This window comes from Nicotiana tabacum, chromosome 8, assembly GCF_000715075.1.
Source record: "Nicotiana tabacum cultivar K326 chromosome 8, ASM71507v2, whole genome shotgun sequence".
Taxonomy (NCBI): domain Eukaryota; kingdom Viridiplantae; phylum Streptophyta; class Magnoliopsida; order Solanales; family Solanaceae; genus Nicotiana; species Nicotiana tabacum.
In genome coordinates, this window is record NC_134087.1 from 156,787,317 (window position 1) to 156,859,405 (window position 72,089).

Sequence of the window (72,089 nt, forward strand, 5' to 3'; positions counted from 1 at the left end):
GGTGCGGTCAAATCTTTCAAAAATGTTTCCCACGGAGTATTCAAACGGGCAAAAACCGCTCGTATCCGCTCACTTTATCTTTGCACGAAAACTCTCTGTGTTTCCGAGCAAAGAGGGGCGGTTGTGAGCACGTGATTTTTGCCCTATATGAATTACTCCTATAAATTCAAGAAAAATAAATCTTTCCCATTATTTGCAATTTCGTAGATTTTTGTAGCATTTTATTCGTTAATTATTTGCATTAGTCTGCGCATGTTAATTTTGTTTGATTAATGAAAAATACAAAATATGGTGTGTTTGCATTTAGGATTTAATTCTACATATTAGGAGTAATTAGCAAATTAGTTGTTTTATAAAAAAAAAAAGGGGGGGGGGAATCACAAAAAATAACTTATTTTGTACTTTTTAATTTTAGTTTTGAATTTTGGTAGTTTTTCCTTTAATTTGATTTTTAATTAATTGTGGTAATTATTAGTTAGTTAATTAATTCAATGTGCTAGGATTAATTTAATTTAGGAATTAAGTTTAGGTTTTATTTTTATTTTTATATTTTTTAAAAGAGAGTAAAAAAAGAATTTTGAAATAATTAAAAAGAAAAGAAGTGAGAGATCAAATTTTGGGCTATTTCATTTTTAATCCTCAGGCCCAATTCAGAAACCCGCCCAAACCCAACCAGAACCAGCCCAAACTGTCTCTTACCCAGTCCAGCCCCACCCCAACCCAAAACGACGTCGTTTTGGCAGCTTCTGATCTGAGTCGTTGATCGCTTCTATTCCAACAAATGGGAACTGGGTTCCTTATAATATTTATATGTTTGAATCACTCTCACCCCCTCCCCTCTTATCATCTCTCTCTTACCCTCGTCTCATCAGAGACCACCCCGAAACCCTAGCAGCCGCCCCTTTTTCCCACCACTTTAGGGTGGCGGCGCCACCACCTCTCACCTTCAAACTAATACCCCATGACCCCCTCACTCCCCTCTTTCCAAATCCTCACTCCGTTCCCCTCGAACATGACCAGAACTCTTCGAATTTTGAATCTAGGGTTCGAGCCCTAGAAGCTAAAACCAAGTTCATTCATGCAAGATCATCTCTCATGTGTTTATGAGCGTTCAAGGACGATTTTATCGTGACACAATGTTATTCGCCTGTTCTTGACAAAGAACAAGTGATTAATATTATTTTGCGGTTTAAATCGGAAGTCAGTTGAGAGTTCGAGTGTTGGGTGAGTTCTATTTCTTTCTTTGGCTATTTTCGTTCGTCTTTTCTCTTCCTCCGCTTCTTCTTCTATGATTGTTCAAATGACATGTTCTTGGTCTGAATTTGTAGAAGAATTTTGAACCAGGCTGTCCCCTTTAGATTAATTTAGGGTCCATTTCGTCACTTTCAGTTTTTCTTTTTCAGGCTTCTACTTGTTGTTCTTCATCTTCCTAATTTTATGGTGTTTTCTATTAATTAGCTTGATTGGGTTTTATTAATTTGATTAATTTAGTTTAATTCCTGTCAGGGGTTTAACTCAACAGAAAATCAATGTTTAGCTCATATTTTGGGTGTTTGTGGTTGCTTCTCACTCGGATTGGTCATTTAAGGTTCTGACGTTTTGGTTTGGGCTTTGGGTTCAAGGTTGACCCATCCATTTGGGTCTGAACCATTGGTTCTAATTGACCCATAGTTGGTTTTTAGGCTGAAGAAGTAAATTTCAAGGGTGATGGGGGGTAGTCTGGGTAATCAGAATAGGGAATATTTTTGTAACTAATTAGGAAGCTTCTAGGAAGCTAGGGAGGGGAACATTTCTGAATTTCTGGTTTTAACTAGGGATATCTAAGTTATAATGAAAATTCCAAAAGGGCTCAAATGCAAATTTGAACTCTTTCAGGCTGCCCTAATGCCTTGCCTATAAAGGCAGATTTCCTTCTAACTCAAGGCAGATTTTGAGGAGATAGAAATCCAGAGAAAACAAAAACGGCTGGAAATTTGATTAAAAAAAACAATGTTCCATTGAATTTCTACTGTGAATCTTGAGGTTTGTAGTTTCTAAAGCAATTTCTGATTTATTTGGGGTTGAAATAGATTGAATTCGGGGGTTTTTTTTTAAAGTTTGGTTTGAAGTTGTTGGGTTACTATTCGATGAAAACTGGTTTTTGGACTGCTACACATCATTGTTGGTTTGAAATTGGTTCACTGCTTGTTTCTTGTTGCTGAAGTTCACTTTCTGCTACTGCTGATTCTTCTCTCTTCTTATTTTCTCTGCCTTTTCCAGGTATACATTCTTCAATTCTACTTAATGTAAAGCTTGCTTCAAGTTTGATATGGAAATATGGGGATTTGAAGCCTAATATCAACCTGTTCTTTTGTTGTAATGTAGATTTATTTATCTTAAAAATCATGAGTTACTGGTGTATGTTCTCCTTTTGGTGATAGTATTCTTTGATTGGTTTAGAATTAGCAAGAGACTCAATTTCCTATTAAATGTCGCATAGTTAAAGGCTGGTATTGTATAACTGAACTTTTATCATGAGTCTAAACTATTACGAAAGTTTGATTAACAGTAGGTCTAGTCAAGTTTGATTGTATCTTGTATTCTTTTGGCTCTGAATCTTAATTGAAGCTGTTGTCAGCCTATTTCAAAGGCTGAAATTGAATTTTATTTGAATATAAAGATGCTAGAGTGATTTAGACTTGGTGGACATGTAATGAATAAGGGATCTGACATGTAGTTCATTTAAGCTTGGATATCATGTTAAGTTGTGTCTGGATAATGCTATGGGTCAGCTGAATGTATTTTTAGGCTAAATGGGTTATTGAAATCATGTTTGGGAAGGGAATAGTTCAGAATACTCTAGGAATAGAAGCAATTACTAATTTATTTTAGTGTTGATTGTGAGTATGTTTAAGTGGAATTGGTTGGTTATAATTCAGAATGTTTAGCTAATAGTTCAAAATTCAGAATCAAAAGGTCAGTTCTATTTAATGTTTCATATAGTTTCTTAATTGAATTGCAAGTAGTTAATCGTGTATGAGGGTTGGTTCTGGGATTTGGGCTTAACACTGGCCCAATTAATGAAATCGAGACTGGCCAGGTTTACTTTGTGACATTCACTTTTGCTAATAAAATTGTGTTCACACCGGCTCTTCCATAATCCTATGTTCTGCGTGCTTGGAGACTCGATCTCGAGTCCAACACTTGTTGATGTTCACTCTTCAAGAATTTGGGCTCATGTTGGGCCTGGAGTGGAGACCAACTGCACTTCTTTACACGTAGGGCCAGTTGTTCGAGCCCAAGGCTCCTTTGCGTTATTTCCTAATCATCATGTCATCTGCTCGTCCCCTCTCACGTTGGTCTGTTAGTTAAAGTTGGTCCAAATTTTTAGTCCAAAAGTAGTGATAATTCTTGCCCTTAGTTAGTTAGATTTCACTAATTAAATCATGAGGTGCGCCATGCCAAACAAAATCTTGAAATGCATGGGCTCTCGCTTATTTGATATTTTAATCCTTAGAATTTGAGGCGTACCATTTAGCAAATTTTTTATGGCCATCGCAAAGTTACAAATGCGTAGTTACTTTAGTTATGTTACTTTAATAATTTACCCTCCTAAACTCGGGTGCGCATTCATGTGACCCAAATCCAAATCTCAACAATGTTAGATAAAATATGTGGAGAGCTGCGGGTTCATTTATGTGACGTGGTTCAAGACGTATTTGAAATGACGTTGCGATTTTTTCTTAAAGTAAATAAAGCAGTTAAGTAAAAATGCACTTAGGTTTCAAAGATGTTTTAAAATCAGATAGTAGGCCAATAATAACAGTTGAGCGACCGTTCTAGAACCACGGAACTCGGAAATGCCTAACACCTTCTCCTGGGTTAGCAGAATTCCTTACCTGGATTTCTGTGTTCGCGGACTGTAATACAGAGTCAATCTTTTTCTCGATTCGGGATTTGAACCGGTGACTTGGGACACCATCAAATTATCCCAAGTGGCGACTCTGAATTTAATAAATAAATAATCCCATTTCGATTGTCAGTTTAAGTTGGAAAAAACTCCCTTATACTCCCTTCCGGGGTGGTAAGAAGGAGGTGTGACACGGGTTTCAACATTCATGGGGGGTTATAACTCGTTTCCTTTAGGGAATTTGGGTTTTTGAAGAGTCGCCACCTAACGGATTATGGTGTGTTAGGGCACCTAGAGTGATTAACTCTTTAGACTAGTTTGCATTACTAGAGACTTAGGGTAAGGGCTCGAAATAACCTTTAGGAGAAGGTGTTAGGCACCTCTCTTGGTCCACAACGGTGAGTCCTGGCCGAACTTATACTTATGAATTAGTCCTTTTATCAATAAACGATTTAAACACATACTTGCAAATAAAGGCATGTTTTGGACATTGTATGACTCAAGTAATGAGATAAAAAAGGAAAAGATTTGAACAAGATGCAAACATATAGAAAAGTAAAGTTTAAACATCGGGAATTGGGAAAGAGGGGTCCTAGGTTGGTTAGCCTACAGGATCGCCCCACACAATGCCCGGTAATCACTCCTCAATGAGGGGCTACACGTTACATTAGCGCGTAGTCATCATATCCTTACTATCCAATTCCCCTGGTCATAACATAAAGCGTTCTAATAACCTTGACAGATGTCATATGCGTGCACTACCCATCCCTTCCTTGTGGCCCTGGAGGTATTTTAGGACTTCTACTTTTGGACAGTTCTAGACCTTCCTAAGGTTTTAAAGGATAAAAGTCTAGGCGTCAATCAAGAACAATTAGGACTGCATTTAAAGAGAACAAATTACAGGCGGGCAGCTGTAAGCACGTGATTTTTGCCCTATGAAAGAATTACTCCCAAAAAAATTCAAAATAAAATGATTTTCCTTGGTGTGCAATTTTGAGAATTTTTGTGACATTTTTGGATAATTATTTGTATTTGTCTGTGCATGTTTATTTGTTAAATTAATAAAAATACAAAAATATGTCGCATTTTGCATGTAGGATTTAATTCTACAATTGTTAGTAATTAAGTTTGTTTTACAAAAATTAAAAAAATTACAAAAATAGGCATCTTTTGCATTTTTAGCATTTAATGTCCAAATATACAAATTTATGCTTAATTATTACTTAATTGTACGTTAATTATTATTGGGAGTTAATTTGTGCTTTTATAACTTAATAATAATTTAAGGATTTTTAGAATTTAAGTTTTAAAAAAATAAAAGAAGAAAAGAGAGCAAAAATACAAAGAAAATCGGATTTGGGCCTCTTCTTCATTTTTAAACCCAGGCCCAAAATACCTCTACCCAACCCAAAACCCTTTGACCCGGCCCATTTCCACCCCATCCCTTTTTGATTTTTCAGATTTTTGTTTCACTCAACCAAACAACCCAAACCCTAAACATACCCTAAACTCTCTAGCCGTCACATTTCACACACCCCCCCTTCTCTCTTTTTCTTCTCCAAACCACCCTCCCTAACCCTAAAACCACCCCAAGCCCCTCTCATGGCTGCCCCGCCTCTTCTCCTTCACGCCACACACACATACACAACACGCACACACACAGCGACATACGTACACACACACACACACGCAGCAGCCCGTCCATGGCTGCTGTTTCTTCGTCGCCTTCTCCACCACGTCCAGTCATGGACGACCTCAAACAGCCCTAAGCAGCCATGACGAGGCAGCTCCACCATCGTCGTCGCGTCCAAACGACCCTCGTCGCTGCTGCTTCCTCGTCGCTGCTGCTGCCCGCGTCCAGCTACGACGAGCAGCCATGGCTGCTCCAGCAGTGTTGTTGCTGGATCTAATAAACTCCCGAATAAGCATTAATAATTAAGGTTAATTTCAGCGCTAATAGTCGTGAACAATTATTCGTTTGTTTATACAATTAGGAGGAGTGTTAATTTAGCTATAGGATAGTTAATCACGTTCGAATATATTATTTTATCATTCTCAATTTTGTTTATAATTTCTAGTAATGTCCCTTTCAGTTAATGTTCATCTCAATCTAGCGTTTAATATGGTACGCCTTTTTTAAGATCGTAACGAGTTAGGATTTTCTCTAATTCATTTTAGAGACGAACATAATAGAAAAATATAGTCGCTGTAGGTTCACCCTTTTAAAAAAAATAATGAGACGAGCCTCGCCAAATAAAAATGCAAATTGCGGGGCCCTCAATAATTGGCCATAATAAATACTTAGAACTTGGGATGGACTGTTTAGCGAACTTCACTGCCTCCCCAAAAGATAACAATGCGTTAGACTCTTTAGGCGCGACTTAACTAAATTACATTCTTAAAATTCGGGTGCGCATTTATGTGACCCAAATTCAAATCTCGACGGAGTCGGAATGTATTGACGACCACGGGTGCATTGATTGTGACGTGGTTCGAGATGCATTTTCACAACGTTGCAATTCTATAAAAAAAATAATAATAAAAGCAGCTTAAACTTAATAAAAGCACATAAGTAATAACATGTATTAAATCAGATATCTAGCCATTATAACAATTTAAGCGACCGTGCTAGAACCACGGGATTCGAGGGTGTCTAACACCTTCCCTCGGGTCAACAGAATTCCTTACTTATAATTTCTGGTTCGCAGACTTCATTTGGAAAGTCGAATATTTTCCTCGATTTGGGATTCAAGATAAACCGGTGACTTGGGACACCAAAAGCCAAACCTTTCCCAAGTGGTGACTCTGTAATAAATAAATAATCCCATTTCGAATATTGTCACTTAAATTGGAAAAATGCCCTCGCGTATTTACCCTTCGGGGCGGGCGCGCAAAAAGGAGGTGTGACAGCTCTGGCGACTCCGCTGGGGACTTAACCCAGAACCTTTGGTTTAGGGTTCAAGAATTCGAGCTTAGAATAATTGTTATATTTGGCTTTATTATCTGATCTTTATTACATGTTTTGGGCATAACGCGCTAAAAAATTGTCTTTTACCGCTTTGATATTATCTTAACTGTATATAAACTGTGCCAAAACCTTTCTCTTCTTACCTCCGGGGAGAAGCTCGCTGGTCGAGACTCCCTATTCTGTTAGTGTCAATATCCTGAAATAAAAAAGAGGCCCAAACAAGTTACGAAGCCGGATGGCCTTTTGGTTCCCGGTAAGTTGCCCCCTCCTCGACTCGAGTTGTCCGCTCGGGTACACAGTCTAGAACGTATACCCAGGTTATAAACCTAGTATAACGGAACCTCATGCCGGATCCCTAGTAGAAACGCTTATTTGCATCATGTTGCATTTGACATAGGGGACTCAACACAGGGGTTGGGTCCGTTTAGGACAGGCAACCTGAAATGAAAAGACCATTCTGCTGCATCCCGTTTGTTTTGCGCATTTATTTGCTTCAGATCTGCATGCTGGCCGGTTTCTAAAAAAAACTAAAAAAAAGAAAGAGGAGAAAAAAAAATGAAAACAAAGTTTGTCTTTTAGTTTGATTTATTAAAAAAACATATAAAAAATTCCTTTTAATCACTTTCAAAAGCCAAAAAATATATATTTATTTAAAAGTAAAAGAAAAAAAAGGAAAATTCAAAATTCAAAAAAAAATGTTGTTTCTTTTGTAGTATCTCTTTTATAAATTCAGACTAATAGTCCAAATACTTCCTTAAAAAGATTTTTCTTTAGTCTTCGTCTCTTTTCAAAAATAAAAAAAATATAAAAATCCAGAAAAATATTTTTTTTTCCTTTTCTTTAAAAGATTGTATTCAGAAGGGGTTTAGTTTATTTACTCTACGCTTGATCAAGCCCGAACTACGCCGGTTTGATTCTCATAGGGTGTGAGATACGTAGGCAGCCCTCATCGGGTCTAACCTCCCCTTTTTCAGAAATAGCCAAAATGTCAGAATTTTAATTTATGAGTCAGGTGACGCTGTCTTGTCAGGAATAGCCGAATGTTCCCGAAAGGGACGTCGGAAGGCTAAATTTGCATAAACAGCCATTTTTGGTCATTTTTTAAAATTCTGACCAAATTGCCCAATGGCCTTAGGATCCTTGTCCTCGAGGCTCTGCGATGCCATATTCCCAATGTCGGGTCACCATTCTAAAAAAAAGAAAAAAAAGAAGAAAAAAAAGTCATAAATAATTCAAGTGATGTTGTTGTTGTCAAAAACGGCCAAATGTTCCCGAAAGGGACGGCGGAAGATTGACTTTGCGTAAACGGCCACTTTCGATCATCTTTTAAAGTTTTGATCGATTCACCCTCACAGCCTTAAAATCTTCATCTCCGAAGTGCTGAAAGGTCGTGTTCGAAAATCAGATCTTTCTTTCTAAAATATAGTCAAATCATTTTTAGTCAAATCATTTTTGCTTAAATCCCCTTAATAAATGTGCAGGATGGGCACAATGCAAAATGAACACTTTTTAACAGCAAATTTCCCGAACTACGCAAGATCTGATTCACGCGGCATCGTGATACGTAGGCAATCCTCATCGAATCTGGTCATATTTTTAACTGCAAATAATGAAAACAATAATAATAGGAAATAATAAAATAAAAAAAATATATAATAAAAAATGATAAATAAAGGGAAGCCTTAAGAGAAGCCGGAATGACGTATGTCTTTGTTGCAAACATGTAGAAATTCACTTAACTGTATAGGTGCATCATGCCCCAACGTGAGATTACCTATCTGTTATTTGTTTCGAACTAACCGTTTGTTTGCTGCTGAGTCCTCCAGGTTTTTAGAAAAAGGTGGTTGGTTTGGTGGAGGTCTGGCCTCACGTTCATACTTCACGAGGTCGAAAGGGAGTGTTCAGTTACCCGTTGTTAAGTCGAGAGGGAGTATTCACACTTACTTCACAAGATCAAAGGGAAGCATAGAGATGTCTTCAGAAATCCCTTTGCCGACAATTCCTGTCTCTGAGGAGAGTTCAATCGACGCCCGAGTCAGCAACTGCTGAGGAAAACAGAATCCTGCGGCTCCGCATGTTGGAAATGTTGGATGACTGGAATAACGGAAAAGAGCCACCAAGTATAATCTCTGGGCTCCCTGAGTTGTTCTCCAGGACAAGTGGGACTTCCAACGTCCCCATAAGCTATCCAACTACCCCATTCGGGTACCCGGCCATTTTAGCCCACTCTGCTGGATCACCCTCTGATTCTTATCCCCGGATGTCAACAACAGATGTAGCTACGAACATATTCACTGCACCTCCCTGTCCAATCGTGGCACAACCCGCTACACACAGGCCGAATTTTGACTCATCTTCATTCACATTTCAAGCACCATCCTTCTCACTAGAACCAACTCGGTTCACCACCAGCACTCATCCTCAACAACCTCAATACGAGTTTGCACCTGGGCAGGATCAAAACCCCAAAGCTGCTGAACAAGATGAGATAGCAAAAAGAATGAGGAGCCTCGAGCAGAGTTTGAAAAACATGCAGGGTTTAAGCAGGCAAAAGAGTGTTACCTATACCGATCTATGCATGTTCCCTCACGTGCACTTACCCATGGGTTTCAAAACACCAAAGTTTGAAAAGTATGACGGGCACGGCGACCCCATTGCTCATCTCAAGAAGTATTGCAACCAATTGCGGGGAGCCGGCAGCAAAGAAGAATTGTTGATGGCATACTTCGGAGAAAGTCTGATAGGAATAGCCTCAGAGTGGTATATGGACCAAGACATATCTCGATGGAAAATATGGGATGATCTCGCCAGAGATTTTGTGAGGCAATTTCAGTATAATATTGACATTGCACCAGACAGAAATTCTCTGTCAAACTTGAAGAAAAAACCCTCGGAAAGTTTCAGAGAATATGATATTAAATGGCGCGAGCAGGCATCAAGGGTAAAACCTCCTATGGACGAGATAGAAATGGTCACTACTTTCCTCCAAGCTCAAGAATCAGACTATTTCCAGAATATGATGTCAGCCATGGGAAAGCCTTTCACGAAAGCAATCAAGATCGGGGAGATGGTAGAGAATGGTTTGAAAACGGGTAGAATCTTAAGTCAAGCAGCCATAAGGGCAACCTCCCAAGCCGTCCAAAGCGGGTCCGGAGGAATGGAAAGAGGAAAGAAAAAGGAAGAAACATCCATGGCAGCATCAGAAGCGAGGGAATATCGTAATCCTAGGCCCCGATTTCTAGAAAGAACCCCACAGCATTACTACCCCCACCAAAATGTGACTTATGCTCCTCAACCCTACATGGTCATGAATACCCATCCCTATGTCCATCCACCACAGCAAGCCAATCGAGGCCAAGCTCCACCTCCTAGAAATCAGCCTCCCTACCGGAACCACTATAATCCACAGCCCCCTCAAAATAACTTCCGCCCTCAGGAACTACCTAGAAGACGGACTTTCACACCCATCGGTGAACCATATTCTACCTTGTTCCCAAAGCTAGTCCAGATGGGTTTCCTGCAGCCAGTCCCTCAAACAAGGCACAATCCGGCATCACCTGCTTACAAATCCGGTGTTAGGTGCCCTTATCATTCAGGAGCAGAAGGGCACGATACAAATGATTGTTGGACTTTGAGAAGGGCGGTTGAGAACTTAATAGAGCAGGGGAAGATAGTACTGAGGGACGAGGAGGTCCCAAATGTGACTAACAATCTGTTTCCCGCTCACAATAACGGGTCGTTGATTGGAATGATTTGTGAGGACAAAGAATTTGATCCTGCCTTAAAAACTATAATCACCATCGTCGATGCAGGGAAAAAGCCTAAAACCACTCTGAAGCTAGAGAAAGGGGAAAAGAAGGCTAGTGCTGTCAAGGTTGAGCCCGAAGAGAAGGTCGAGACAAAGACAGTAACGACGGTGCCTGTGAGGAATGAAGTTCTTTACGTTCCACGAGAACGAGCAGAGAATCCCCAGAGATTCGAAGTCAAAAGGGCAAAACCAATGTACGTACCGAAAGCGGCCTATGTGGTCCGGGGGACGATTCAACCACCTCGGCTGAATGAGCTAGTGGTTATCGGATGCGTGCCACAGAAGCCAATGACAGACCCGTCCGCAGTACCATGGAACTATCAAAGAACATTGGTTACGTACAAAGGCAGAGAAGTCACGGGGGAACTTCCGGAGAATACTTTCATTGGAAGATATTCAATCACTCAAGAGTTAAACAATGCCACACGGAAACGCTTCCCACCCACGTAGTCTGTAAGCGTTGAGGAAGCGGAAGTCTTCTTCCAAAAGATGAAAATGCCCGACTACGAAGTGGTGGATCAGTTACGCAAGTGCCCCGAGCAAGTGTCTATGCTATCTCTGCTGATGAGGTCGGCCGAACACCAGAAGATCTTGCTCAAGACCCTGAACGAAGCGTACATACCAGTTGAAACTTCAGTCGAACAACTGGAATGAATGACGGAGAGGTTCTTCGCAGTTAACCAGGTTTCTTTTAGCAAGAACGACTTACCTCCAGAGGGAGCAGCTCACAAAAAAGCCTTACATTTGACAGTTAAATGCAAAGACTACTACGTCAAGCGGGTAATGTTGGATGGAGGTTCAGGTGTTGACATTTGTCCGCTCTCCACGCTGCAGAGAATGGAAATTGGGACCGGAAGAATCCGCCTTAATAATGTCTGCGTAAGGGCTTTTGATAGCGTCAAGAGGGACACCCTCGGGGAAATAGACTTGGTGTTAACTATAGGACCAATGGAGTTTGAAATAACTTTCCAGGTGCTTGACATGGATACGTCTTACAATTTTCTCCTCGGCAAACCTTGGATTCATACGGCAGGGGTTGTGCCTTCCACTCTCCACCAAATGGTGAAATTTCAATACGAAGATCGGGAATTATGGTCCATAGAGAAGACGAACAGTCTATTTATCGGGACCCGTCCATCCTATATCTTGAAGCGAGGTAAGGGAGCGAGCACACGGTTTATCAGGCTTTCGAAGTTGTGCTAGCGGAGCAGTATGAAGAAGGAAGACCTTGCCCCCAACCTTTCTTGTCCAACGCCTCAATCATGGTGGCTAAAGAAATGATCCGACATGGATTTAGGCCAGGGAAAGGGCTTGGACGAACGCTGCAAGGAATAACAGAACCCATCACCTTGCCTTCCACTAAGAAACTTTTTGGGATAAGTTTTCAACCCACTCCAAAAGATGAAGAGTGGGCAAGGAAGAGGAAAAGTGAGGGTTGGAAACTGCCTCGGCCATTGCCAGATTTATACGAGACTTTCGTCGAACCAAAATACATCGAAGAAGAAGACGATGAGGTTTTCACAGCCGAAGAGATCGAGGAGATCTGTGAGGCAATGATAGGAATGCTCTACGAAGCTCACATGGTTCAACCGAGAGAAGGCACAAGCACCGGTGAGATGCTATATGTGGGGCCAAACGCCAAGCTTCGAAACTGGGAGGCCACGCCGTTCCCAACTAGACGGGCCGGGTAGACCTGTCCTGCCACCTTTCCTGTATCACGAGTTATCCCCAAGATGTAACTCGGATGTTTTTCCTTCGGTTTTTGTTTTGAATTCCTGAAATATAAACCTTGTTATCTTCCAAATTCCAAGAAATAAAAATCAGTGTTTTCTCATTTTTCCTTTGTTCTGATTTTTTGTTATTTTTCCTTTATCTTTTCTTTCAGTTATAATAATGCGGCTTTAAATAATATGACATGCTTGCGGACTTCACGCCCAGATCACAACGAGCTGTTTAATTGTGAAATAATGAACCAAGAACCGGAATATGACGAAGAAGAGGCTTTTAGGCAAATAAATCGAGAATTGGAACACTTTGAGAATAAACCTAAGCCGAATCTGAATGACACCGAAACGGTTAATTTGGGAACTCCTGAAGAAATTCGAGAGACCAAAATAAGCATTCACACGGACGAAAAAACACGAGACGCGATAATTCAACTCCTTTTTGAATTTAAAGATGTATTTGCTTGGTCATACGATGACATGCCAGGATTAGGTGTTGATCTAGTGGTGCATAAATTGCCAATTCACCCTGATTGTCCCCCAGTTCAACAAAAACAGAGAAAGTTCAAAACTGATGTCAGTGACAAGATTAAAGAAGAAATCACCAAGCAGTTGAAAACGGGAGTAATTCGGGTAGTCCAATACACCACGTGGTTGGCGAATGTAGTTCCAGTGCCGAAAAAAGATGGGAAGACTCGGGTATGTGTGGATTATCGAGATTTGAACAGGGCGAGTCCTAAAGACAATTTCCCATTGCCCAACATCCACATCCTTGTTGATAATTGCGCCAAACATGAGATACAATCTTTCGTAGATTGTTGCGCTGGGTATCATCAGGTGTTGATGGATGAAGAAGACGCCGAGAAGACTGTCTTCACTACCCCTTGGGGCACTTACTGTTATCGGGTTATGCCATTCGGCCTGAAGAATGCTGGGGAAACTTACATGAGAGCCATGACTTCCATTTTTCATGACATGATACATCAAGAGATAGAGGTGTATGTGGACGAAGTGATAGTCAAGTCCAGGACTCGGGACAATCATATCCAAGACTTGAGGAAATTCTTCGAGAGACTGAGAAAGTACGACTTGAAGCTGAACCCGGCCAAATGCGCCTTCGGAGTCCCATCAGGCAAGCTTTTGGGTTTCATAGTAAGTAGGAGAGGTATCGAGTTAGATCTAACAAAGATAAAATCTATCCGAGATCTACCTCCCCCAAGAACGAAGAAAGACGTGATGAGTCTATTGGGCAGGTTAAACTATATCAGTCGATTCATTGCCCAGCTGACTAGCACATGTGAGCCCATATTCAAGCTATTGAGGAAGGATGCAGCGATCAAATGGACGGCTGAGTGTCAAGAAGCTTTTGACAAGATCAAAGAATATCTTTCAAATCCCCCAGTTTTGGTCCCGCCAGAGCCAGAGAGACCCCTGTTCTTGTATCTGACAGTCTTGGAAAATTCTTTCGGTTGCGTCCTCGGGCAACATGACATAACCGGAAAGAAGGAGCAGGCGATCTATTACTTGAGCAAGAAATTCACCGGCTACGAGGCCAAGTACACTTTGCTGGAAAGAACGTGTTGTGCTTTGACGTGGATTGCTCAAAAATTGAGACATTATCTCCAAGCTCACACTAATTACCTCATAAGCAGGTTGGATCCTTTGAAGTACATATTTCAGAAACCAATGCCTACTGGAAGACTGGCCAAGTGGCAAATCTTGCTTACAAAATTTGACAGAGTCTATGTCACCCGCACGACAATGAAATCCCAGGCGTTAGCAGATCATTTGGTCGAAAACCCGGTTGATGAAGAATACCAACCATTGAGTACTTATTTTCCGGATGAAGAAATAAACACCATAGAAGTAGTCTCGGAAAACGCTTATGTTTGGAAGATGTTCTTTGATGGGGCCGTAAACGCCAAAGGTGTAGGAATTGGGGCAATTTTGATCTCACCCTCTGGTCAGCACTATCCTGCTACAGCTAGACTGCGCTTCTTTTGCACGAACAATACAGCTGAATATGAAGCCTGCATCATGGGCATGCATATGGCGATTGATCAGGATGTTGAAGATTTATTGATTATGGGAGATTCTGACCTGATTATCCGGCAAGCCCAAGGTGAATGGGAAACTCGGGACGTCAAGCTTATTCCTTACCGACAGCACGTGGAGGACCTCGGCAAGCGTTTCAAATCAATAGAGTTCAGGTATATCCCGTGGTGTCACAATGAACTAGCGGATGCACTTGCTACCTTAGCTTCAATGTTACCCTACCCAGGCAACGCCCACGTCGATCCCTTGGAAATCCAAATCAGGGAAAGACACGGTTACTGTAATATAATCGAGGCAGGATCGCGTACACAGCCATGGTACCATGATATCAAAAGGTTCTTGAAGACACAAGAATACCCCGAACATGCTATTGGAGATCAAAAGAGGACTATCAGGCGGCATGCAGGAGGTTTCTTTTTGAGCGGTGAGGTATTGTATAAAAGGACCCCGGACCTCAATTTGTTAAGATGTGTTGATGCCGAGGAAGCGGGAAGGATCATGCATGAATAACACGCAGGAGTGTGCGGGTCCCACATGAACGGGTATGTTTTGGCAAAGAAAATCCTTTGAGCAGGTTATTACTGGATAACCATGGAAAAGGACTATTTTAGCTTCGTTCGAAAGTGTCATCAGTGCCAGGTGCATGGTGATTTGATTCATGCACCTCCCACAGAATTGCATCCCATGTATGCACCTTGGCCATTTGTTGCCTGGGGCATGGACGTCATAGGTCCTATCGAGCCGAAGGCCTCTAATGGATCAAAAGGTTCTTGAAGACACAAGAATACCCCGAACATGCTATTGGAGATCAAAAGAGGACTATCAGGCGGCATGCAGGAGGTTTCTTTTTGAGCGGTGAGGTATTGTATAAAAGGACCCCGGACCTCAATTTGTTAAGATGTGTTGACGTCGAGGAAGCGGGAAGGATCATGCATGAAGTACACGCAGGAGTGTGCGGGTCCCACATGAACGGGTATGTTTTGGCAAAGAAAATCCTTTGAGCAGGTTATTACTGGATAACCATGGAAAAGGACTATTTTAGCTTCGTTCGAAAGTGTCATCAGTGCCAGGTGCATGGTGATTTGATTCATGCACCTCCCACAGAATTGCATCCCATGTATGCACCTTGGCCATTTGTTGCCTGGGGCATGGACGTCATAGGTCCTATCGAGCCGAAGGCCTCAAATGGACACAGATTCATATTAGTTGCTATCGACTACTTCACGAAGTGAGTAGAAGCTGTCACTGTCAAATCAGTCACTAAGAAGGCTGTTGTGGATTTTGTGCATTCAAATCTCATTTGTCGTTTTGGTATTCCTGCAACTATCATCACAGATAATGTGGCAAACCTGAACAGTCACTTGATGGGGGAGTATGCGAACAGTTCAAAATAACGCATAGGAACTCCACTCCTTATTGGCCCAAGGCCAACGGCGCTGTTGAAGCAGCAAACAAGAACATCAAGAAGATTTTGAGGAAGACGATCCAGAGTTCCCGACAATGGCATGAACAGTTACCCTTTGCATTGTTGGGATATCCCACTACAGTACGCACATCAGTAGGGGCAACCCCTTACTTGTTGGTTTATGGGACCGAGGCTGTAATACCAACAGAGGTGGAAATTCCTTCACTCCGAACCATTGTCGAAGCAGAAATTGAAGATAGCGAGTGGGTTAAAACTCGATTAGAGCAGTTGACTTTGATTGACGAGAAACGAATGGTTGCGGTTTGTCACAGGCAGTTGTACCAGCAAAGAATGGCCCGTGCTTACAACAAGAAAGTCCGACCCAGGAATTTTGAGGTGGGTCAACTGGTACTGAGGCGCATTCTGCCACATCACCAGGAAGCGAAAGGAAAATTTTCTCCTAATTGGAAAGGCCCATACATCATCAGGAAGATATTGCCGAGGGGAGCACTGTATCTGGGCGATATTGAAGGAATTGATCCTGAAACAACAGTGAATGCGGATGCAGTCAAAAGGTACTATGTTTGAGTTTACTTCGGTGATATTTTGGCACATGTGAGATGATGAAGGATTTATTCCCACTGCCCAAACACTATCAACTCTCTCCACAAGCCCTTTGAGCCGGTTGCATTTCTTTGTCTACCTAAAAAAAAAACATTGATTGATCCTGAACTACGTTTGACTTGATTCCGAAAGGATACGTAGGCAGCCTCTCTCTGAGGTTCAGTCACACCAAAAATAAAATCCAATTTACCCTGAAATTGAAATCGGGGCACACCAAATGGCTTAGAAGTTGTAGTTCATCTACCATTCCAAGCACAAGTCCTTCAGATCAACTGCCAAAGGCAGGGGAAGCCAAGAGATATCATGATTGGAGGCCAGTACATTCAAATTGAGAGAAATAAAACGAGAGAGTCTTATCGGTGAAAACCTTCGGGCACCGTAAGGCGACGATAGCAGAGAAATCGAAAATGAGAGAGCTTGTTTAGTAAAAACTCGCAAAGAGTGCTATCAAGCGACAACAAGAAGAGAAATGAGAGATGTCGACTAGCGAAAACCCGCAAAAGGCGATGTCGGCCGAAAAGGTAATTCCACCTCAGAAAGTCTTGGCAAGGTTCCACCGGTTTGGAAACATAAATCCGTTTCTGGTTCATGAGGAAATGCAAGTTCGTGAAGGTCGGGCATCCAGTCCAAAAAGCATGTCGTGTCAATTTAAAGTCAGCATTGTTTTCCTCAGATAAGTCTTTCTTGTCCCGAAAGAGACACTTCTCTTTTAAATTTGTTTCCTCCGTTCTTTGTCTTACTTTTCTTTGAATCCCTTTCATTTTTTTACCCCAAGTTCCAAATATACTGGAAAGAATAGGTGGCGGGACCCGTTTCACGGAGCTCTGTTTAGTAAGAAGTGAATACCCCGCTTCAGTGGTACGTATGTCCCGTCCCGATTGATCATGATGTTGGTTGCCTTCGAAGTAAAGCCGCACACACCCACACAAAAAAAACGACAAATCCCCACAGGGTCTCCCTTTGTACAAATCCCAACAGGGTCTCCCTTTGTAAAAATCCCAGTCTCCCTTGTAAAAATCCCCCAAAGAGTCTGCCCCAGCTAATCCCCAATGAGTCTGCCTGGTACAAATCCCCACAGAGTCTCCCCAATAAAAATCCCCACTGAGTCTGCCTCGGTAAAAATCCCCAAGCATAATGGGATGGAAGAACCAAAGCCTTACACGGGCAAATCATCACAAAATCCGGGAATGCGAGTCTGAGCAGTTTAAAAGGGTTTCGCATGTGAATCCAATCAATGGCAGAGTTTCTCAACAGGAATAAGGACGGGACAAAACAATTGGAACGATCAAGGCCATCGAACCAACCACCATTTTCAAACTAACAATTGTTCTTTGTTTGAAAAATTGAAACAGGTGTGATCCAAAGCAACCGTGCAAAAAGCAGGGGTAGCCCAAAAAAGAAAAGAAATACGTGAATGCAAGAAACAGCTTTGCAATAAAGAATCAACCCAAAAAGGAAGTTTCCCCAAAATTCTCTCCTGCATTTTACTTACAAAAAAAATAATAAAAATAACGAAAAAAGAAGCAAGAAGAAAACTCAAAAAGAGGGTTAGTTAGAATCCCCAATTTTCCATTTAGCCAGCATTAGGGCTCCAATCCCTGAGTTGAGCAATCTTTCCTTTAGCCGACATTAGGGCTCCAATCCCTGAGTTGATCCTTCACCTGTTGCCAACATTAGGGCTCCAATCCCTGAGTTGAGCAGTTTTCTTTAGCCAACATTAGGGCTCCAATCCCTGAGTTGAGCGATTTCCTTTTAGCCGATATTAGGGCTCCAATCCCTGAGTTGAGCGATTTTCTTTTAGCCGACATTAGGGCTCCAATCCCTGAGTTGAGCAGTTTGTCCATTTAGCCAGCATTAGGGCTCCAATCCCTGAGTTGAGCAGTCTTTCCTTTAGCCGACATTAGGGCTCCAATCCCTGAGTTGAGCGTTTTTCTTTTAGCCAGCATTAGGGCTCCAATCCCTGAGTTGAGCAGTTTTTCCATTTAGCTAGCATTAGGGCTCCAATCCCTGAGTTGAGCGATTTCCCTTTAGCCGACATTAGGGCTCCAATCCCTGAGTTGAGCATTTTTCCTTTAGCCAGCATTAGGGCTCCAATCTCTGAGTTGAGCAATTTTTCTTTAAGCCAGCATTAGGGCTCCAACCCCTGAGTTGCGCATTTTACCTTTTGGCGACATTAGGGCTCCAATCCCTGAGTTGCGCTTTGTAGACTAGAGTTTTCCAATCCCCTCATCAGTGCTGTAAATTTTCATGACAATTAACTCACGAAATTTGCCTAGTTGAAACTGGGGCAGAAAATTTCGTTCGTTTATTTTGTTGTCTCAGCAGGTCTGACCTCAAGGCGCATGGATCGAGATGACCTACGGGATGAGTCTCAATCCAGAATAAAAAAAAAGAACAAAAAGAAGATTGTTCCCAAATATCGGAACAAACAAAGGGCAAGTCGCTCAAAATTTGATCAAAATTCCTGAGTTCTGCCTATCCCGTTTCACTCAAAACTGCAGAAATAAACAAGCGCCTACAACTTGCAAGCATCAAGATTCGGATTGAAGTCTACAAGCAGAATCAGCTAAGACCCAAGATCAAGTTGCAAAAGAATTATAGATAGGAATCTTGTAACTAGCGTTTGACAGGCATAAGTAGTTAGTTCAGTTTCAATTTTCCTTTGGTTGTAATAAGGCGGTCAGTAAAGCAGCAGTGGCAACAGCAATAGCAGTAACAGCAAGCATCGCAATCACAGGTTGGTCCCAGCTACCAAAGTTTCCCGAACTACATTAACCTGATTCCCCTTTAGCCAGGGATATGTAGGAAACCTTTGAAGCAAAGGTTCGGTTAAATCTTTTTCAAAAAAAATGCTTCACACGGAGTACTCGGATGGGCAAAAATCGCTCACTTTATCTTTGCACGAAAACCCTTCGTGTCTTCGGGCAAAGAGGGGCAGCTGTAAGCACGTGATTTTTGCCCTATGAAAGAATTACTCCCAAAAAAATTCAAAATAAAATGATTTTCCTTGGTGTGCAATTTGAAAATTTTTGTGACATTTTTGGATAATTATTTGTATTTGTCTGTGCATGTTTATTTGTTAAATTAATAAAAATACAAAAATATGTCGCATTTTGCATGTAGGATTTAATTCTACAATTGTTAGTAATTAAGTTTGTTTTACAAAAATTACAAAAATAGGCATCTTTTGCATTTTTAGCATTTAATGTCCAAATATACAAATTTATGCTTAATTATTACTTAATTGTGCGTTAATTGTTATTGGGAGTTAATTTGTGCTTTTATAACTTAATAATAATTTAAGGATTTTTAGAATTTAAGTTTTAGAAAAATAAAAGAAGAAAAGAGAGCAAAAATACAAAGAAAATCGGATTTGGGTCTCTTCTTCATTTTTAAACCCAGGCCCAAAATACCTCTACCCAACCCAAAACCCTTTGACCCGACCCATTTCCACCCCATCCCTTTTTGATTTTTCAGATTTTTGTTTCACTCTTCTCACTCAACCAAACAACCCAAACCATAAACACACCCTAAACTCTCTAGCCGTCACATTTTTCACCCCCCCCCCCTTCTCTCTTTTTCTTCTCCAAACCACCCTCCCTAACCCTAAAACCACCCCAAGCCCCTCCCATGGCTGCCCCGCCTCTTCTCCCTCACGCCACACACATATACACAACACGCACACACACAGCGACATACGTACACACACACACACACACGTAGCAGCCCGTCCATGGCTGTTGTTTCTTCGTCGTCTTCTCCACCACGTCCAGTCATGGACGACCTCAAACAGCCCCAAGCAGCCATGAACGAGCAGCCATGACGAGCAGCAATGTCTCCCCGCAGCACCACCATCGTCGTCGCATCCAAACGACCCTCGTCGCTGCTGCTTCCTCGTCGCTGCTGCTGCCCGCGTCCAGCTACGACGAGCAGCCATGGCTGCTCCAGCAGTGTTGTTGCTGGATCTAATAAACTCCCGAATAAGCATTAATAATTAAGGTTAATTTCAGCGCTAATAGTCGTGAACAATTATTCGTTTGTTTATACAATTAGGAGGAGTGTTAATTTAGCTATAGGATAGTTAATCACGTTCGAAAATATTATTTTATCGTTCTCAATTTTGTTTATAATTTCTAGTAATGTCCATTTCAGTTAATGTTCATCTCAATCTAGCGTTTAATATGGTACGCCTCTTTTAAGCTCGTAACGAGTTAGGATTTTCTCTCATTCATTTTAGAGACGAACATAATAGAAAATTATAGTCGCTGTAGGTTCACCCTTTTAAAAACAAATAATGAGACGAGCCTCGCCAAATAAAAATGCAAATTGCGGGGCCCTCAATAATTGGCCATAATAAGTACTTAGAACTTGGGATGGACTGTTTAGCGAACTTCATTGCCTCCCCAAAAGATAACAATGTGTTAGACTCTTTAGGCGCGACTTAACTAAATTACATTCTTAAAATTCGGATGCGCATTTATGTGACCCAAATTCAAATCTCGACGGAGTCGGAATGTATTGACGACCACGGGTGCATTGATTGTGACGTGGTTCGAGATGCATTTTCACAACGTTGCAATTCTATAAAAAAATAATAATAATAAAAGCGACTTAAACTTAATAAAAGCACATAAGTAATAACATGTATTAAATCAGATATCTAGCCATTATAACAATTTAAGCGACCGTGCTAGAACCACGGGATTCGAGGGTGCCTAACACCTTTCCTCGGGTCAACAGAATTCCTTACTTAGAATTTCTGGTTCGCAGACTTCATTTGGAAAGTCGAATATTTTCCTCGATTTGGGATTCAAGATAAACCGGTGACTTGGGACACCAAAAGCCAAACCTTTCCCAAGTGGCGACTCTGAAATAAATAAATAATCCCATTTCGAATATTGTCACTTAAATTGGAAAAACTCCCTCGCGCATTTACCCTTCGGGGCGGGCGCGCAAAAAGGAGGTGTGACAATAGTCACCTCCACAAATATAACAAGTAAATGCACGTCTTCAAACAACAGTCAGGTATTTAAGAGAAAATCCTAGAACATGATATATAGGTTATTAGGGATTATATAGTATTGAATTAGGACAGAGTATCAAAATCCTATTTAGTTTGCCTACTGATTTAGACCTGTTAAATTTGAACAGTTTTAAATAATAAAGCACAATTTCATAGTTGCAGAATTTAAATCGCCCTAGAGGCTTGCCTATGCGCATAACAGTGGTGTCCTAAGAGCATGAGATCTACATTGATTAGGAATGAAGTAAAACGGTGAACAGTTTTAAAACGGACAACTTGAGGCCCTATAGACATGTTTTCTAGCGGTATTAATTTAAGTCAGCGTTTGAAAACTCATTTAAAGAAACGGACAGTTAATTAAACCAATTTACACATAAATTAGCTGATTTGCTTAACTAAACTGATTTTAAGTTCTATAGGCATGATTTCTATTAGATCTAATTTTAATCCCTATAGGCATGGTATCTAGTTATTAAAGCTGAATCTTGAACTTATAGGCATGATATCTAAGAGGACGAATGTGAATACATGCTGTAACAAAAACTGAACTTCAATTATTTTACACTCGATAGGCATGATATCTAGTTATAAGGCTAGTTTTAACTCTATAGGCATAATTTCTATTATTAAAGCCATTTAGATCTTATAGGCATGGTTTCTAATATGGTGGAAGTAAAGCAAACATAGCAGATGCATTAACACGATCCTATAGGCATGGCATCTACTCAATTTACCCAACAGATATGTAACTACCCACCCCTTTTTCACTAATTCCCAATGTTGTTTACAATAATTAATACAGACCAATGAATTAAAATACATAAATGAACAGAAGTTAATATATAGGGAGCCTGCAATAGGCCCAAATGACTTCCAAGCCTCCAATAGCCTCAAATGCCAAAGTTCCATAGACAGTATCATGTCTAGGTGTGTTAGAGTTCCCTAAGGACCTCAAGGATCCCGGGTAGTGCTCACACCTAGACTTTTCTCAAACAATAACTAATTTAGGTGCAGTGTGGAAAGGCCAGCTCTAACATGCCAGAGTTCAGAGTGATTTCAAGGGTCTCAAGGCAGTACATATATCAGAGGGGCAGAACCTAATATCCTAAGAGTAAAGTGAAAGTGCTTGACATATTTTGTTTTGAAAATAGTACAGATATGACTTCAGAAGTAGAAAGGTTTTCCGGAAAACAAAAAATAACTTAGTGGTAAAAGACAGTTTGAGAAGTGTACCAAGTAGCAGACAATCAATTGGTCATAAGAGACATCCAGATTCAGAAAAGAACACTTAACAAATAGATCTTCACATAGGGATAAAGGGGTTGTGGCACATAAGAATCAAATTAGGGTACATAGATAGGGATAAGGGAAACATATAGTCACAAACTGCAGGCAACACTTAGGATTAGAGACTCAGTAAATAGTTAGGACATAGATAATAGTTGGCCTGACTTGAACAGGATTAAACATATAGTTTGGACATGCTAGGTGAAGAAGTAAACAGGAGAGAGTTCCGAGTGTAAAACATGCATTGAACTGGACAAAGTTTAGACAAGTTGAGCAAAGAAATAAACAGGAATAAAGTTGAAATCATAACTGATGAACTAGTGTAGGAATGAAACACATAGGGTTTAGATCTAAAAACTTAACTAGAGACATACCAGTTGAAGAAAAGGGTGCAGAATATAAAGCAGATAAAGTTCCAATATCTAGCCTTGGCTTTCAGCCGGCTAGATCAGTGAGTATCACAAGTAGTAGCAAAGAGAGAGAACTTTAGAGTGTAAGGAGTAGTGATTTATGAACTAATATTCGTTGTCCATAACATAAAATATGAGGGGGATTATATAGTAATCAAAATCTTGACAAATAAGGTAAGAGATCAATTAAGTAGTAAATCAGGGAAGTCACTTGTAAATCAGCAAGTCCCTCCCTTAATTAAGGGACAATTAAATCAACGGTAAAGTATGCTAAGTATTTAAGGAAAAGAATCAAGTAAGGTTTAGGTATAGAATAGGTAATTAGGGGTAAATGAATAGAAGTTTTAATTAAGGAAACAAATCAGTAAGAATCGGCTAAATACAAACAAGGCAAGGAAAAATAATTAAGGCAAGCAATTCAATCAAATCGAGTAGGGAGGTAAGAATTGAAAGTTTAAGAGAAAGTGTTCAAATCAAACCAAGAAATAAGGAGTTCAGAATATTCAAGGATTCAATCAAAGAGAAAGTCATGAAAGAGTAAGCATGTTTAGCATATAAAATAAGGTGAAACATGAATAGTCAGGAATCGACATATAACTTTAACAAAAAAAAAAGTTAACCAACATTGATTCAATGAGAAAGATACATGTCTTGATATGAATAGTCAAGACGAACACAAGCACATAGAATCAGTGAAAGGTCAAACTAAGAAATTCGGTAGAAGCATATTAGGACAATAAAATCACGAGAAATCACAAGAGCCCAAAGCAAGAACACAATCAGAAACCAAACGAAGAACCCCAAAAATTAGGGCTTTTGGTACAAGTGAGTTAAGGTTGTAGCAGACTCATAAAATCAGTCAAAATATATGAGAAGCAGAAGATTAAACACAAAAAATCATCAAACAATTTTTAAAAAGAACTTCCGGAAGCCCTAATTTTAGGAAACGATAAAAATCACTTGAAAATCATACGATTCTTGTAAAGAATCTTAAGGTTGTTGTAAAACTCACATAAAACAAACCCAAATCACCTCAGATCAGTACAGATCTAAGAGGTTTAGAAGAAGAAATTAGGGTTTCGAATAGAACGGCACAAAGAATGAAGAAACATACTGAGAAACCCATAGATCGTATTCAATATAGGACGATTTTACTCGGAATCACACTGGAATGGCCTGAAACAAGTGAGGGAGGAGCCATAGATGAAAGTCACTAGCCCTGGTCCCTTGAGGGCCCCGGAGATGGCAAGAATAACGTGAGAGAGGCCATTGGAGGCCGGGGAGGTAGTGAGAAACCACTGGAGATAGCCAAAGATGAAGGTCAGTGGGATTGGATTAGGGTTAGGTTGAGAGTGTTTGAGAGCAGAGAGGATTAGGTGACGGCGGGGGAAGAGTGGTAAAATTATTAGGGTTTTGGGGTATAGGTTAGTTTAATTATGGAAAGGGGAACCTGTACCGTTGATCAAAATGATCAATGACCAGGATTTGGCCGGGTATTGGGTTCGGCAGATGGGTATTTGGGCCTGGGTAGGTTTATGTTTAAAAGTTGGGCTGGGTATTGGGTTAGAATTAAGGCTGAAATTGAAATAAAAATAGGCTAGGTTTTAAATAGCCACTTTTATTTCTATATAATTTATAAAAATAATAAATGATTTTTAAGAAAATATATTTATAAATTCATGTACTTGTTTAATATTTTAGAAATATAAGAGATCATTTTATGCATTAATAACGTAATTATGCGTTAGTAGGGCTATTATTGCAAAGATATGCAATTTAGCCTAAAAAATATAAATGCAATTATAAAAATGCAATAAAATATTTAAATAATATTTTGGCATAAATAAAGAATTTAGATGACTAAATTACCACAAAAATAATTTGAAGGATAATTATTGGAAGTTTTATAAATAAAAAGGGAAGAAATAAATCAATTTGGAGCTTTTAAGAATTATAAAAAATTATAAAATGCTTATGCATGCTTATAACTGCATATATGCTATTTTGAAAGTATATATATGTATTAAAAATATATAAGGAAAAATTGGGTATCAACACGACCCATTGAGGATATTTTGATTCCCAGACCGAACCATTCAAGAGCAGCTTATTGACTGCTTTGTGATTAATCTTACCACTGACAAGATAGTTTTGTAGGGAAAAAGAGTGAACAATATATATGTTGTGGATCTGTCCACACTTTCACAAAATGAACTCATTTGCTTGAGTGTTTTGGATAATGATCCCCTCCTTTGGCACAAAAGACTTGGACATGCCAGTCTAAGCCAACTCAACAAACTAGTCTACAAGGACTTGGTAATAGAGCTGCCTAACATTAAGTTCAAGAAAGATAAAGTTTGTGAGGCTAGTGTAAGGGGGAGCAGGTAAGATCCTCTTTCAAAAGCAAGAAAATGGTAAGCACTACCAGGACTATGGAACTGTTCCATATGGATCTTTGTGGACCAATGATAACATTGAGCAGAGATGGTAAGAGATATGTTATTATGCTTGTTGATGATTACTCTAGGTTTACTTGGACATTGTTTTTAACTACTAAAGATGAAGCATTTGACGTGTTCACTTCTTTTGTTTGAAAAACTCAGAAACAACTAGGTAATCAACTTGCATCAATTAGGTCTGATCATGGTACTGAATTTGAGAATGCTAAATTTGCTAAATTTTGTGATGAGCATGGCATAAATCATAACTTTTCTACTCCTAGGACTCTACAACAAAATGGAGTAGTTGAAAGAAAGAATAGTACATTGGAAGAAATGGCTAGGACTATGCTTCTTTCTAGTAAACTACCTCATAGCTTCTGAGCAGAAGCTATGAACACTGAATGCTACATCACAAATAGGTGCATGACTAGATTTCTTGTTGAGAAGACTCCTTATGAGTTACTTAAAGGGAGAAAGCCAAATATATCCCATCTTAGAGCATTTGGATGCAAGCGCTTTGTGCACAATAATGGCAAAGACTCCCTAGGTAAGTTTGATCCCCGAAGTAATAAGGGAGTATTCTTGGGATATTCTTCACATAGTAAAGCTTATAAGATTTATAAAAAAACTAGGTGTGTAAAAGAAAGTATACATATGGTTTTTGACGAAACTAACATTCTTTCTCAGAGGCATGAACATGATGATGAAGCAATTGGGCTGGTAAGAAACTCAAATGAAACCACAGCCCAAACTGAAGCTGCACTAGAGGAAGAAACATGTGATTGAACAGGCCCTTCCACCTAGGGCAACCTGACAGGGGAACTAAACAAAGAGGAATTGATCCTCAAACCTCGAGGGAACCTATCCATGAATATGTTCCTCAACAACAAAACATTGAAGGAATATCTAAGGGAAACTTATTGGTTGTGAAACCTTACAAGTATCAAAATTCTCATCCCATTTAGAACATAATTATTGATCCAACCTCTGGAATCAAAACCAGATCTTCTTTGAAGAATCTTTGTGCTTTTGATGCTTTTTATCTCTTATTGAACATAAAATGTTGATAAGGCTTTGCAGGATGCAGACTATGTGAATCCAATGCAAGATGAACTCAACCAATTTGAGAGAAGTCAAGTTTAGCATCTAGTACCAAGACCCATGGAGAGATCAGTAATTTGCACAAAATGAGTCTTCAGAAACAAAATTGACGAAGATGAAACAGTTACAAGGAACAAGGCAAGATTGGTGGTTTAAGGATATAGCCAAGAAGAGGGCATAGACTATGATGAGACTTTTGCTCCAGTTGCAAGATTGGAAGAAATTAGACTTCTTATAGCCTTTGTTGCTTACATGGAATTCACTCTCCATCAGATGGATGTCAAGAGTGCCTTACTCAATGGCTATTTAAAGGAAGAAGTGTTTGCCAAGCAATCTCTAAGCTTTGAAAGTAAGGAATTTCCTGATCATGTGTACAAGCAAGACTAATGCTTGCAGGGGAAGCTTTGTAGAATCACGGGGTCCTATTGAATTCTGTATACGGCTAAAATCGGAGAGTCCAATTTTGTGATCACATGGCAGTTCACAACCCGTCTTTAGAAGCCTCGAGCATAGCTCGAGGTTCGACCCCCAGGGTTCCCAATGCCCGACCTCGGGGTAGCACAAATCGGTAGTTATCTTAGACAAGGGAAAGTCCCCAAAAGGCACATGGTTGAAGCTGACTAGGTCTACAAGAATAGTACAAGTCCGTACCGTGATATTTAATAGTTGTACAAGTTGTTTATCTTTGTAATAAATGCATATGTACTATATTGGGATTCCCCCTCCTATATAAAGGGGGCCCTTGCTATTTTTTGCGGACATAACATTCAATAAAAGAACAAGAATATTCTCTGCTCTTTAACTTAAACACTCTCCTTTGTTTTTCCTTTGATTTATTGCTTATATTTATTGTGTTTCATTGATTGTTCGTCATTTATGACTCATCATTAATCATAAAGAGCCATCATCAAGGCCTTTAGGACTGTTAGTCCTTCATCGATCGTCCTCGATCAAGCCCGTCTAGCTCGACCTCGAGGCCCCGCTTAGGCCGGTCCGAGACCCCGACTCGCAGCTATTCGGTTTGAATAACCACACTGCCTCTTACTCTTACTTTGCTTTCTTAGCTCATACTTAGCATTTATTGCCTAAAAACTAGCATAAAAATAAATCACGTATTTTTAGAACCACAAAATCAAATCTAATTGTAATTACCATTTTCAAGGTAAACAGTTTGGCGCCCATCGTGGGGCTAAAAATAATAGTGATTGTTTTTGTGCTGGTTTATTGAAAACACAAGTTATTCTTCACACTTCTTCTTGTCCAAGAATCTTTGATTTCAGGTGAATAATGTCTAACTTAGTGAATGCACCTAAAAACAACGGTCCTGAGGACCATGGAGAGAATGGTGTAGTTGTTGCAGGCGCCGGTGTACCACTGCGAAACCCTGAGGATGCACTAGAGCCAATCCCCGTGGATGTGGTCTCACGCAATACCCAACATATCGATATAAGCTCCCACACTAATAGGAGTATACGCCAAGAAAACCATCAAGAAGCCCAGAAAACCCCAGCTCGGGAGGAACGAGAGGTTAGCCTTCACGTCATTTTTGAAATGTTGCAGGAACAACAGTTGGCGATTGCTCAACTACAAAGCCACAAAAAAACTCCAAACATAGCAGCACTACAAACGGCTTCTCAAGCCGAGTAGGTTCCGGAAAGATCGAGTAACAATGGGTCAGCAACCGACCCCACTATTATGAAGATGTTTGAGGACCTCACAAAGAGGATTGAATCGGGCTAGAAGAAAATAGAAGCTAATGATAAAAATGTGGAGACCTACAATTCAAGGGTCGATCAGATCCCGGGCGCACCCCCGATCCTGAAGGGTGTTGATTCAAAGAAATTCATACAAAAGTCATTCCCATCAAGTGCGGCTCCGAAGCCCATCCCGAAAAAATTCAAAATGCCTGATCTCCCAAAGTACAACAGAACCTTGGATCCCAACAAGCACGTCACTGCTTACACTAATGTCGTAAAGGGAAATGACCTGAAGGACAATGAAATTGAATACGTCCTATTGAAGAAATTTGGGGAAACACTTTCAAAAGGGGCCATGATGTGGTACCACAACCTATTCCCGAATTCGATAGATTTATTCGCCATGCAGGAAGATTCTTTTATAAAGGCAAATGTCGGTGCCATCAAGGTTGCTACAAGGAAATTCGACGTATTCAAAATCAAACAGAGAGAAAATGAGATGTTACGGGAGTTTGTATCTCGCTTTCAAATGGAGCAAATGGAGCAAATGGAGTTACCACCCGTCTCCAATGACTGGGCAGTGCAGGCCTTCACCCAAGGTTTGAATGAACGAAGCTCGGTAGCTTCAAAGCAGCTAAAGCAGAACTTGGTTGAATATCCCGTCGTGACTTATGCGGATGTCCCCAACTGGCATCAATAAAAGATTAGGCCCGAGGACGACCAACTGGGAGCCCCCTCGGGCTTAGTATATCCTAGCAGGCACCTGCCAAAGGAGCCAAAGCCAAACAAGGAAAGGTATAACCATCTCCCTTTTGATTTACATTTTACACTAACCTTTGTGCAGGCATCTGGTTAAGAATAATCGAAGCACACCTTCCAGCTCGAACACCTTAGGTTTTAAATCATGTGTTGCACTCTTTTCCTTCGATCGTATTTTATCCCAAGAAGTCGTTTACCGGAAAGGTTTTTAACGAGGCAACATCTATATGCTACCTAAGGAGAACTTAACAAGTACTCAAGGCTTCTCTTCGACCAACCTCGAATACTGAGGTACATCCCCTTGGGAGATTATATCCCCAAAAAGATGAAGACGAGCCAAAGAGGGTCCCAGTAGAAAAATGATTTATCGGGCCAAACGGTCGAAAGAACCGTGTCCGCATAGAATGATCGAACCCTCGACGGCGAAAACTATGTATACTTGTACCAAGTAATCAAGGAATATTTTTTGATTTCTTACCATTTAAACACTTTGCGCTTCAAGGAAGTTTTGCTATTTTCACAAGAAACGGCTCTAGGGCCAAAACTTTCCCGAACTATCGGGAGTTGACATCAAAAACCCGAAGCCATAAGACCTCCAGGCCGGAAACGTCGAGCTCATAAGCCCTCAATAAGGCAACATCAAAGAACGGCTCCAGATCCAGAAACTCTCAATGTCTCGGGGACTGGCGCCGATTGTCACCTCATCGAGCTACAAAAAACTCGAGGCCGTAAGACCCCAAGTGGGCAACCTCGAGCCCGAAAGATCTCCATAAGGCAATACCAAACCTATAAGACCTCAAGCAAGGCATGAATTATACTTGTACCAAGTAACCTATCTGTAAGACCTCAAGTAAGGCATGTTCAAATTTATAAGACCTTACAAAAGGCATAATCCCGATTTTAAAAGTCAAGGTTATATATTCGAACTTGTAAGACCCCTAAAAAGTCATACCCTCGATATAGACGCCGAGGCTACCTCACTCGGGGACTAACAGTCTACGGCCAAACACAATAACCACGGTCACAAGGCTCCGGCAAAACTAACGCGACTCGGGGATGTCCAATCGTCGCCATAAAATCACAGGCCTTCAATTACTTCGAAAAGAATCGGTTAATCAGGCTACCCTCAGCATAAGTAAAAGAGCTTCGATCATATCAGCTCCAAACAATAAAAAGCCTTCAAGACAATTCAGCCATCAAGCGAAACCTCCCTAGGTGCTCATTTGTCGTCACATAACAGCTCACAATCGAGGTCCTTATCAAACTGTCGAAGAGTCGGACAAACATAAAAAATTCAAAAAGTCATTAACGAGGGAAAAATAAAGCCTATATTAGATGTCGTACCGACCAAATGCGTAAGAGCCTAAGCGCCAGCCTATATTAGAGGTCGTACCGACCCAACACGCAAGAGCCTAAGGGCCAGCTTAAAAGAGCCTTGGGGCCAATTAGGGATCGTACCGACCCAACGTGTAAGAGACTAAGGGCCAACTTAAAATAGCCTTATGGCCGATTAGAGGTCGCACTGACCCAACGAGTAAGATCCTAAGCGCCAGCTTATATTAGAGGTCGTACCAACCCAACGCGTAAGAGCATACGCGCCAGCCAATATTAGAGGTCATGTCGACCCATCACATAAGAGCCTAAGAGCCATCTTTCAAAAAACTTAAGGGTCGATGAGCCCGAGTCGAAACCGACTCGAAGACTAGACCCAAAATAGTTAAATAAAAAGCGCCTAAGGGCAAATGCATAAGAGCCTACTAGCCAGCCTAGCAAGCCTTAAGGCCAATTTGTAAACCTAAGGGTCCTTACCTCGAAGGCCAATTCATCTGGCTAATCATCGACAAACGTCAAAACTGAAAACAAAAGAAAGACATACACAAGCAAAGAAAAAATCATAAAGGGGGTTAACCGAAATGCTTCCTTTATATGTGTATGTGAAATAATACAAGGCTTCATTTACAATGTTCTCTAAGAGCATTATATGCAGAATCAGAAAGGAAAGGCCTAGCCTACGTTCCCCTCGGGGACTGTGTCCCCATCGGCTTCTTTCTCATTATCTTCGGCATCAGATGTCAGGAACCTGGCGTCGTATTCATCCGCCTTGTCCTTCTCTATTTCTTCCGAGAGATCAAAGCCCCTAGTGTGGATCTCCTCGAGGGTTTACCTACGGGATTTGCACCAGGCATATTCACTTCTTCTGCTCTCCCGATCGGAAGCCCCTCTCAACTCAGCTCGAGCGTCGGCAGCATCTTTTAAGTAGACGACCACTTTCTTATTAGACTTAGCCCAAATCTCTCCAGCTTCAGCCCGAGCATCCACAACCTTGTCCTTCATCTTCAAAAGCTCAGGCTCGAGCCTGCAATCCTGCTCGTCTGGACTGAATTTTTTCACGAGCGCTCCGGAGCTGCACCTCGAGGGTAGAATCCTTGGCAAAAGCATTCTTCTTGGCAACAACTAGAGAATCTATCTGAGCCTTTAGCTCATTACACTCATACCTGGCCTGACCAACTTTGCCCCAAACGCGTTCTAAGTCCTCCGTTTTACTCTACAACTGAGGTATCAAAACATTAATCTCCGAGGATAGAAGAAGAAACATGCATTCCCTCGAAACAAAGGTTACATGTTTCTCGAGACGACCTTCATATGTCAGGCTTCGATTCATCTCGTACCGAAGGTGTCTCAGCTCCTTTGCCCTTTTGTCACAAATAAGCCTGAGGGATTTCTCCCCGTCTAAGGCTCTCCGCAATCTGGCTTCACAGCGGAGCAGCTCGGACTTGAGCTTGTCAAAAGCCTATGAAAAAGAAGCTTAGTGAGAAAATGAGAATGCAAAACTAGAAAACCAACAAAGTCAAACCAAAACTCACCACAGAACAGAACCGCTGAGCCTTCTCAAAAGTTGAGTGTGCATCTACTGGCCTGGTCTCATCGGCCCCAGTCGAACCGCACTTGGTGGGGATATGATCGCTCGAGACCCCGCTTGATTTAGGCTGCCCCTGTCCTCGAGCATCCCTCGAAGTACCTTCAACGGGAGAAGAAGATGGCGCCAGAAAGCCTTTATCCCTCGAAGTACCTTCGACGGGAAAAGAAGAGGGCGACAAAGGAGGAACCATTTTTTCGAGGCTAGAAGCCTCGTGTGCTGCAGGCTCAGCTGATACATCTTCTAAGAACCTTCGATCAGGGATTGCCTCGCTATGAGAACCCTCGTCCTTTGAGGATTCCTTTTATTTGTTATCATTATTCGGCTTCGAACTCGACGATCCTTCCTCCTCTCCAAGGGGCACGGTATCATCTCAAAAAATTCTCCGATACTTCGGGTGACGGAGTTAATACACATAAAAGAAAGTACATTTCATAAAGAATAGACCACACAGCACGTACCATGGTGTTTGGCCTCCCATATACCTTTGGACAGATCTCGCCACTTACGCTCATCATAAGTTGAGCAAGCTGCTAGTTTCCGAGTCCAATCTGCCAGGTTAGGGACCTCAAATGGCAGCCACGGGATTGCTGTAGAGAAGAAAAGGAAAACACTTTTACGGATTTTGCCTCCACCATGAACAAAATGATAAAAACACAAGTGTACCACTTACGCGTGAAATTCCATTTCTCGGGAAATGGCAGGAATTCTGCGGGAATAATGTCGATAGTCCACACTTGGACAAATCGACTCATCCACCCTCGGTCCCCGTCTTCTTCATTACTGGAAACAAAGGGCTGGGTGGATCGACATCGTAGAGTTATCAGGCCTCGATAATGTAAGGGCCGGTACAATTTAACAAGATGGTTGAGGGTGAACTCGAGCCCGGCTTTATCTACAAAGTACCTTATCATCAACATTATCCTCCAAAACGACGGGTGAACCTGTGCCAGGGTAACCCGATATCTTTTGCAAAACTCGAGCACGACTCTATCGAGAGGGCCCAATGTAAAGGGGTATGTGTATACATTCAAAAAACCCTCTACATGAGCCATGATGCTCTCTTCCATGGAAGGTACCTGCAGTACCACCTTTTCTCCCCATCCGCAGTGTCTCATAACTGCCTCGAGGTGTTCCTCTCCTATTGATGAGATAAAACTCTATGCATGCTCCCGATGGCCCTAAATATTGGACGGTCTCTCTAACATAATGTCCCTCCTCGAGACAAAGAATCTCAAGGTTAGCTCACCGGATGTCGGCGGTGTACCACTGACCGAGCGTGAAGTAGAGGCGGAACTCTCCTATTTTTGGTGAACAAATTTGGGCATAGCATCCATAACTACGGTGAAACAAAAAGAAGGAGATGAAAACCTAAACGGGAGCTTTGAACTAAAATAATGGAAACACTGATGCAAGGAGGAAAAGCTCTACAAAAGGGTAGTTGACCAAAATAGCAATGTCCTCAAATAAGAGGAAAGCAAGCTCATATATAGAGCAAGCGGCGACTGCTCGCCTACTCTAAAGGCCAATTAATTCTGGCTAAGCCATTATCCCTTTTGGGGAAGTGTATCGGCAGGACCACCTCAGTCACCTCATGCCCATGTCATACAAATGATGTTGTCATACTGCGTTCGAGGGGTCAAGATTTCCGTATCAATCTAGCCTCGAGATGGTGCCCGATCTCGAGGATCTCTGTCAAAATGAAAATGAGCTCTAAGGGGCTATCAACATCGGCCTAGCCTCGAGATAGTGCCCGATCTCGAGGATCTCTAATATTACAAAAAGAACTCTAAAAGGGCTATCAATCTAGCCTTGGGATGGTGCACGATCTTGAGGATCTCTACTATCCAAGTATGGGCTCTAAAAGAGCCGACATCAAAATTCGAAAGACTAGCTTTGTACAAGCACTGGAAAATAAAATTTGATGGATTGAAACAAATGGTCTCTTTGTATTCTCAAAAATTCATTTACAGAATGTGTCTTTACAAAACTCCCCCGAGGATCCCATGCACAAAAATAAAGAAAAGGAGCAGCAGAGAGGACGGCACGAGACTATTCCTCACTTTCACTACCGCCAGAATCACTTCCAGAGTCCTCATCTGAAGTAGAAGGAACCGATTCTTCCTCCAATTTTCTGGCTTTCTCGATCTCAACAGAGAGATCAACACCTTCGATGCTTGCCTCCTCGAAGGCCTGCCTCCTAGCTTGCAGACGAGCATAAGCAATGGCCCGAGCCAACTTCTGCTCGGCCTTCTAGGATATCTCTCCGGCTCGATCGTTTGCGGTGGCGGCATCTCTCTTGTATGAGGACGCATCTTCAACGGCCTCAGCCTTGGACACAGATAATACAGCGACCTCCTTCTGAGCATTTCGTAGAAGATCCTGGGTCGAGGCCAACTCTCCCCGCAAAAGGTCTTTCTCCGAGGTCGCGGCCCCATTCTTCCTCTTCAGCTCGAGGATCTCTGCATTCTTGGCTGCAACCTCTTCCTGAAGTTGCCCCACCAGGGCATCTTTTTGCCCAATCTGCAAGGTCGAAACAATATAGTAAGCATCAAGTATAAGAATAAAAAGATGAACACATGAATGCCATGTTACTTGCTCGGCAAAGCTAGTCCGTTCCTTGTGCACCCCTTCAGGCTCGCCCGAAGCTCACTCAACTCCTCTTCCTTTCGGGTAGAGGAAGCCTTCGACTTATTTTGCTCTAAGGTGAGCTTCTCAAGTTTCTTCTCACGTCATGAAAGCTCATCTTGGAGCTTATAGAAGGCGTGGTCATACAAATTCTTGACCTACAACAAAAGCATAGGAGTTAGAAACACAAGGAAAAAATTTGAAGTGCAAATGGTATGTCGAGAATGTTACCTATTGTTGAAGTTTCTCGGCCTCCTCGAGAGCGACAGGGGCGTCGGGGTCTGTGTCTACGTCGATGCCGATGAAGTAGTCCTTGAACATATCATCCTCTCCCTGAGAGGCCCCCATATCGGCAGCACCCTTATTCTAAGCATCCCTTATTTCCCCTGAAGAAAATGAAGGGCTCGATTCAAAGCCGCCCACGGAATCAATATCTATAAGGGTCTCTTCTAGACCCCGAAGAATTTTGGAGTCAGGCCCTTCGAAATTTCTAGTAGAGGGTTCATTGGCACAGACTGTACCATGTCCAACTTGAGGCTCGGGGCTACGCCCAAACCCTCCTCGAAGGTATCTTCAGTACAAGTTTGGTCCACGTCGGCCACCTCTGACTCGGTGGCTTCTCGACCAACAGCCTGTGGAGCATCAACACTCTGTCTTACCCTTTGTACCAAAGGGTGATCGCCGTTATCATCATTTTCACGAAGGCTCACCGTAGCAGTCGAAGTCAAGACTGTGGCATCGGTCTTAGGCTTGCGAGCCTTAGGTTTCTTTAATTCTAGAGACTCGGGCGACCTCTCCTTCTTCCTCTTCTTACCCTTGTCGGGTTTCGAGGTATGTCCTTCACCAGGAGGAGGTGATCTTAATCAACACGCCATCCCCGAGGCCTGAACATGCATGATGTGTTAAACTTACCTCCACAAAGAATACATGTAAGAAATTTGGCAATGACAGTAAGAAGTGCTTACCGTGGTTCTTAGACTACCACTGCGTCTTGGTCAAATCACACCAAGCGTACTCGCTATAAGGAAAGGTAGAGTCTAACTATCTAATCCATCCTGAAAGGTCTTGAACCACGCCGGGGTACCAAACGATGGCTGCATAATCAAGAAAAAGTCATTTCAAGAGGGGAAGAAGGGGCAATAAAATGTGCTCGAGGTAGGAACACTTACGCTTCATGTTCCATTCCTCCGGGAATGCCATCCTATCGGCAGGGATAATGTCCGAGGTTCTTACTCTGACAAACTGGCTCATCCTTCTCCGGTACTTGTCCTTATCGATGCTTACAAAGAATGTCTTGGCAGATCGAGGATGAAGCTTGATTAAACCTCGGAAGAGACGGGGGCTGTACAATCTAGCCAAGTGATTGAGAGTGAAGGTCTTTCCCTCGACCCAGTTAGAGAAATATATAAGCATGTAAACAATCCTCCAGAAAGAAGGATAGATCTGACCGAGTTTCACTCGGTATTCACGACAAAATTCAAGAATAACCTGATTTATCGACGGGGAAGAAGGATCTATGGGGCCTAGAGTGAAGGGGTATGTGTATACACTGAGGAAGCCAGCTTTGTGGTCTATTATGCTTTCCTCCACTTTGGGGATCTTTACTTGCACTGCCTCCCCCCATCGGTAGTCGATCTTTACCCTCTTCGTGTTGGTCATCACACTGATGTACTGAGACACGGGCTCGCATCAACCCGATGTAGAAGGGGGGGTTGTTAGTGGTGAAATCGGTGACCGTATCGAAGTGGCCAGGAGTGCATTGCTCAATACTTGGAGGTGTTTTTGGTTTGCCCTTGGACAGGCGTGATGAAGAAGTAGTGCCCTCTTTCTGAGGCACCATTTTTGAAGTTTTTGCCATGATTATAACTTAATTTCAAAGAAAGAAGATGAAGAAACAAGCACAGAAAGAAGATAGATGCAGAACGTTGTGAACTTAGCTCTAAACAACTTGATGATATTGTAAAAGTGTGAATGGCAAGCGAATTGAAGTATTTATAGAAGTCGTTTGGGCAACGTTTGAGAAGCAGAAGAGTCAAGTCAATAGCAGTTCGTGGGCTTCTCGATAATTTCGTTGATAGCGACCTCTGCGCAGCTTTCGAGTCATGGCATTTAATGCTCTGATGAGCTGACATCATAATGGGAGTATCGAGGAGGCAAAAATTCAAGATTGTTTCTTATCATTTCACTCTAAGAAATGCGGGGACTATCTGTATACAACTAAAATCGGAGAGTCCAATTTTTTGATCACATGGCAGTTTATAGCCCGTTTTCAGAAGCCTCGAAGCATAGCTCGAGGTTCGACCTCGAGGGTTCCCGATGCTTGACCTCGGGGTAGCGCAAATTGGTGGTTATCTTAGACAAGTAGGAAATTCCCAAAAGGTACATTGTTGAAGCTGACTAGGTCTACAAGAATAGTACAAGTCTGTACCGTGACATTTAATAGTTGCACCAGCTGTTTATCTTTGTAATAAATGCATATGTACTATATTGGGATTCCCCCTCCTATATAAAGGGTACCCTTGCTATTTTTTGTGGACATAACATTCAATACAAGAACAAGAACATTCTCTGCTCTTTAACTTAAACACTCTCCATTGTCTTTCCTTTGATTTATTGCTTACATTTATTGTGTTTCATCGATTGTTCTTCATTTATGACTCATCATTGATCATAAAGAGCCATCATCAAGGCCCTTAGGACTGTTAGTCCTTCATCTATCATCCTCGATCAAGCCCGTCTAGCTCGACCTCGAGGCCCCACTTAGGCTGGTCCGAGACCCCGACTTGCAGCTGTTCGGTTTGAATAACCACACTGCCTCTTACTCTTACTTTGATTTTTTAGCTAATACTTAGCATCTATTGCCTAACAACTAGCATAAATAAATCACGTATTTTTAGAACCACAAAATCAAATCTAATTATAATTACCATTTTTAAGGTAAACAGAAAGATTGTCAAAATTCCTGCTTGAGCATGGCTACATAAGAGGTAAAATTGACAATACTTTGTCCTCGAGAAAAAGGTAAAGATCTCTTGGTAGTTCAGATCTATGTTGATGATATAATCTGTGGAGCAACTATTGATAAGTTAAGTAAAGAATTTTCTAAACTAATGGGGAGTAAATTTGAAATGAGTATGATGGGTGAGTTTAATTTCTTTTTGGGCTTACATATTAAAAAAAATCATATGGAACTATGATCCATCAGCAGAAGTATGTGAAAAAATTGCTTAAAAGGTTTAAAATGGAAGACTCCAAAGAAATTGACACACCTATAGCAACAACCACAAAATTGGATATAGATAAAGCTGGTACAACTTGTTTCTTCGGGACAGGTCATGCAATCCCCGGTCTCGATGAGATATTATTGCTCCCGGTTCTCGCAATCCCTGATTTTAGTGGCATTCTTATTGTCGTACATGTGGCTAACTTGTACAACTTGTTTCTTCGGGACTGGTCATGAAGTCCCCGATCCCTATGAGACATTATTATTCTCGATTCTCATAGTCCGTAGTTTTAGTAGCATTCTTGTTGTCTTATCTTATACTATTCCCCCTAGTGTTTGAATGTGAAGTATGTAAATTAGAACACTGGAAGTCTTGCTTCATTGGTGGAAACAACTCGTGAATGGTTAAATAGTCTTTGGTTCGATGGCAAGCTTTGCTTACCATTAGGAATTTGCCATCGAGCCAAAGATTATTTAACCATACCATAGCGGTTTATCATTGATGTGTAAACTTTAATGTATTTTCATTTAAAGTCCTTAACCTTGCCGATGACGCTCCTTTCGTAGTATGCTTTCCGTTGTTGCCTCGTTAAAAACCTTGACAAAAAAATTCGATTGGGACATAAACTGGTCGAAGGGGAAAAAATTGCAGCACATACTTTTAGTGATGATAGGATCCATCGACAGTAATACATTTTGAGGTGAGTCACACTCCAATCGCTGGGAAATTTAACTCCATCTTGATTTTCCAATTCGTACGATCCTTTACCGGTGACAACTGAAACCCGTTAGGGACCTTCCCATTTTGGATCCAGCTTCCCAGCATTGATTTCCTGAGTGCTTTGAGTCATCTTTCTCAAAACCAAGTCTCCTACTTTGAAGTAGCAAAGATTGGCCCTCCGATTAAAATGTCTTTCCATCCTTTGCTTTTGAGCCACCGTCCTTACGTATGCCAATTCCCTATTTTCATTGAGCAAATACAGCTTCACCAGCAATGCCTCATTGTTTGCTTCTTTGTTTGCCTGGGAAAACCGTGAAGATGGCTCCTCTACTTCCACCGGTATCACAACTTTCGCGCCATATACGAGAGAGAAAGGCATTTCTCCCATGCTCGATTTTAGCGTTGTCCGGTATGCCCATAGAACACTTGGTAACTCTTCGAGCCATTTGCCTTTAGCAGCTTCTAAACTCTTTTTGAGGTTTTGGATAATCACCTTATTGGTTGACTCTGCCTGTCCATTAGCGCTCAGATGGTATGTTGAGGATTTAATCCTCTTGATTTTCAAATATTCCAGAATTTTTATGATTTTTGATCCTATAAACTGTGGTCCGTTTTCACAGGGAAACTCTTTCGGTATTCCTAATCGGCAGATTATGTGGTCCCATAGGAAGTCGACCACTTCGCGCTTACCGATATTTTGGTAAGGACCTGCTTCAACCCATTTAGTGAAGTAATCAGTTAAATTTAAAAGAAATATTACCTTTTCGGGACCCGATGGTAGTGGACCAACTATATCCGTCCCCCACTTCATGAATGGCCATGGGGATAGTAACGAGTGTAAGAGTTTCGCTGGTTGGTGTACCAACTGTGTATAACATTGACATTTGTCGCATTTCTGAATGAATGCCTTTGCTTCCTGTTCCATCCGGAGCTAGTAGTATCCTACCCTAACCAGCTTCAACACCAACACATCTGCACCGGAATGGTTCCCCCAAATTCCTTCATGGACTTCTCTCATCACGTAGTCCGCCTCCGAGACTTCCAGACATCGGGCCAATAGACCTTGGTACGATCCTCTATATAATTTCCCATCTATGAGGCAATAACGGGCTGCTCTGGTGCGTAGTGTCGGGATGCCTTCAGGTCTTTGGGTAATTTTCCATGTCGAAGATATTTGACGAACGTGTTCCTCCAATCCCAGACTAAGTTGGTTGAGTTGACTTCACAATAACCATCCACATCCAATACCAAATGTGGAATTTGAACGACAGAACTAGAGTCAGATCCTTTCATCTTCGTAGATGACCCCAATTTAGCCTATGCATCTGCCTCCACGTTCTCTTCTCTTGGAATATGTATGATCGACCATTCCCTGAATCGTGCAAGCAATGCCTGAACCTTGTTCACATACGATTCCATGTGTTCTTCCTTTGTATCAAAAATCACGTACACTTAGTTTACTACCAGCTGGGAATTACATTTGAACTCGATGACCTCGAAACCAAGTCCCTGGGCTAGTTCAATTCCTGCAACCAAAGCCTCATACTCAGCTTCATTATTAGTTAATAGAACAGTCTTAATGGCCGGCCTCAGGGTTTCTCCCGAGGACGTGACTAGAACTACCTCTAGCCAGGACCCTTTTACATTGGAAACTCCATCCATAAACAAGGTCCAAACTCCCAATGTCGTTTCTGACACCAACACTATTTCTTTATCATCCAAGGGCATTAATCTGGGACTAAAATCGGCCATAAAGTCAGCCAAAACTTATGACTTGATCGCAATACTGGGCTTGTACTCGATATCAAATTTGCTGATTTTGACTGCCCATTTAGCCAATCGGCCTGACATCTCAAGCTGGTGAAGAACATTTCTCAAGGGATAGGTTGTCACAATGACTATCGGGTGGCATTGGAAATAAGGCCTAAGCTTTCGAGAGGCAACTACAAGAGCTAAGGCCAGCTTTTCGAGGTACGGATAGCGAGTCTCCGCTCCCAACAATATTTTACTAACATAATAGACAGGAAATTGTGTATCTTCTTCTTTTCGAACTAAAACAGCACTTACCGCTACTTCCGAGACCGCTAGATATATTAGCAATTGTTCGCCTTCCCCCAATTTTGACAGTAATGGGGGCGTGATAGGTACTGTTTTAAGTCTTTCAAGGCCTGCTAGAATTCCATAGTCCTTTCAAAATAGTTCTTCTTTTTCAAAAGTGAAAAGAAATGATGGCACTTCTCAGAAGATCTTGAGATAAACCTGCTTAAGGCTGCTAACCTTCCGGTTAATCTTTGTACCTCCTTTACATTTTCCAATTGATCTGAAATGTACTTGATAGCTTTGATTTTATCAAGATTTAGCTCGATCCCTCTTTGCGAGACCAGGAACCCCAAGAATTTTTTTGAACCAGCCTCGAACGCACATTTTTTGAGGTTGAGTTTCATGTTATGCTTCCTCAAGATATCAAAGGTTTCTTGGAGGTGTTTCAAGTGATCTCCTGCATGCAAACACTTGACTAACATGTCGTCAATGTATACTTCCATTGTTTTGCCTATTCGATTTTTGAACATTTTGTTCACGAGCCTCTGATAAGTGGATATGGCGTTCTTAAGCCCAAATGGCATCACATTATAACAATATGTGCCAAAGTTTGTTATGAATGAAGTTTTTTCTTGATCCTCCGGGTTCATCTTGATTTGATTGAACCCGGAGTAGGCATCAAGGAAACTCATTAAGTAGTTTTCGGTCGTTGCATCAATCATCTAATCAATGTTGGCAATGGGAATGAGTCTTTAGGTCATGCCTTATTTAAGTCCTTATAATCTACTCACATTCTAAACTTGTTATTCTTCTTTGGAGCTACAACTATGTTAGCTAACCATTCTGGATATTTTACCTCCCGGATTGAACAAATGTCAAGTAGTTGAGTTACCTCTTCTTTAACTTGTTTCTGACCTCGGCTATTGGTCATTTTTTTGCCTTACCGATGGGAAGTTCGAATCCAGGCTTAGCTTGTTCACGGCCACCTCTAATGGGATACCTGTCATATCCGAGTGCGACCATGCAAGATGATCGATGTTAGCTTAAAGGAAATTAATATATCCTTACCTGAGTTTGGGATTGAGTCATGTTCCCAAGTGAAACTTCCTTTCCAAGAACTCTTCGAATAAAGCCACTTGCTCGAGTTCTTCTGCAATGGACTTGGTTGCATCCGTCTCCTCCGGCACCTCAAAGTATCTCGCCAACTGGTGGGATTCCGTTGACTCCTCACCTTTATCATCTTTATTTGGCAAGGGAAAAGGAATCGGGTCCTGTAGTTGCTTTTTGTTGGGATCCTTCCCCTTGCTGCTGGAAATCGACATTGTGTTCATCTCTCTTGCTGCTGGCTGATCTCCTCTTATCTACTTGATTTATTCCGGGGTGGGAATTTTATCAGTTGATGATATATTGAGGGCACAGCCTTCATCTCATGTATTTGTGGCCTTCCGAGAATTACGTTGTAGCACATGTCGTTGTCTACCACTTCGAATAAGGTGGTCTTGGTTATCCTTTAGCGTTCGTGGGCAGCAGGATCTTTCATCGGGTTGTCACGCTTGTCAAGTTGAACCCAGCTAGGAGCTTTGTCACCGAAATGATGCTTCTGGACAACTTTGCTTGTTCCAGAACTCTCTATTGAATAATGTTGGTTGATCTTCCTGGGTCAACCAAAACACTCTTAATTTTAAAATCTAAGACATTGAGATAAATTACCAAAGCGTCCAGAGCGTCATTATGTGGCAGAAGAAGTTTGTTGGCGTCTTCCTCTATTGGTATAAGAAGTCCATTGTCTCGGCTATGGCCATAATTTTTCTTGGCTCAGTCGCTCAAGAACTCCTTGAGATGGCCATTCTTCAACAACATCACCACCTCTTCACGCAGATGCAGACAATCCACATTTCTATGGCCATGAGTCTCATGATATTCGTACCATAAGTTAGGATCCCTCTCGTTTGGATCGGATCTGATTGCCTTTGGGAATCATGCTTCTTTGATATTCCTCATCGTCGATACCAACTCCACTACGCTAATGTTGAAATTATAATCCGACAACCTGGGATATGTAAAACATCCCGGGACCCCGATACTTTTTTTTCTTGTAACGATCTGTTGCTCCGGCTGCAGTCGATCCTTTTATTGGGAGTGAACCTATCCGAGGACTGGAACCCTTTGCTGCCGCATCCCTCAGCTCTCTCGTAAGGCAAGAAACGAACTTTAGAAGATTTTCGATCCGCATCAAAATTGCTTTTGAACTTATCATGGTTATTGTCTCGGTCCCGTCCTCTAGTTGATGTCGGGAACCCGAATTGATCATCTTATATCCTTATTATTGACTTATAATAGTTATGAACATCTGTCCCTTGTAGTTGCTTGGAATTCGAGCAGGCTTTCCTTCAGCTTTCGGGAGGCGTCGGAGCTCCTCGGATTCAAATCCTTTGTGAATGCCTCCGCTGCCCACTCGTCAGGTACAACCAGTATCTCTTTCTAGAATCTGATCATGAATTCTCGCAATAATTCACACTCACCTTACGCGGTCCTAAATACGTTCGTCTTCCTGGCTTGGACCTTCCTAGCCCTGGCATGGGCCTTAACGGAAATCTGCAAGCATTTCAAAAGAGTCAGTTGAATGCTCGGGTAAGAATGAATACTATGTCATGGCCCCTTTGTGAGGGTTTCACCAAACTTCTTTAACAAGATCGATTCGATCTCATGTTGAGCCAAATCATTCCCTTTCACAGTCATGGTGTAGGTTGTGATGTGCTCCTGCAGATCCAAAGTCCCATCATATTTTGGTATGTCTGGCATCTTGAACCTCTTCGAAATTAAATCTGGCATTGTGCTCGGCTTAAATGGCAATTGCGTGTATTTCTTCGAATATAGGCCTTTCAAAACTGGTGGAACGCCTGGAATCTGATCCATTCGGGCTTGAAACTCCTTCGCGTTTTGATCCATCTGTTCGTTCATTTCCCTCATAAACCTCATGAGCTTGGTTTTGAAAGGGCCATTCCAATTATCATTCTCGTATCCGCTATCGGTTCCTCCAACACCATCGAACCTGGCCTCCTCCCTTGGGTGTTGTTATCAACTCTTTGAGTCGTTTGATTTGCAGGAACTCTGGGAAGAGTCGGGCCCCTTCCGTTTGCATTATTGGAAGCATCTAACAACACTTGTTTCAACTCCGTCATTACCCTATCCTGCCTTGATAGGTGGCTCATGATGGCTTTCTACTGCTCCCTCAAGATTTTCACCATTTCCACGACATGTTTCTCCTCCGCATTGTCAGGGGTTGGCTCCCTCACATGCCGAGGGTACTGCCCTTAACAAACCAGGGTTGCTTCGCCCTCTTCGTTACGAGTGTCGCTGATCGAATCCTCATGTTGAGGCAAATCTTCGTGTCACTTAACGTTGTGTGTGATGTTGACATCATTAGCTGCCATTATTGATTTCTTGCTAAGGAAAAAATCAAACAAGTTAGTAACAAACGTGAGGATCAAAGCAATTACGCAACTGTCTAAACCTCACGGAGTGTGCCAAGCTGTTTACCCGTAGAATGGTACAGTTAAATTAGTTACGTGGTTTATAGACAGGCAAACTGATTGATACAAAAATGATAATGAAATAAGATTAAAAATAAGACTTAGCAGTTGAAATTGAAGGAGATGACAAGCCTGACTCCGAGCACAATATCTCCGAGAACAAAAATGAAATTAATGTAAAAGAGCAAATAAAGTTGTTTAATTGAGAGCAAAAATGGAATATAACATATGTTTTTCCCAAGAACGTATACCTAAGGAAACAAGACCCTAGGATAAAGCCCCACTTAAATGAAAATAAAGGAGTCATTGATGAATATGTAACAGCAGGTCATGAATGCAAATATTCTCTGCAATAGTTGCCAATTTAATGTTAGAGAATATTCTTCATTGAATGTCATCCGGTGGCAAATACTCGATCTGCTCCCGCTAACCACGCTCCCTTCGGGGTTTACCCCATGTCAATTAGAATTGTTTTTCCCGGTACCGGTTGTTACTTGATTCGTCTCTTACCTGTTTTTGGTTCCACGTGTTATGCTATTATTCGACTATTTATTATGAACCAATTTTACCCTATGCAATATTATCCCTAAGTATTCATCAACAACATATTCAGACTTAATGTACTAAAGATTAGACTGAAAAAGAAACATAGAACTACTTCAGTGATGAAAAAATAAAGAAGTGACAGTAGAGGAAATAAAGAAGTGACAGTAGAGGAAACAGGCCTCAAAAGAGAGAGGTGAGGGACACACCAAAGGACGATAAAGCTCTCAGCTGGGACGGATGATAAAGCTCATCTGATCCAATATAGAGAGTAACAAATAGGAAATACAATGGTATAATTAAACAGGAATTAAGCGGCCGTCATTCTAAAAATTATATGTCAATTTGACGTCATTTGATCATAGACTTATGTTCCAGCCTATGAGTTATGTCAAAATCTACATGGACGAAAGCACGCTCAACTTCAACAAGTTGCTCCAATTTTTCCTGCAGCGTTTCACCAATATTATGTGCCTGGTTCAGGAACATGTCCTCCGGCAGCACTATATCAACCTCCACAAAATATTGTATGCCAAAATTATATGCTCTAACAGTATCAATGTGTTTGATCCTTTCATGGTGATTCCATATAAGATATGTTAACTTTGCTAGAAATTCGGGTGGAGCTGTTCTTCCAATAAGTGACCACACATTTTCCATCACTGTCTTTGCCCATGTGCTCATTGTGTAAAGTGCTATCTGAAACACATAACAAAGGATGATCAGTTGTCCATAGGAATGCAAAAATATCTCAATTGCGATAACAGACAAGGTATATAGATTAAAGAGTTCGTGTGTTGTAATTCTAAACTCACAATTATAGCTCCAGTAGGATCAATCCACCAATAGAAATGGATGGCTAAGACTGCTGCCGCTAACCCGATTGAGTTGGTAATGACATCAAAGAAATGGTCTTGAGCATAGGCCCTTACAATTTCATTTTTGAATCTTCGGCAGTAGATCAGAAGCATAAACTTGACCACAGTGACAGAAACCATAATTCCGATCATCCATTTTTCCTTCTCAGGGTCCATATCAGGACGAGACTAATCATTAAGCATAGAACCAGAAAAACAAATCATTAAGCATGGAACCAGAAAAACAAATTGAGGTTAAGTGTCAGGCATATTACAAAATGAAATTCCGGCAAATTAGAGTTCAGTCCTTCAATACAAAATGTATTGTGTAGGAATAGTCCTTATTAATCTATGTTGCATCCTCGTATCAAGACTAGTCGATTTCAATTAGAGCACAAACAGCTAGTTTACCATTATACATAGATTAGAGGGCCTAACTTGTACATGCTACTGCAAATTCCTTTTAGCAGCAATTCAGCTTCTAATTTTGGTCTTTCCTTTTGATCCTTAAGATCAACTACTTTTCCTAAAGCACTCACATCGTACATAAAATCTATCTCATTTAACATAAAAGCTAGTGCTAGTTTTCAACAATATAAATGTCCATCAATGTGAAGAATGAATTACTTGGGACAAAGTACTACCATTTCAACTCTGTAAATAATTTAAAATCAATTGTAGAAGTACAAAAACCTAGAGAGAACTCCAGGCTACTGACTTTTAGGGGAAGAAGAATTATGAATATTTTTAGCATCCCACACAGGTTGAGCTCTAATCGCTTTATATGACCTCGAAAAATCCTCATCTCATGAGTGAACTGTTGTGTTGAATTAGGTCCAAAATTTATTTTGCTTAACATGGTATCAGAACCTTCTAAGATATTTTATATTTTGCTGCCAAAATGCACTTTCTGGGGAAGTTCTTTATCAATTCGACATTAATTTTACAAAATACATGTATTTGGAAATTCAACCTTGTACCAGCTCACACATGACACATCCATCTCACAACACACTTGAAGAGAACCAAGTTACATACCTTAGTTATGAGTTCTTTACCAGACTCGAACAATATTTGTAATCCCAGGGTCGCCATTACGGATGCAAAAACAACTATACCCTGAAAATATTGCAGCAGATCAGTTCAAACAATAAACAGAAATTGGCGAAGACATCTTTTCTTTTTCTTTCTTGGGAGCTGAAGGGATATGTTTTTTTTCTTCTTTTTACTTTAATTTCGGAGAAATACCCTGAAACAAGGGTGTTCGTTGGAAGAAATTAAAACAGTAGAAGACTCACCACTGGCTGCATTCTCTTCTTTCCAATTGGATAACAGTATTGGTTTGGCGTTTTCATTGCATGAGAAGTGAACCACAGAATAAATCCAGCTAAGAGGTCTAATAGGGAGTCTAAGGTAGACGCAATTACAGCCAGTGATCTGCTGTCAATAGAAGCATAGATTTTAGCAATGAAAAGAGCCATATTTGCTATGTTTGACACAAGAATAGCCATCCTTTCGCTCTTAGCATGTTGCTTCAATTCATCCTGAAAAACAACATCTGAGATTTGAAATTGCAAATTATAGCTTTATGAACAACAATAGAAGATAAACACAAGTTGATCCACAAACACACGAATTTCACTAAAGGTGATTGTATATATTGGTTGACAGTGCAACAAAGAAAAGAAAGTTATTTTGACGACTAAAAAATTGTGATGATTAAACTGATAAGAATCTGCCAATCTCATAGACCAACCTCAGTTAGATTTCCAGGTAAGTAACCACATTCATTAATTGTGTCCATCTCATTGAATCCTTCAAGCAGCCTTTCTTGTTTTTTGTAGTATTCAGCAACTTTTCTCTGATTCCCTATACATGATTAACACGATTCCATCAAGTGATCAAGAAAGTGAAGACGGAAATGGAAAGTTTAATTATCTGAAACAATGAATCTGATTATCTGAAATCACCTACTTAGTATATCATTCCTAAGGGTATGATAACTTATATTCTTGAATATGTCCATTCCAAATAAGAGAGCCTATTTCAGTCCAAGAAAGATAAGTTTTTAAACTATTAGCTTCAGCAATCAAAGCATTTGGTCAGGGAACATTTACAAGTAATTAAGAGCATATTTTGGTCCAACAAAGATGGATTTTGTTGCCTGCTTTGCATATCACCCTTACAGAGTATCAAGTGAATTTTTGTTCCTTAACTGAAAATAAGTAACAACTTCAGTCTACCATTCCATCTATCATATCAGTCCAGTCGACCCAATATCTTCTTATCTATATATAACTCAAGAGACCAACTTATGATCTCGCGGATGGAGAGGGATTTGAACCCCCGGTATTCTATAAATACTTTGATTTTCAAGACTGACTCTTTCAACCGCTCAGACATCCATCCCCTTCGCGCTTCCCCCACCCTATCCATCCGCGGGCTGCTAGGTAGTCCTCAACCTGGTAGTTAAATTACCGGCGCCTTCTTAAATTTTAAGAGAGTAAATATGAAAGAAAACTGTAGAGTTGTAGAGCAAAATCAAACAGGACTAATAACCTTGAACAAAATAAAACACCAAAAACTCTTTGATATCCGTAGTTTTATATGCAAAAGGGAAGAAATGTGACTAATTTCTTTAACAAGTTTACCTTCTCAACAAACAAATTTTTTTTACAAGAATGAGGTCAAGTATATGATTTGAAGTTACTTCAAATAAAACATTCTTAGGGGTCGCTTGGTAGGAGGTTTAAAAATAATGTTGAATAAGGTGTATCAGTAACGATGGTATTAATAATGTTGAGACTAGTTATACTATCATTAATTATATTGAGATTATTTCTTATCCACTGTTTAGTTTGGTATATTAAGGCATTGCATAATTTCTTAAAAAATTGATTGTTTACAAATATACCCTCCACAAAAATATGGCGAAAAATATTTGGAATAGGTTTTGAGGGATTTGAGGGGCAGTTATGTCTTTAACCATGTTTATACAAGTATTAAAAACTCTTGCATTGTTAATACCATAGTTTGTTATGTTTTAGTTATACATTGGATAATACCAAATCGGAGGTATAACTAATACACATATGTTGAAAAAATGTACCAAACCAGGGATTAGTAATGCACAAATTAAGCTAATGCTTGCATTATTTTTATTTTTATTTTAATATCTCTACCAAACGACACCTTAGTATGAAAAATCAGCAATACAAGCTTCAGAATATGTTACATGATCCTGTGCATCCCGCACAACTGTTCTTGGAGACTCGGAGTATTTAAATTTTTATGATTTTGTATTTACTAAATTTTTAGATACAACTTTTCAAAATTCTTCTTTGCCAAGCAATTCTCTTTTCAGTGATTCAAAATCGTAACTCTGTGCTTGTCCCACATAATTAAAGATAGTAAAGGATTTGAATAAAACCATCTACCCGTTTTCCTCTTCCATTAGTTGGAAGATGTAAATAAATAATAAGGCGCTAATATTTGACCATTTCCCCTCTTAAACCAATTAAAATTGCTAGAGTGGAAGAAGGAAAATTAACAAAATAATATTCTGCTACAGACAAGAATTGAAACTTTAAGTAAAGTACTATTAGAAACAAGATTGTAATTTCACCCTTCAGCCTTCAACTCCCAGAAAATATCAAACTCCAATATTCTATATTCAGAAACTAAAGAACCATTTTTTTTGTTTTGGTAATGCTAATGAACCACTTGAAAGACGATAGTATTAACAATCAATAAGTTAGGTAATAGTCATGATCAGAAAGAGTTGTTAGATATTATAATAATAACACTAGAATACTCTAAGGTTACAAATTAAAGGGTCAAAGGGAAACTGATCGAGTTTCAAAGGCTTCAGATATCCTAAAGAAAAATAACAAACATTTAAGTGTAAGGGTATCTTCAAAGGTGCACTATTTTTTGCACAAAATTTAAATTTGGTATTTTTTTTTTTGCTCCAATGGAACACCAAATCTTGCACCATTATAGTGCGTAAATAGTGTGGTGCGACACTATTCATCAACACCAAATTTGATTTATTATTATTTTATTCATCTTTTTTATTTTTTTATTTTTTTGAACTTTTAATTTATCATATATTGTGTATATAATTAATTTTTATATTAAGATATTTATAATTTTAATTTTATATCCTATTTTTTTGATATTTTAATTTTTGTATATATTATATTTATATAAAATTATAAGTTAATTTTATTATTATTATAATTGTATAAAAAGAAACATAACCATTATTTAAAAATAAAAAATGCAAATGTAAGATATCTAATGTTGCTAAAGATAGAATTATATATGGTGAATATGGAAAAAAAATTATATAAGTGGTGAATGTGAATTATATATGATGAATATGGAAAAAAAAAAGATAGAATTTGTTTGAAGGAAATAAAAAATAAAATTTAAATAGAAGATAATAATATAATATAGAAGAGAGAGAAGAAATATTCTTTTTAGTGTAAAAAATGGTGTAATGGTTGGAGTAAATTTGGTGTGAAATTTGATGTTAGAGTCGGAGATGGTCTAAAAGGATACATCTTTGTATACGGTAACTCTTTAGCTTTAAATTTTCAATTAATGGCAAGTTCTTAATAGTACTTCCTCCGGTTCACTTTAAGTATTTTTTTTTACTCTTTTCACACATATTAAAAAATTCACCTTTTAGAATTAATTAACAATAAAATTAATCATTTTAACCTTAATTTGTTCATTAGAAATATAACAAACTACTCCTAGATTCTTTACTCCAAAGACAACTTTGGAAAGAAGAAGTTAATTCATTCTTAATATATGAAACAATCAGATATTGTAGACCACAAAAAAGGCCAAAAAAATCACTTAAAGTGGACCGGAGAAAATAGTTAGGATCAAAATAATTAATATTTAGTATGAATTTGCACATAAAATTTTAAATCTTTTTGAAATTAAATTTACATATTTAGAAATTACATCAAAACTACTACTATAAATTACCATAGTTAATTTTCCAAAATATTTAAAAAGTATTTGTAAAAAATGTGGTTAAAAAAAATATTATTTGACTCCCCAAAAAATAATAGATTAACATGGAATATAGGCACTAGAATAATATATGCAAAAAGTTTTCCTTTTTTAAAAAAAAAAAAAAAATCCAACATGTCATGTAAAATAAACAGGAGTACTTGAAAAGTAAATGCTAATGGCATGAGCTGAGGAATTACTGAAAACTCGTAGGAGACGGAGGAAACTGAAAGATTGATGATCAGAGGAGCGGCGTTGGGGAAGATGGAAGTCAGTTGTGTTGAGCTTCCACGTCGGCCCCAAAGTCATGGAATGATCAACCACCGCCTGAGCAGCGGGAGACAGCAACTCCGTCCTAAAACTGTCGTCCAGTGTGACACTATCATTACTGCGACTGATTTCCATGTTTAGATGAGTAGCTGCTGGTTAATTATGAACTTCGTTGGAACTTTGAATACTGTTTATACTGGAATAGTTATTATTAGGAATTAGGAATACGGCATGAATATGGACAATGGGAATGCAAAGGATCCGTACCACTCACCCACCGTCCGTCCAATCAAGAAACCACGCACACTCGCTTACGTTAGTACTTATTACTACTACTTACTGTAATATTTTTATTTAAAATCTTTTATGACCCCAAGTACAACCTAAAACACAGGTCCTACCGGCCTACCCCACGCAGCCCCAGCCCCAGCCCTAAAGGTGTTAATCGGGCCGGGCTAGCCCACTAACAATCCGATTCGACCCAATTCAGTCCGGGTTGGCCCGGTTCGGTAAGGCAGGGGAGGGGGACAAGTTGGCTAGGGTAGGGGGTTCTGTCGGACAAGGTTGCGCCTTTTTTCTAGGGGTGGCAAATGGGCGAGTTGGGCTAAATTTGGGCGGGTCAAGATGGGTTAGGTCAATAAATGGGTCATTGCCCAACCCAGTCCAAAGTGTACTTGGGCTAAGATGGGCTAGGTCAAGATGGGCTAAACAATGGGTCATAACCCAACTCGCCCAACTTGACCCATGTTTTAGAATCATGTTCATCTTGCATAAAAAAAGTGTTTTACCTAGTTGAAAAAAAAATTAGGGGTGGGGTCGGGGTAGGGTTGGGGGGGTGATGCAGAAAAAAGAAAAAAATAGAAAACAAAAAATTAAAAATTAAAAAAAAAGTAAAAAATTGAAAATTAAAAATACAAAAAAAAAGTAAAAAAAATTTTTTGAGGGGTTTTGCGCCGGTGGGTGGGTGGTGCAGGAAAACGAAAAAATAAAAAATTGAAAATACAAAAAAAAAAAGTAAAAAAAAAAAATTGGGGGGTGGGAGGGGGAGGGAGGGCAAGGTGGGTGGATGGTGCAGAAAAACAAAAAAACATAAAATTGAAAATACAAAAAAAAAAAAGTAAAATTGGGGCAACTAAATAAATTTTTATATACAGTTGGATTGAGATATCTTTTTATTTTGGGTGAGTTTCATGGGTTGTATTTGAGCTGTTTAATGGGTCAGAATGAACTATAAAATATAATGGGTTTACTTGGGCTCAACCCAAATTGACCCGTGAGCTAAAATGTTTGTAACCCAACTCATTAGTCTCTGGGCGGGTTGGGCGGATTAGATGGGTTTGGGCTCAAATTGCCACCCCTACTTTTTTCCTACTGATGTACCGGAACCCTGCTAGCTCGCTAATCTGTTCAAGAGTTTTAACCGTGTTTTCAGCCCGGTTTAAGTTGTAAATTTTTTTTTTTTAAATTCTGAAAGTTGTCAATGGTCAAAATCAAAAATGACTGTTGGGCAACGGCCACTTTTTGCACTTTTAGCCATTTTGGCCTATCTTCTTAGTAAAATAGCTCATCCACACCTAATAATTGATAAATTACATTTTTAACCTTTTAATAACTACTAGATCTAGGGTACGCGCTTTGCGCGTGTACTTATATCAATGAATGTTAAATTTTAAAAAATATATAAATATTACTTCCTCTATTTTAATTTACATAATACATTTTTCTTATTAAAATAAGATAGACAGATAGATGCATCCATAGATGCATCCGTGTACATTTTTGTTGTTGTGGACATTACATAGTAGTTAAAATTAAATAAAGCTCTAATGTTATTTGTTTTTAGTCCTTTTATATTTAAAAAATATAGTTTTTGATTTGCGACTTTGAATAATTTTGATACATGATTTTAACTTTGTGAGTTCGATTTTAATAATTTTGATACATGATTTTAACTTTTTGAGTTATAATTTTTTTCTATCTTTTTCTTTTATGTCAAATATCAATAAAATTTACTGTCTTCAGCTTTTAGAAAATATAATTCCACAAACCAGAACTTAGTTAATTTTGCTAGTAAACTCACGAGTTTATTGATTAGTGCAACTTCAATACTAACATCTGTAACGGTAATTATTTCATTTACCAATTGATGTGATTTCTGACATTGATCAATTATTTGTTTGACTGGAGTACGTTCTTGTTGTTAAAATAAATATTTCATATAGCTAATAATTTCATATTTTTTGGCCTATTTAAATGCTCTTGATTACTAATAAATACTTCCTCTGTCTCAAACTATTTGTCGTATTTCTCTATTACAAACACCTAAAGAAAATATTATTTCGAAGGAATTTTTAACTATTTAACCTTTATTATGTTATAAATATAATATCTCTTTATTGAATATTTACTTTATTTATGTCTCATCTCCATTTTCAAGAACAATTACTACTAAAAATATAACAAAAAAATAATTTGAAATAATTACTTCTAAAATGACAAATAATTTGAAACATCTATTTTTAGAAATTACGATAAATAACTTAATATTGAGGGAGTAGAAATTAATTCCCTTATCTTAATTATATTTGGCTTATTTTAACTCTAATTTCTCATCTAGCTTGACTTTTAGAATATCAATAGTACTTAGAAAATAAAAAGAAGAATTAATAATAGTAGTTCTTTTCTTCAAATTAAAAAGTGGTAATAGTTCGTCATTTTTTGCCTTTAACGTCTTGAATCCCAATTTAATGCTTAGTGGCGAGACACTAAAACTTTGAAATTTGAATTCCTAAAACGTATTTCAATGTCAAAATTAGTTCTATATTTGGTCCTAAAAATTAGGATTTTGAATTATAAAAGGAAAATTTCAGTTGATTTTATTGTATTAAATATTGGGATTTCTTACTATAAAAATTAAAGTTTAGTTAATTTTAAAATCCTAAATATTAGAAAATTAATAAAATGACTATTTATTCATTGTGAACTCTATTTTTAAAGGGCAAAAAAGGCGAACGACATTTCGCTAAGGGCCTTCGTGCTTTTAATATAATATAGATAAATAGCCCCCCTCTTCTTCATTTTTCTCACAACTTTCTCTCTTCTTCTACTCTAATTCTCTCTCAATTCCCTCTTGATTATTGAATTGCTTATTGCTCTCAAGTTTTCTATTAATTATATTTCAAGTTTTATCAATTATTTACGGTAGCCAACACAAAATTACAATTATCAAGTGAAGTGTGGTTACCGTTTTTGTTAAGTTCAAGTTAAATCATGTCTCGTGCTTCTAGAGTGCATTCATGTGTTTGGAACACTTTGAGGTGGTAGAAGAAAATGAAGAAGTTCGCAAAGTAGAGTGCAATAATTGAGGTCGAGTTTTAATATTCGTCGAAAGTGGGAGGGCACGGCTGGTTTAAGAAGGCATATCAAGGGTTGTCTTGAGCATCCTCCAGGAATTCGTATTTAAATTGATTTGAGACAATTTGTGTTATTTTGAATTTGTTAGACTTATTTAACCTTAATGTGTTAGTTTATAAGACAAGTTAATTTGAAGTATTATTGTGCAATGAAGATATGAAATGAAAGCCTTTAAGGTTTCATCCTTACATATTGGTCTTACTAAATAGTTTTAAGTAGCCATTTAGTTTCAATTTTCAAATTCAAATTTCAAATTTAAAACTTTAAAGTTTAGAAGTCTAATTTTATGCCTTAAAATACTTATTTTATTATTTAAAATTTGCAAACACTTAAGTAATAATTACATTGAACAAGAAAACATAATACACTAAAAAATATTAACCCGGCCCGGTTAGGACCCAGTTAGCTTGAACCCGGACAGGCCCGCCAAAACCCGAAATATCCCAGCCCACTACAAGCCCGGAACCCCAGCCCACTAACCAGCCCGCCCCACTAATCGGACGGGCTATTTTTTCCCATGTCTAGCCCGTCCAGGAAACACCCTTACCCACCCCAATGTTTCATTCATTAAAATGATCTAAGCCAAGCTTCTTCAAGGCCAAAAATATTTTATTAATTAAAAAATTACTTTTTTTAAAGTTAAGGTGTTTGGTCAAGCTTTTATAAGAAAAATAACGTTTTTGAGTAGAAATAGAAGTAGTATTTTAGAAGCAAAAAAAAAATAGTTTCTCCCCAAAATTACTTTTTTCAAAAGCACTTTTGAAACAAATACACTTAGAACTACTTTTTAAAAGCTTGGTCAAACACTAATTGTTGTTCAAAAGTATTTTTCAAATTAATTAGCTAAACACAAATCGGTTCTCACCCTAAGTACTTTTTTGAAAAGCCCTTTTAAAAATAAAAACACTACTCAAAATAAGTTGTTTCTAAAAGTTTGGCAAAATAGGCTATAATACTTCCTTTATTTCATGTGAATTATTTGTTTAACAAAAAATTTAATTAAGAAAGAAAAATTTTTAAATATATCATCTGTGTGGCTATAAAAGTTTTTCATTAAGGATAAAATTAAAAATTTAAAGTTTATTTATTTTAAAAGGCCAAATACATAGATGCCCCCTAAAGTAGTCCAAATAATCCATCTGAACACCCCCAACTATGTCATTTTTCCATCTGAACACTTTAACATGCCTTTCTCTGTTCCACTTAGACACATCACTTTAACACTCAAAAAAGGTTACACTCATGTTATGATGCATTGCTAACGGGTACAAGTGAACAAATCAAACTCTGTCACATTTTTTACATTGCCACATACATAAATAAAAGGTTAATTTGCAAGATTCTAATCGCAAATGCGAGACTCGCTTTTGCGAGATTTTTGCTCGCATATGTGATTCATGAGGGGGCTGGGGAGCTTCGTATTTACGAATTTAGGTTCGCTTTTGCGATGGGGGTGGTTTTCGTAATTGCGGAGTTATGATCACATTTGCGACCCTAGAGAACTTGGGACAGCTTCGCTTTTGCGAAGCCAATTCCGCATTTGCGATGGTTTCCTTGTTCGCATTTGCGATCATGATGTTACATTCGTAACAATAGAAGAGTTGAGGCATTGATCGCATTTTCCATTAGTTGTACGCATTTGCGGACGTCGCAATTGCGATTCTTGCAACTGGGTATAAGAGGAAAATTTCGGGACTTAGCACATTTTATACCATTTTTCAACCCCCAAACTTCATAGAGGCAAATTGTGAAGAGGGATTTCTTCTCAAATTCATTGGTAAGCATCATTAAAAGGTTTTCAATCAATTTTAACTACTTTTTCGTGAATTTTAACATCAAATCTATGAATTTCAAAGTAGAAATTGGAGGCTTTGGGTATACTTTAGAGATTTTATAAAATTGAGATTTAGACCCCAAATTGAGGTCGGATTTCAAAATAAATTATATATCCTAGCTCGGGGGTGAATGGGTAATCGAGGTTTGATCTGAATCTCGAATTTTGACCACGTGGGCCCGAATTGACTTTTTGTTTACTTTTGAGATTTTGGCCAAGATTGAACCTTTATTAATTGGAAATATTTTCATTAGCATTATTTGACTTCATTAGATGATATTTGACTAGGTTTTGATTGTTTTGAGTTGTATTTCGAAGAAAGATGATATTGGATTGTGAAAATTATTCCGGAATGAGGTAAGTGTCTTGCCTAACTTTGTTGGAAGAATTTTTCCTACTAATCGATATTGTTTGCTACATACGGGGGTGATGCATATACGAGGTGACGAGCGTATATGCATGTGCCAGGGTTTCCATGCTCGGGAGGCAGAATTATATACTTCTTTGTACCTTTGTTGAACTTAGTGACCCTTTAACATATGCTTCTTTTAATTTGGTGACTAATAAACTCAATTAACTGTGTTAGCAATCATGCTAGAATACATGACATCTTAAAAAGAATTTAATTTGTTGTTTTCGAGATCCATTGCATACTTAACTTGATCGTGGTATCACGAACCTATATTTATACCTATTATTGTCATGTTACTCAAGCTTCTTTATTACAAATAAGATATGATGATTGGGGCCTTAGGGTTATATTTGGCACGATGGATATTTTTGTGTGGTTGATAAGATATTAGCGCAATAAGTATTTTCGTGCGGTTTGAAATTAGATTGGTTTGTTGGTTATTACCATGCAAAAAGAAAGGAAGCTAAAATTCTGTTATGATTACTCGTTCATTAAAATCTTGCATGCCCTTTTCTTTGGTTTCTACTAATGCTTGTTGTTTTGTAAGATATCTTCCATTTGAGTTCCTTATGTAGTTACCTTCGTGTTTTTCATTTGGCATGTTATTGTATAGCAATGTGTTTACCTTGTCTATTACTATTACACCTATGTTTTTACTTATTTTACTTCTGCTACGTGTCCTCTTCGAATTCATGTCTTTCCTTGTTATTATCCCGTGTCTGTTACATGCCTCTAACTATCACGTGATTTATTTGTTAGATGCCTTAACCTACTACATGTTTTCACTTATTACATGCTTTCACTTACTAAATGTCTTCACTTACTATATGCTTTTACTTACAATTTACCTTCACTTATTAAATGTCTTTACTTGCTACATGCTTCTACTTGCTAAATGATTTCGTATATTGAATGCCTTCATTTGTTCCATGTTCTACTTGACAAACATCTTTACTCGTTTCATGTCCTACTCCCTTTTGCTTAACTGGATTGAGTGACCTTTAGATTGGTTGTGTATTATGCTTTGTGGAAGTCTTATCATTATATACAGTAGACTAGCTTTAGATATTGGACTGCTCATCTTACTTTGTTTGAGTTGTATTACCTAGTTGGATACCACATGTTTGTTTTCTAAGTTTTACGTTGTGAACTTATCCTATGTTTGGTTGTTGTTGTGGTTTCATATGATATTACTATATATTGGGATCAGATTGCACGTTGCAATATTGTTATTAAACTGGGATCGGGTTACACGCCACAATAGTATTTATTGATATTGGGATCGGATTGTACACCGTAACAGTATTTATTTGTATTAGGACCGGGTCACGTTGTAACAATATTAATTGAGATTGGGATTAGGTTGCACGCTGTAATGGTATTTTTGTTTGTGATATTTGGTTATGATCCTTGCGCGTACTTCCTGATTTTTGATTCATTCACATAAATGGGTATGAGGTTATAACTTGTTGCTATGTCTGTTAACTTCTCCATAGCTCTCCAGTTGACGCTCTTACCATTATTCGACATATCTCTTGCCTTGTTTCTCCTGCTTATTATCTGCACAGGTACATAGTAAGTGAGTATCTTTAACTTAAAACCTCATCATCACTTCACTGAGGTTAGTCAAGATACTTACTGAGTGCATGGGGTCGGTTGTACTCATACTACACTTCTGCACCTTGTGTGTTGGTCTTGGAGCTGTATAGCTATGAAAGACAAAGCCATGCATTAAAGATGTACCCATGTTCCATATTCAAGCTACCTCTTGTTTGTGATAGTTTAGGATTTAAGTTATGTTTATGTAAACTTTAAACAAATATTGTATATATACTTCATATCGAATGTGCACTGACGGCTTGTGATGTTGCGGATAGGCTATGAAGGGTTGTGGATGCTTGATACCATTGTGATGTGTTGTCCAGGATTTGATATTGATGTGTTGGTAGATCTTCTAGTTTTTCATTTGTGGGATGAAGCAGATTCTTATATCTTGTCGACAAGTGTAGACTTTGGAGTATTAGTCGTTGTCTAGTTTGACCATGGCGGGATCATGGGAAGGTGTTGATTTGAGTCTAGCTGGTAGGTTATCTCCTGGGTGGATAGTTGAGGTCGTGTGTTTTGTATGAAGCTTCTATTCAGTGGGGTGCATATACTATTATTTTGGAGTATTTGAGGAAATTGGGTTGACTACCACAAGGATGAGGGTGCACTCGGCAGAGTCTTTGGAGTGTTTGATAACTAGTGTTACGTGAGTTTATGAAGTATTCAGCTGATTAACAGTGCAAGGCCAAGGAAACTATGAAGGAATTGTATTGTGGATTACCGACGATGTATTCTATGGCTCCGAGCCAAGTGGGGGAGTCTGCTATCGGCAATCAGATTACAAGGTCATGTGTCGTATTGAATTCTGGACTAAGCGACGCTCGTAGATTAGCTAGAATTTGAGAAGGGTTTCATCGAGGATGATTTTGAGAAAGAGCTTGGTGGATGCGTGAGGTACTACATATTATGGGTATATAGAGGTCTCTGGATGATTTAGGTTTGATGCTCGTTGTGGATGTAGTGTACAAGGAAAAGAAATCGCTTGGTTGCTTTTTTGAATATTCATAAGCTGGTGAAGCACGTGTTGTTCAGTGTGTATTGGAGATGTAATGGATATTTGAGCAAGGTGAATTACTTTCGAGGAGAATATGATGAGTTCCAGTTCATATGTGGCATTTAAGGATTTTTGGATTTGTGTATGCTTAGGGCTTGGAATCAGTAGTGGATGGTTCTTGGAATTGTGGTGCTTCTATATCAATATGGACTCTATATGGCAGTAATAGAGAGATGCAGAAAATGGCTTCAGATTTGTAGAAGGTCCCTTCAGAGCGAGCATTTTAGGTGAGTAACTTTTGGGTTTGGCAGCCTACATGACTCGGTTGAGTTAGAGGATATCAGTTTTGATGACTTGATTATGTGTTAACAGGTTTTAAAGAATTTAGGATGGTTATGACCACGGCTCAGGGTTGATGTCTTCTACGAGTATAGAAGGTGTGTTGCGTGTGGTGGTGTCCTCCCGGATTGAGTTGAAGGGAAGGTTCTTGGTTGATGAGGTGCTCATCATGATTGTGATTCAGAGTTGATTATGAGGTTTTCATATTTTTGCAAGTTAGCATAATAGTAGCGATGCACCGTGTGGGATTGAAAGTTGCGAGTACTAGGTTGCAGTTTAGTCTTGAAAGGAAGGTCATGAGTTCTAGATGGCATGGATGATTTTAGATGTTTAAGAAAATGTTGGCACTATTTGATGTCGCCTAAGAAGAGTGCGCATTTTAGAAGGCACATTGTGTTTTGACTTGCGGATGCTTGACTAGTATTACGATGATCGCCTGTTTTTAGGCTGCTGAGGTTAAGGTTTTGCTACGTGGTGCAAAAAATTAATGTGAGTATTTTCCATAAGACGATGTAGTATGAGTAATGTATCATCCATTTGAGTAGTGGAGTTGGGATCAGGTATGGATATTTTGGTATTCATGAGGTTTAGAGACTGGATATTCTCGTAGGTAGACTATTCCTTGGTTACAGACTATGACGATGATAAGAATTTGATAGCTAAGGTTGTGTGTTATGGATAAGTTGTTATGGAACTTTGGAAGGTTATGTACCCGTTTGGGAATGATCGGAATTGACTTGGGGACTATTTGTTGGCCCAATGAGAATGTGTGTCCTATATCGGATCAGATTTGCTTACTCTTATGCAACTATCACCGTAGGTACATCATCGGGCGGAATGGACGTTATTCGTGCCCTGGTCTATGTTATGTGTTTCTCTTTTATGCGACAGGTTGTGAGGTTATTTGGTGATTCGCACGCATGATGTAATCTTGTTTGGGCCTTGTGGCGATATATGATAGAGATGGCCCTTTTGATGTTGATTTTCTTATTGCGCTCTAGTTGTGCTTGCCTTTTTCTTTGTACTGTGTTATGTATATTCAGCTCTCTATAGTTATATTAGTGCACTCTATTATGTTTGATGTTGATGCAGATGTGCTTAGTGAGCACGTGCATTGTGGCTCGATGGGTGTCACTATGTAGATTGATATATTTGGGATCGGGTTGCGCACCGCAACGGAGTTATATGGGATACCCTACCTTATGTTAATTTCGTGTGTTTTGTTTTTATTTTATGGATGAGTTCATGAAATTATGCTTTTGTTGTTGTATCAGTTGTACTTGTTGGATAGTCCTCGTACATTATTTTCTTTTCATTTCTTAATATATATATGAGTTATTGCTTGTTTGGTGTACGAACCGCATCACGTGAGGTTCCATGTGACTTTTGGTGTGACTTGTAAGTTGTGCTAATTGTATTGGGTGAGACAAGGTTTTTGGACCTCGGGTTTTCACTATTGTATTGGGATAAGGAGTGTTTGGGAGAACAATACCATATTTCCGCTCAAAATTTGGCAATGGACCTTGTCGGACAAGAGAGCTCCTTGACTTTTTGATTTCATGGGTGGTTACGAGTTTTTGCATGTTTCTTTCATCATTAGAAGCGTTGTGAGGTTTCGTAGCGAGGGTTCATTTGATGTGAAGTATATTACTAGTACCGGGTTTGGTCATGAGTAGCTATTATGGTCAGAAGTTATTGTTGTGAGTATATGACTTATGTGGAACATTGTGTGATTTGACCTTGGCAGTGTATTGAAGGTTGATGCAGCTGGTTGGGATTTATACAGTGTATATATACAATGATCGGATTTTATAGGGGGTTTTGAATGTTGGAATTGTTCCACGCCCTATAGGCTAAGTTTGAAGGAAGAATCTTTAGTCAGGGGCATGTTTATGGACTTATGTGGACCGAGGTAGCATGGGATTGCTCATGGATATGGGTATGATGAGTTTATTCAGCTATATGATGGCTTTGGAACGACTCTTGACACGTTCGAGGACGAACGTATGTTTATGTGGAGAAAAATGTAACGACCAGACCAATCATTTTGAGTACTAGATTTCCTTTTTTGGAGACTTTTCATAGCTCTATTTTATGATTATGACTTGCATGTGTGGTCCGTGTCAATGTTTGAAAAATTAAAATGTGATTTTTGAGTTTAAAATGACTAGAGTTGACCATGGTCATCGTTTTTGGTAACGAGCTCGAATCAGTATTTTGATGATTCCGATAGATTCGTATGATGATTTTGGATTAGTATATATGTTTATTTGGGGTCGCGGGTCACCCAAGACTGTTTCGGCATATTATGTGAAAAGTTGGCAAATTGAGTTTTAAGTTGAACTCTTTGAGTTTTGATGATCGATTCTTGTTGTTTGGTGTTATTTTGGTGATTTCGGTGAGCAAATGAGTTTATATGATGTTATTACACTTGTGTGCATGATCATATTGGAGCATGAGGGGCTCGGGTGAGTTTTGGATGTTCTGCGGACTACTTTTTTAAACTTAATAGGTTGTTGGTGTTGTTGATTTGCAGATCTCGTATTTGCGAGATTCTGATTGCAAATGCGAGACTCACGTTTGCGAGATTTTGCTCGCATTTGCGATTCTGGAGGGAGCTAGAGAGTTTCACATTTGCGAAGTTAGGTCCGCTTTTACAATAGGGGTGTTATCGCAATTGTAGAGTTATGGTCGCATTTGCGACCCTAGAGAACTTGGGACAGCTTCACTTTTGCAAAGCCAATTCAGCATTTGCGATAATCCTCCTGCTCGCAATTGCAATCATGATGTCGTATTTGCAACAACCAAAGATTTGAGGCACTAATCGCATTTGCGATCAGTTGTCTGCATTTTCAGACGTCACAATTGCAAAGAAGGCTTTGCACTTGCGATACCTGCAGCTGGGTAAAAGAGGAGAATTTTGGGACTTAGCTCATTTTACACCATTTATCAATCCCAAACTCTATAGAGGCGATTTTAGAAGAGGAATTTCTTCCCAAATGCATTGGTAAGCATATTTAACTAGTTTTTAATAAATTTTAACTACTTTTTCGTGAATTTTCACGTCAAATCTATGAATTTCAAAGTAGAAATTGGAAATTTTGGATAGAATTTAGGAATTTTGTAAAATTAAGATTTAGATCCTAAATTAAGGTTGGATTTCGAAACAAATTATATATCTGGTCTCGGGGATGAATAGGTAATCGGAATTTGGTCTGAATCTCAAATTTTGATCATGTGGGCTCGGATTGACTTTTTGTTGACTTTTAGGATTTTGGCCGAGATTGAACCTTTATTGACTGGGGATGTTTCCTTTAGCATTATTTGACTTTGTTAGATGATATTTGACTAGGTTTTGATCATTTTGAGGTATATTTCTAAGAAAGACGATATTGGATTGTGAAAATTATTCTGGAATAGGGTAAATGCATTGCCTAGCTTTGTTGGGAGAATTTTCCTACTAATTAATGTTGTTTTCTCCATGTAGGGGTGATGCATATACGATATGACGAGCGTATATTCATGTGCCATGGTTTCTATGCTCGGGTGGGGGAATTATATGTTTCTTTGTGCCTTTGTTGAACTTGGTGATCCCTTAACCTATGCTTCATTTAATTCGATGACTAATAAACTCAATTAATTATGTTAGCAATCATTCTAGAATATATGACATCTTAAAGAGGATTTATGTGCTATTTTCGAGATCCATTGCATACTTCACTTGATCGTGGAATCAAGAACCTATATTTATACTTGTTATTGTCATGTCACTTGTGCTTCTTTATTCGTAATAAGAGATGGTGATTAGGGCATTAGGGCTATGTTTGGCATTATGGGTATTTTGGTGCGGTTGATATGATGTTAGCACGATGAGTATTTTTGTGCGATTTGAAATGAGATTGGTTTGTTGGTTATTACTGTGTGAAAAGAAAGGAGGTTGAAATTATGTTATGATTACTCATTCATTAAACACTTACATGCCTTTTTCTTTGGTTTCTACTAATGTTTGTTGTTTTGTAAGATATCTTCCGTTTGAGTTTCTTATGTAGTTACCTCCGTATTTTCCATTTGGCTTCTTACTATAAGTTATGTCTTTACCTTGTCTATTACTGTTACACCTATGATTTTACTTATTTTACTTCTGTTACATATCCTCTTCGAATTCATGTCTTTACTTGTTATTAGCTCATACCTGTTACCATGTCTCTAATTGTCACGCGATTTACTTGCTAGATGTCTTAACCTGCTACATGTCTTCACATTCTACATGCTTTCACTTACTAAATGTCTTTACTTACTATATGCTTTTACTTACCATATGCGTTTACTTATTAAATGCCTTTACTTGCAACATGTTTCTACTTGCTACATAATTTCGTATATTGAATGCCTTCATTTGTTCCCTGTTCTATTTGACAAACATATTTACTCATTTTATGTCCCACTCTCCTTTGCTTAACCAGATTGGGTGACCTTTAGATCGGTTGTGTGTTATGCTTTGTGGAAGCCTTGTCATTATATACGATAGACTATGTTTTGATATTGGACTGCTCATCTTACTTTATTTGAGTTGTATTGCCTAGTTGGATACCGTGTGTTCATTTTCTTAGTGTTACATTGCGAACTTATCCCGCGTTTGGTTGTTGTTTTGGTTTCATAAATATTACTGTTTATTGGAATCGGATTGCATGCCACAATAATATTTATTTATATTGGGATCGGGTTGCATGACACAACAGTATTTATTGATATTGGGATCGGGTTGCATGTTACAACAGTATTAATTCAAATTAGGATCGGGTTGCACGCCGTAAGAGTATTTGTTTGTGATGTTTGGTTATGATCCTTGCGTGTACTTCATGATTTTTGTTTCATTTATAGAAATGGGTATGAGGTTATGACTTGTTGCCATGTTTGTTAACTTCCCCATAGCTCTCCAGTTGATGCTCTTACCATTATTCGACATATCTGCTTCCTTGTTTCTCCTGCTTATTATCTGCACAGGTACATAGTAAGTGAGTATCTTTAACTTAAAACTCGTCACTACTTCACCGGTTAGTCAAGATACTTACTGAGTACATGGGGTCAATTGTACTGATACTACACTTCTGTACCTTGCGTGCAGATCATGGAGTTGTGTAGCTACGGAAGACGAAGCCATGCATTGAATACGAACCCACATTCCATATTTAAACTACCTCTTGTTCATAGTAGTTTAGGACTTTAGTTGGGTGGGAGGTGTCATTCCTCACGTTTACCATTGTCCCCACACTTCACTTTTTCAACACTTTTTAAGTTCTGTTTATGTAAATTTCAAATAAATATTATATTTATTCTTCATATCGAATTTGTAAATCTAAATCATAGTGGCTCATGCCTTATACTACTAGTCCTTGGGGTAGTTATATTAAATTTGGTTATAGTTTCTATTATATATATTGTTGATTTCACAATTTAGTTGTAACTTTTGCCTTACCTAGCGGGTTGAGTTAGGTATCATCACGACTTAGTGAAATTTTTGGATCGTGACATTGGGCAATAAGTGTTGAAAAAATAAGAATATAAATACTGGAAAGGGTGATTGTTACGACCCAAAATCCAACTAGTCGTGATGGCACCTAACCCAACCCGCTAGGTAAGCCAATTTAACAACTAACTAGTCCCAATAAAATTTAATAAAGCAATTAAGTAAAGAAATATCTGAATCTGATACATTCTCCAAGGACTGGTAGTACAAATCATGAGCTTCTAAGATTAGAATTTACAAAGCTGGTATAAATAAATACATCGTCTGCTTGAAAAGTACATAAACAGATTTTTTTTATATTCTAAGGCTACCATGAACAAGAGGCAGCTACAATCGAAACGTAGGCACGTCTTCAATTCCATCTCCCGTCGATCAAAGCAACACCAACAGCCAACATCTGCACGCAAAGTGCAGAAGTGTAGTATAATTACAACCGACCCCATATACTCAATAAGTAACAAACTTAACCTTAGCTTGAGAGTAGTGACGAGCTGAAACAAAGATCGGGTCCAACACCAATAACTAATAATAATTCATAACAAAGTAAATCAAGTAATAAAAGATGTAACTCGGAGATAAAATGCTCAGCTTTTTCATAGTTTCCATAGAAAAATAGTTCCGCTTTTCAAATATATTAGTGAAAACCCAAGTCTTTTACCGAAATCGTCGAAAATACGAGTAAGTTTGAAAACTTTAATTTTTCCCAAAAATCCTTTCAGTAATAAATAAGATGTTTCATTTTTTTTTCCAGATATCAAGTGAAAAATACCTCTCTATGCCTGTATGTCAATATGTGTGAGAAGTCATGAATGACGTGATACCGTACAGCATGAGGAAAATACATCTCTATGACTGTATGTCATGTGTGCATGTCAATACAATATATCTCGGAGATGAACTCATGTACTCACACTCTCAAAGTACTCAATCTCACTGTCTCACACTTTTCACTCATCATCCTCAATCACTCAGTACCGTATATGGTCAATCTGGCCCAGGGAAGATCCATCCCGGAATATATACATTAACTGGCCATCAGTCACTCAGTACTGAGTAGAGCCAAATCCAGCCCGTGAAGAAGATCCATTCCTAGGATATAAATGCTTCGTACAAGATCCATGTCCAGGGAAGTCCGATCCCATAAATATCACTCATAATCAGGTCATCGGCCCCACTCAGTCATCAATCTCTCTAGTCCCTCGGGCTTACAATGCCATAAAACTAGCCCAAAATGATGATATGATGTGTCAATAAATGGTAACAGAGATTGAGATATGATATGCATATGAATGCATATGACTGAGTATATAAATCAATGAAAGCAGATAACACAACAGCGGAAATGACCTCAGTGGATCCCAACAGGATAAGCATGTAGCCTAAACATGGTTTCTAACATGGATCACGGCTCAATAGCTCACATATGTAAAAATTTCATGGTAACAGGTAAGATCAGGAGTACCACAGAAATAACGGAGTCATAATTCACACGGTGCACGCTCACACGCCCGTCACCTAGCATGTGCGTCACCTCAACACCAATCACATAGCACGTAATTTAGGGTTTCATACCCTCATCACCAAGTTTAGAAGTGTTACTTACCTCAAACAAGCCAATTTCAATATCGAGTAAGCCAAGCGATGCTCCAAAAATTCCATCTCACGTGTACCGACCTCTGAACGGCTCAAAGCTAGCCAAAATCAACTCAGATACATCAAATAATGCCAAAGGAAACAAACTCATCGATAAGTGTTGAATCTTTAATTAAAAGCCCAAAATTATCCAAAAGGTCCAACCTGAGCCCGCACCTCGAAACCTGACAAAATTCACAAAATCCAACAACATATTCAATTACGAGTCCAAACATACTAATTTCACTCAAATCCGACTCAAAATCGATGTTCAAAATTTAAAAATTCACATTATGAAACTTTAGGCTAAACCCCCCAATTTCTCTTAAAAATTCATCAACCAATTACCAAATATGAAGATAGATTCATGGAATAAGATCAAAACCAAGTGTCGAATACTTACCCTCATCCTTGTGATGAAAACTGCTCCAAAAATCGCCTCAATCCGAGTCCCACATCTCAAAATATGATAAAAGAACCAAAACCTCAATTTTTATAGCTTCTGCCCAGCACTTTCCGCATTTGCAGACAAATCGTCGCATCTGCAACCACTGCTTCTGCGGTAAATGTTTCGCTTTTGCGAAGAGCCCTTGCCCAGCAACCATCGCTTCTGCGATCTTTAACCCACTTCCGTGATCGTGCTTCTGCGCACTTGAACTGCATCTACGGTTGCACAGGTGCGCCCAAGTACCCGCACCTGCGATCTTCACGCCCAGCTCTCCTTCACGCTTCTGCGATGACACTGCCGCTTTTGCAGCTCCGCACCTGCACCCAATACTCCGCAGGTGTGGTCACACTAGAACCAACAGCCTCAACAATTCAACATGAAATGAAAATGATCTGAACCTCGTCTGAAACTTACCCAAGCCACTTGGGACCTCGTCCAAATATACCAACAAGTCTCATAACATAATACAGACCTACTTGAGGCCTAAAATCACTCGTAACAACATCGAAACGATAAATCGCACCTCAATTCAACTCATTCCGAAACACAGCAAACCAACCCGAATGAACCCAAATTTTGCGCACAAGTCTCAAATGACATAACGAAGCTATTCCAATTCCCGGAACCACAATCCGAATCCGATATCAAAAAGTCCATTCCCGATCAAACTTTCCAAAAATCCTACATTCGCCATTTCAATCCAAACTAAACCACGGACCTCCAAATCACATTTCGGACACGCTCCTAAGTCTAAAATCACCCAACAGAGCTAACGGGACCATCAAAACTCCAATCGGAGGTCAAATACTAAAAAATCAAACTTGGTCAACTCTTCCAATTTAAAGCTTCCTAGTTGAGAATCATTCTTCCAAATCAATTCCAAATAACCTAAAAACCAAAATCGATGATCCACACAAGTCATAATACATCATACGGAGCTACTCATGTCCATAAATTACCGAGCAAAGTGAAAATGCTCAAAACGATTGACCGGATAGTTACAGAGATAACATAGAAGTGGTTGCTGGGAGGGAAGAGATTCTTGCAAGTGTAATTCTATTAAACTTGATGTGAACGTTGGGGGTGATGAGTATATTGATAGCTTTTAATATATGAAGTGATGGCGTCGATGAGGAGTTAAATGTGGAAGCAGAAATTGGTATTAATTTGCCAAGTAAAAGGAAGAGCATCAAGGTAAGATATGATAAAGATTGTGTATTGGTTATCTTTGAGATTGGCATGATAATTGAGAATGGAGATAAATTTAAGGAGGTCATAACTAAATATGCTATTCCATACATGCATAGTTGAAGCATGACTAACGAGCAACTTAGAGTGAGGGTGATGTCATGACCCCAAAACCAACCCGGTTGTGATGGAGCCTATCATGGAACTAGGTCAGCCGACACATTCCCAATATAGTTCAACATTTCATTAAAATTTAAATAACAACCTTTTTCAACTAAAATTACCATAAAAGATATAAAGTCAAAAACCAAAAATGCAAAAATATAAGCCCGACCTTGGGTGTCACTAAGTCGTGAGCAATACTACAATTGTTCTGAAACATAACAAGACCAAAATAATCTGAAAGTAGCCAAAGTATACTAGAAAGAAGATAAAGGAGGAGAAAGGCGGAACTGTGATCGCCAGGCAGCTACCTCGCTATCTACAGTGATAATCCGCGACTGGAATAGTCAACAGCCGCTACCGTGACCTGAGATACCTAAATCTGCACACAAGGTGCAGGGGGTAGCGCGAGTACACCAACTCAGTAAGTAACAAGTCCAAACTATGGACTGATAGGTAGTGACAAACTAAACCTCGGCAATTATAACACATTTAAATTGTACAGCAAAGTAGGCATGCTGGCAATTCAATTATTCAACTCAACAGTAAGCAAAATACCAATCTGAATAATGTGAATATAAAGCTCAACAAATCTCTACATGTCAATGCCAGAAATGTATGAAAATGCAGCGTGTGCTCCCACTCTCAAGTGCTCAACCACTCGGTACCGCATATGGCCATTCGTCCCAGGGAAATCCATCCCAAAATATATACAACACTAACTTCAAGTTAACCGGCACCAAGGAACAAGGGTAAAACAACCCTGAGGAGAAATCCATATCCAGGTATCAATACTTCGGACAAATCCATGTCTAAGGAAATCCATCCCTCAATAATATCATCCACGCTCACTGGGGGTGTGTAGACTCCAGAGGGGCTCCTTTCAGCCCAAGCGCTATAACAAGCCAATGAAGGCATACTCAATAATCTGCTGCGGCATACAGCCCGATCCCATAACTATCACTCATATTCAGGCTTTCAGCCTCACTCAGTCATCACTCTCCAGTCTCACATGCCATGAAACTAGCCCGAAACAATGATATGATGTGCCAAATAACAACAATCGAGACTAAGACATGATATGATATGCATGAACAAGACTGAGTAAAGTATATCAATGAAACTAATGTGAGGACAGCAAGAAACGACCACTCGGGTCTCAACAATATTTGCGGGAAGCCCTAACATAATAATTAGCATGATTTAAAATTCATTTCCTTAATAATATAATCACAACACAGATATCAACAAGAAAGAGTCACCAAGCGTTGTCATGGAATGAACCAGGCCATAATTCTCACGGTGCATGCCCACACGCCACTTGGCATTTGTGTCACCTCAATATTTAACATATAACACATAGTTTGGGGTATCGAACCCTCAAAACCAAGTTTGGAAGCGTTACTTACCTCAAACCAAGCCAAATCCTACTCCGCTACGCCCTTATCTCTGGAATCGGTCTCCAAACGTCTCGAATCTAACCAAAGGCAATGCAACGCAATCAATATAGGCCAAGGAATCAATTCTAAACGAAAAACTACCAATTCAAACCAAAATCCTGAAATTCACTCAAATCCGACCCCTGGGCCCACATCTCGGAATCCAAAAAAATCACAAAACTAGAAACTCCTTCCACTCAAAAATCCATACATACAAGATTTATCAAAATCTGACACCATTTGACCCCTCAAACTCTCAATTAAAACTCTCCAAAATCCCAAGCCCTAACCCCTTATTTCACCCTTAATCACCACTAATTACATGATTAAACCACAGAAAACTACCATAATCACGAGTATTAGTGCTCAAATTACTCACTTCAGTGAAAACCCCCTTGAATCCCTCTTAAAATTGCTCCCAAAAGCTCCAAATCTGGACGAAAAATGGTGAAGAATGACCAAAATTCACGAAGGGGCCTTTTAATACATTCTGCCCAGCATTTCCACATCTGCGGCCAAATTTACGCACTTGCAGGACCGCACCTATAGTCCAAACGCCACATCTGCGCATTTCACTTAAATTCCCAACTTCCACACCTGCGCCCCAGGCCTCGCGCCTGTGGGCTCACAGATGCAGTCCAACTTTCGCTCCTGCAGTCCTCCTCCGCTTCTGTGGTCCAATTCCTCTTTTGCGGTCCAATTCCACTTATGCAGTCCTCCTCCGCTTCTGTGGTCCAAATCCTCTTTTGCGGTCCAATTCCACTTCTGCAGACCTCGCACCTGCGGTCCCCAATCCGCAAGTGGGGAAATGACAGAAGCAGCAGCTTCAGCTGCTCAAACTAATTTCCAACCCTTTCGTTAACCATCCAAATCCATACAGAGGCCCTCGGGACCTCATCCAAAAATAACAACAAGTCATATACCACTACTCAAACTTATTTAAATCTTTGGAACACTCCAAATAACATCAAAACACCAAATCACCCTCGGATTCAAGCCTAAGAACTTTTGAACTTCCGAATTCCGCAAACGATGCCGAAACCTATCAAACCTCGTCCGAATGACCTGAAATTTTGCACACACATCACAAATGACACTACGGACCTACTCCAATTTTCAGAATTCCATTCCGACCCCGATGTTAAAATTTCCACCGCCGATCGAGAAACGCCAGTTTTCCAATTTCGTCAATTCAAGCCTAAATCTATCGCGGGCCTCTAATTCACATTCTGAACACATTCCTAAGTCCAAAATCACCTAACAGAGCTAACCAAACCATCATAATTCACATCCGGTATCATCTACTCATAATTCAACATCCAGTTGACTTTTCCATCTTAACTTCAAAATAGGAGACTACGTGTCACATTTCTCTCCAAAACAATTCCGAACCCGAACCAACCAATTTGATACCACACAATACAGCTAAATACCACATAAAGAAGCAGGAATGGGGAAACGGGGCTATATCTCATGAAACAAACAGCCGGGTCGCTACATTCTTCCCCTCTTAAACTAACGTTCGTCCTCGAACGAGTTTAGAAATATACCTGAAGTCTCAAACAGGTGTGGATATCTACTCCGCATCTCCCGCTCGGTTTCCCAAATAGCCTCCTCCACGGGCCGACCTCTCCACTACACTTTCACTAACGCTATATCCTTTGATCTCAAATTTCGCACATGCTGCCCTAAAATAGCCACTGGCTCTACGTCATAAGTCAAATCACCGTCTAACTAAACTGTGCTGAAATCCAAAACATGAGACGGATCATCGATATACTTCCGAATCATAGAAACATGAAATATCGGATGCACCCCCGACAAACTAGGTGGCAAAGCGAGCTCATAAGCCACGTCCCCAATCCTTCGAAGCACCTCAAAATGCCCAATGAACCGCGGGCTCAATTTGACCTTCTTCCCAAATCTCATAACACCCTTCATGGGTGAAACCTTTAGTAGAACATTCTCCCCGACCATGTAAGACACATCACGACCTTTTTGTCAGCATAACTCTTTTTTCTTGACTGCGCTGTACGAAGTCGCTCTTGAATCACTTTCACCTTGTCTAGAGCATCATATACCAAGTTTGTACCCAAAAGCCTAGCCTCGGCCGGCTCAAACCACCCTACTGGAGATCTGCA

At 39.5% G+C, this 72,089-nt stretch overlaps 2 protein-coding genes across 2 annotated transcripts; both read right to left on the reverse strand.

The window, feature by feature from the left end:
- Positions 1-38,747: 38,747 nt before the first annotated feature.
- Positions 38,748-40,408, reverse strand: LOC142163366 (uncharacterized). Its single transcript, XM_075220642.1, has 2 exons — positions 40,159-40,408; positions 38,748-39,388 (listed from the first exon to the last, which is right to left on the reverse strand). Exons 1-2 carry the CDS (start codon positions 40,406-40,408, stop codon positions 38,748-38,750), a joined length of 891 nt encoding a protein of 296 aa, XP_075076743.1.
- A 4,481-nt stretch (positions 40,409-44,889) lies between these two features.
- LOC107827178 (metal tolerance protein 9-like) lies at positions 44,890-51,255 on the reverse strand. The gene is made up of 6 exons (XM_016654268.2): positions 50,885-51,255; positions 47,410-47,522; positions 46,952-47,197; positions 46,692-46,772; positions 45,612-45,842; positions 44,890-45,495 (listed from the first exon to the last, which is right to left on the reverse strand). Exons 1-6 carry the CDS (start codon positions 51,087-51,089, stop codon positions 45,148-45,150), a joined length of 1,224 nt encoding a protein of 407 aa, XP_016509754.1. The 5' UTR covers positions 51,090-51,255; the 3' UTR covers positions 44,890-45,147.
- Between the last annotated feature and the right edge of the window lie 20,834 nt (positions 51,256-72,089).

Excerpts from the sequence above, each read along its gene's own strand:
- LOC107827178 (XM_016654268.2), bottom strand. The coding sequence starts at position 51,089 with ATGGAAATCAGTCGCAGTAATGATAGTGTCACACTGGACGACAGTTTT. Across the intron at positions 47,523-50,884 it reads CCGTCTCCTACGAGTTTTCA|GGAATCAGAGAAAAGTTGCT; the intron begins GTAATTCCTCAG and ends AATCATGTATAG. Across the intron at positions 45,843-46,691 it reads GTAAAGAACTCATAACTAAG|TCTCGTCCTGATATGGACCC; the intron begins GTATGTAACTTG and ends CTTAATGATTAG.
- LOC142163366 (XM_075220642.1), bottom strand. The coding sequence starts at position 40,408 with ATGCCCTTGGATGATAAAGAAATAGTGTTGGTGTCAGAAACGACATTG. Across the intron at positions 39,389-40,158 it reads CGAGGTCATCGAGTTCAAAT|GTCCTTACCAAAATATCGGT; the intron begins GTAATTCCCAGC and ends GGGTTGAAGCAG.